The sequence below is a fragment of the Coptis chinensis genome, chromosome 9 (genome assembly GCF_015680905.1).
Source record: "Coptis chinensis isolate HL-2020 chromosome 9, ASM1568090v1, whole genome shotgun sequence".
Lineage (NCBI taxonomy): Eukaryota > Viridiplantae > Streptophyta > Magnoliopsida > Ranunculales > Ranunculaceae > Coptis > Coptis chinensis.
The window spans coordinates 55,868,267-55,940,355 of record NC_141464.1 but is presented as its reverse complement, the minus strand read 5'-3'; the positions used below and the strand labels follow the sequence as shown (position 1 = coordinate 55,940,355).

The 72,089-nt window shown below is 35.9% G+C and overlaps 4 protein-coding genes, 1 long non-coding RNA gene and 4 pseudogenes across 6 annotated transcripts; 5 read left to right on the top strand and 4 right to left on the bottom strand.

Moving 5' to 3' along the window:
• Positions 1–3,676: 3,676 nt before the first annotated feature.
• On the bottom strand, positions 3,677–5,689 carry LOC147476828 (uncharacterized). Its single transcript, XR_015209544.1, has 5 exons — positions 5,563–5,689; positions 4,632–5,157; positions 4,349–4,558; positions 4,009–4,246; positions 3,677–3,735 (listed from the first exon to the last, which is right to left on the bottom strand). It is a non-coding gene; the product is annotated as an uncharacterized LOC147476828 (long non-coding RNA).
• Positions 5,690–11,132: 5,443 nt separating this feature from the next.
• On the top strand, positions 11,133–11,765 carry LOC147476827 (dnaJ protein homolog ANJ1 pseudogene; annotated as a pseudogene).
• A 4,438-nt stretch (positions 11,766–16,203) lies between these two features.
• On the top strand, positions 16,204–16,609 carry LOC147476826 (F-box protein At5g39450 pseudogene; annotated as a pseudogene).
• A 4,483-nt stretch (positions 16,610–21,092) lies between these two features.
• LOC147476825 (protein FAR1-RELATED SEQUENCE 5-like) lies at positions 21,093–22,346 on the bottom strand. The gene has a single exon (XM_086585837.1). The coding sequence runs from the start codon at positions 22,344–22,346 to the stop codon at positions 21,093–21,095; it is 1,254 nt and encodes a 417-aa protein (XP_086441963.1).
• A 4,317-nt stretch (positions 22,347–26,663) lies between these two features.
• Positions 26,664–27,317, top strand: LOC147476824 (deoxyhypusine hydroxylase pseudogene; annotated as a pseudogene).
• A 6,116-nt stretch (positions 27,318–33,433) lies between these two features.
• On the bottom strand, positions 33,434–38,135 carry LOC147476823 (glutamate receptor 2.7-like; annotated as a pseudogene). The gene is made up of 5 exons (XR_015207916.1): positions 37,792–38,135; positions 36,180–37,464; positions 35,054–35,360; positions 34,461–34,858; positions 33,434–34,232 (listed from the first exon to the last, which is right to left on the bottom strand). The product of XR_015207916.1 is annotated as a glutamate receptor 2.7-like (transcript).
• Positions 38,136–50,319: 12,184 nt separating this feature from the next.
• Positions 50,320–53,200, bottom strand: LOC147476822 (uncharacterized). The gene has a single exon (XM_086582492.1). The coding sequence runs from the start codon at positions 53,032–53,034 to the stop codon at positions 50,548–50,550; it is 2,487 nt and encodes an 828-aa protein (XP_086438618.1). The 5' UTR covers positions 53,035–53,200; the 3' UTR covers positions 50,320–50,547.
• A 1,739-nt stretch (positions 53,201–54,939) lies between these two features.
• Positions 54,940–58,349, top strand: LOC147476821 (sodium/calcium exchanger NCL2-like). The gene is made up of 7 exons (XM_086584315.1): positions 54,940–55,416; positions 55,842–56,027; positions 56,287–56,468; positions 56,814–56,935; positions 57,014–57,281; positions 57,366–57,677; positions 57,801–58,349. The coding sequence occupies exons 1-7, from the start codon at positions 55,041–55,043 to the stop codon at positions 58,047–58,049; spliced, it is 1,695 nt and encodes a 564-aa protein (XP_086440441.1). The 5' UTR covers positions 54,940–55,040; the 3' UTR covers positions 58,050–58,349.
• A 998-nt stretch (positions 58,350–59,347) lies between these two features.
• LOC147476820 (sodium/calcium exchanger NCL1-like) lies at positions 59,348–64,537 on the top strand. Its single transcript, XM_086584216.1, has 7 exons — positions 59,348–60,281; positions 61,101–61,289; positions 61,898–62,079; positions 62,343–62,464; positions 62,561–62,822; positions 62,899–63,201; positions 64,048–64,537. Exons 1-7 carry the CDS (start codon positions 59,909–59,911, stop codon positions 64,294–64,296), a joined length of 1,680 nt encoding a protein of 559 aa, XP_086440342.1. The 5' UTR covers positions 59,348–59,908; the 3' UTR covers positions 64,297–64,537.
• The last annotated feature ends 7,552 nt before the right edge of the window (positions 64,538–72,089 follow it).

Below are 72,089 nucleotides of genomic sequence, written 5' to 3'. Positions count from 1 at the left end.
AACTATTCGGATTCGGATATAGCCATATCCAACCCGAACCCGACCCAATCCCTGCCCTACTCCCTAGTCTCTAGCATTTTTAGAACAATGATCCTCAATCGAACACTTTCTTAATATTATAGACGTACTTTTTCAAACATTTTATTCAAGCATACTCTTATACATGGTCATAAAATAAGGAAATTTGCCTCTTTTCTACCAACGTGCAAATAAATAAATAAAAAAAAAAAAAAAAAAAACAGTATCTTAACGCCCACAAATTCAATGAATTTCATATGCAATTCCATACAAAATTATTAGTCACCTGAATCATGGGTTCGCCACTGTGACTCATCATTTTATTCTAATTTATTATATTTGGAAAGGAAACAACTTAGAGCCACATTCAAGCACATATAATGAAAAGTCTCGATATTCCCCAATTCCTACTTCACCCATTGGAAAGATCTTTCTCTTTCTCTTACGGACGTTTTCACCCATTGGAAAGATCTTTTCCCTAATCCCCGAAACCGTTCAAGACACCAAAGAAAAACACTCAACCACCTAAAATACCAAGCACCAATCCCCAAAAAAGTATAGAATTGATAGGGAAAGAAGGTCAAAATCTGCTTAACATATCCTACTTCCATCATGTCCACGTAATCAGATATCCATGTTTCATTAACTGTTTGTTTGTACTGCTCAATCAAGACCTTGTATTCTACCTGATGAGATTCATATTGAATACACATTTCAAAGGTTATCTAAGATTCCAAAAAAAGAAAAAAGAAAAGAAAAAACAACACTTCTAAAAAGGACAAAAATATAAACAACCATCATGTCCATGAAGGAAAAGGGAAAGTGCTCACCTAATTACCTTTCCCTAGCTCTTTTCCCCACCATTAGAAGTTCAAATAATTTCACATATAAGTGACTCTTCACATGTGCTATTGTCAAACCAAGGTATGTATGATTTGAGACAATCACCCAAAAAAGCAAAATAATTCTTTGTAAGTGTCTTCATCTCTACATTATCTTTCCAAAGAGAATGCAAGTGTAGTTAAAAAGAAATTAAGCAATTCAAATCTTCACCAAACATCTAAACGGTACTCTAGCACTATAAGTTACAATAAGTATTATACATATACACTAAAAAAAAGTTGACGTTAATGGGATAGTCAAATTCATACCTAAAAAACAAAGCCTTAAACATCAAGCTCATAGATTGATGGGCAATGGGCCTCTTTAAATGATTTTCACTATGATCAGGATCTTTAATCGGCAATACGCCTCTTTACTAAGGTGATAGTTTATAATGTTGGATTCACAAGGCCTTTTGTACACCATTTCATATATACACTACAGCGGAAAATTGTTTCTATCAAGTAGACATAAAAAATATAGGGAAATGAAGACCAACTGAAGTTTTTCATTGTGTAATGTATTGTTTGTGCTTAACTGGTTTCATTATACAAATATTCAAACCCATTCGGCCATTCTATATATCACTATTCAAGTTGTCATATAGATCATAAAGACTAATTCATGATAAGAGCATTTTAGCTTTATCTTCTTCGTATATCTCTACTGGATATATTCTTAACGGCATAACAAATTCAGCCAACAACTCTATCAACCTGTTTACTTGTTAAGGAATGATGGAAGAAAAAAAAGTTCCAAGTTGTTTGACTTATAGGAAGCAAGCACAAAGAGAAGGTAAGAGTTGTTTGAACCACTCAGTTTGAACTCCAAGAGAATAGTTAGTGTAGACATGAACTTCTTTCTCATCAAAGAATGCAAGATCAAGTGTTGTAGCTCCAACCACTGCAAAATTTACTCCTTGTTTGAAATCTTGATTACTATGGTGGTATTAATGACATTCCCCATAGCTTATGCTGCATATATAAGAACTTTGACATCTAAGAAAACATTAGCAGAGCAAAAGTAGAAGCAACAGATGACCAAGAGCTTGATTGATTGGATAGATGAGGGAGGGAGGCAGAGAATGAAGTTGTTGAATTTTTGAAAAGATGAGTTTTTTGGGTTTCTCATGAAGGGTTTTATTTGTTTATCTATTTTTTCTTCTATTGGGTTTTCTATTTTTTGTTGATGGGCAAACAATTGAAAACATCGAAAGAGGGCATGGATTACCTTTTTATTGGAGAAATGTTGCAAAAAAGTTGGCTAATGGTGTATTGCTTACCTGAACACGCAAGTTAGCGCATAGGCCCACAACCATCTATTTACATAGAAACCTTTCACGCACATAAGCTACACCAATCTATTATAACAAAATCCAAAAAGAATTTTCATATTTGATTACACACACCAAAAAAGCCCAAACCTATTGCCTAACTCTTACTAATGAAATCCGCTTCCAGCTTTACTATGTAATACCCTTGATTCGTTTTCTAAATTAGTACCACACTACAGCCTACAATTATCTCTAGATGAGAGCATGAGCTTTCAAAAATGTGTCAGAGAATATATCAGACAACTTTTCCTAACAAAATGTAAAAAACATTGTTTAATCTAATTCTTAGTGTTTATTAGCATTATGTCATTCAAGGTTAGGCATGAGTTAATAAAAACAGTCCCATGTGACGCATCAGTTACACAACTCTTGGAATCAAATGTACAATCATGGAGACATTTTTAGGTTTGTCGGAATGCACTGTTTGCCATCTGATTTACAGCATAAATAAAAAAAGCCGTTCAAAAAGAGATTTTTTAGCTCAAAGTAATTGAAGTCAAAGCATACCTGAGATTTTCAAAAAATGACTCTAACAGCACATATACCAAAGTATACGGGAGAGACCTATATGCCTTAGGCATAGACTGTTTTTGATTTAGAATGAAATATATGGCCGAAGTAAGGGACATGCACCCTCAACACATGTATAAATGATGCCTAGTACTACACTTATGGTACAAAAACAGTAATTTATTCAAGCGCATATAAAGAATTCCAAATATATGACCATTCAAAAAAGAACAAAAAACCACTTATATGGTAAACTATTAAACACCAATCCTAACTATTGGCTTCAAGGTTCAGTAGAAAACGTCCGGACTATACGTTTCAAAGCTATAAACATAAAGAAAGTAGACACTTAGTTCAAAATTTCAAATAGCCTAAGACCCTTTATCAAACTCCTCTCTCAAGTATCTGAATTCAACTTTTGACCCTGCTCCTATGCACCTATAGAAATAGACTCCAATGCTATTAAAGCAAATGAAGCTAGCTATTCAACTATCAAATTAAACAAAACTATCAAAATTATCTACTCAATGGAAATTTAAAATTTCAGTCACATGAACATAGGTAAATGATAAATAACACAAAACTATTTGCAACCACTATGTCATGTAAGGTACGGATTTTGTTATACTAACACACTATTTGTTTAAATCAATGCTTGTTTTATGACCACAATCTTAATCACCTATTGCTTCGTACCAACTAAGCTTAACATCATTGTTTTATTACTGAGCCACATAGAGAAATGAAATGACCACACATTTTTTCAAAAAAATAAATAAATAATCAAAACGCACTTGTTATGGAATGAAATCTTCTTAGAAATATAAAGGCTTGAAAGTCTAAAATCAATGCAAGTAGAACAACAAAATTATTAGAAAGAAGTTACCGGGTTGGCGGATTTCGAAGAGTTCATAAAGCTAGAAATTGCATCTAAAACGAAAAGAGGGTTCAGAAATTTCTCTCATTGTCCATTAGAATATTTTCGCCAACTCCTAATTAATTTCACACACGAAAGCAAGAATTAGTTTCTAATTAATGACCTTGTAAGGAAGTAAGCAAACATTAGGCAAATGACACATTTACATGAAATAGAGCGAATAGCATAAGAAAATATTGGTAGAAATATTTGGAGGCAACAGATTTTAGAAATTGCAGTTGATCATTAAATCCGAAAAAAAATACTTTTGCCATACAAAAATTACTGATGAACTTTGTGAATAAAAAAACTTGTACAAAATGCAAATGGAAGCAGTAAAATAAATTACCTTTTCACTGTCTTCGATGATAGCATAAACTTGACCTTCAAATAATGACAAAGTTGTATTGTACAGTAACACTCTTCATTCTCATATATGTCACATCACATACCAACCTCTCTAGAACGCATACTTCTAACAAGAAAATCACAACAAATACTATACTTCCATTAGCTCCATTGCTCAGAAAAAATAAGAAGCCATCTCAATCAGTAAGTTTAGCGAAGATACCAATCTCAATGGACATCTGCAAAATGATAGAGAAAGTATACATTACAGGAATTATCATCTCACATGGCAAGCATATACAAAGCAAAAGAAAATGATAGTTCGATAGATCTGCCCCAACCTCCCAACCAAAAAAGATCCGCCTTTGAACAACAGGTGGAAGCCTTGAGAATCAATCTTTCATAAACATATGGTAGTGTCGGAACCGGAGAATCTGGCCGCTGCATCCATGCCAGATTTCGTTTCCTTGTTTTGTTCGAGCATCCTCCATTCACATATTTTCTCCATTAGTAATTATCAATACCATAAAGATTTAAGCAACCGTGTTATCCTGCATGTATTACCCAAGCTTGGATCCAACATCTCATGTTTAAATGTATCCCAGAGGTGTTGAGCTAGCTTACCACTAATTAAGTATCCACAATCAGATCAGATAATCAAGATTTACAGATTGTACCACTAAGCAGCTCATGCACAATATGCAGACAACCGATCATGCCACATGCACCACACCATAATAGTGTGTGTAAACTTGCACAGCATACAATGTTGGCACCCGAACAACAGTCCATAAGATAACACTATGAAAAATCAGCCAAGTCTTTGAACCACTTAAAAAATTATATTCACTTCCTTCATTAGTGGTACCTGAATTTGCTGCTTCAACAATTTTCTTCACTTTCGGTTGAACCTAAATTTGTCGCTTAACTTTCAAGTCCTGAAAATTAACATCAATAACCATCACTATCTCACCATAATCAACTAAACAAACAATAAGACTATGAGACACCTTTAGTAACAGATTCCCAATGTTCAGTGGAAGAACTGTCCAAGACACTGCCATCTCCCTCCCTTATCTGTGCTCTGGACCAGCAGTTCAAACCAATATCAAACCAGTGGAGTTAAAAAAGGGTTGGCATATTATTGAACCTGAAATGCAAGCAACAATCATAATTAATAGTAATAAATCCAAAACTTATATGCAAACACATCCAAATAATATATAAAGTTAATCAATCTCTTAGAGTACCAGCTATATAAAAGTCAATACACATCTATTAGTTCACCTTGAAGTTAGTGATATGAAGGTGTACTGTCGCACCTAGACATTTATTCCCTCACGCCAACCAGGTTGAATAAATCCTTGACTATCCTAATCTTTTTGGACTTCAATATATTGTGAAACCAACAAAAACAATTGAAAACATAAAATTGGCCATATGGAGTTATGATTTTCATGCATGTTAATGTACACAAATCTGCAGGTTAAACTCATAGAAACCTTACGCAAATATTAATGAAAGAGAAAAAGGCGAGTGCAAAATGAGGCATTACTTAAGCAGGACAACGGAATCGGAGTAGAAGAAAGTTGCGGAGTTGTTGAATGCCTAAGGTCTCCTATGAAACTTAACTCCAATTGAACTGTTCGCAATGGCTTTGAATATCAGTACTCGAGCAAGCTGTGCAACAGTAATCATATTAATAATAACAATAATTAATAATGAAGCGTACAATAAGTGAATAGAAGTAATTACCTCTTGCCATGAAGCTTTGTAAGTTGTTCTCCTTCGATGAGGAAAGAGATAAGAAGAAGAAGAATGAGATAGAAAACAAAAATCGTACCCGATGGTTGCTTTGAGAGCGTAACTTCATATTATAAACTTAGAAGTTAGATTTTGATTTATCCAATTGAGTGTGTTATGCCATTACCTGAAGCAGAAGCCATGAGGACAGACGTGGGCGAGAGATGATGGGTTCCTTTAGTGCGCATTGAAGAACTTTGTGGAGTCTATGCTCCTTCAATTCTTTAAATCTACTTTTAAATCTACTTGTAGCTTAATCACCTATGGATCATGGAAGGTCTTGTTTTTGGTCAAAGATGGCATCAAGATTTGGGTCTTTGCTGGTCATTGTGAGGATTATGGAAGGGTGAGAGTGAGATTCGGAAAATGGGCGTAGGCGAGGAGAGAAAAGGGGTTGTTGAATTAAGGAGTACAATTTTTGTCTCATGGTTGCCAATTTGGCTCGATGCAGTAGTGGGGCTATTGTGAACTCTTGCTTGGTAGGGAAGAAGATAAGAGACAATCGTAACTTCAGGAGAAAAATTAGGTTTTCGGTAGAATTTGTATAAGGTTTATTTAATTTGTTATTATTATTATTTTTAATTTGAGAAGTCCATAGAAAATTAAGAATAGATTGGGGAGATTTAAACAAATCTGGGGAGGTCTCACTAATTATTATTCCATCCAATTTTTTAGGAGTCAATCATATTGCTTGAGATGCAAAATAGAGCGATATGGTGAGGAAAGAGAATGTACGTGAGCTTATATATATATATATATATATATATATATATATATATATATGTGGTTGTATTAGGAAACTTTTTAAGATTAAGAGCTCTTATTGTATTATCTATATATATATAGATAATACAATAAGAGCTCTTAATCTTAAAAAGTTTCCTAATACAACCACAACTCTAATAAGTCAATCAACATCTCGTAAGGAAATTTTATACAACTCGAATTGCTAAATCAATTCTAAAAAATTATGCTAATAATTATTCGTCATTGAATTCCTCACAAAAATTTATGGACTGTGAATTTTAACTCTAATTGCTAAATCAATTCTAAAAAATTATGCTAATAATTTTCCGTCATTGAATTCCTCACAAAAATTTATGGGCTGTGAATTTCAGAAATGATTCCAGCCATATGGCCGAGTCTAAAACTTTGTCTATATACTAAAGTAGAGACCTCTAAAAAAGAGTTTTCTCTCTCCTAGGTGGCACTATAATATGAGAGATAACCTTTTATCTAAACCTATTATGCCACGTGGAACCTTCTGGAGAGTTTGAGTGTGAAATAACTTGCTTTTACCAAATCTTGCTAAAAAATAAAGGTAGGCCACGTAGAATCTTTTTGGAGTGTTTGAGTGCTAAAAAATAGGTGTAGGCCACGTAGAACCTCTTTGGACTAAACAATCTTCGCTTACTATTCATATATTTATGCATAATGCTAACATCACAGCTAGGTTGCTCCAAGTCTGGAGTAAGGCAGTAAGACAATGAACTAGTACTTTCAGAGAAGCTGACTCAACATACCATTCGTTTGCTAAACAACTTCTTCAGTTCGACTTTGGCCATGGCTGAAAACTCCACATCTTCGCCAGCCTTGAATTTCACAGCCACAAGGAAAAAAAGAGACTTCAGATAACAGAACCGTATTCACTTGGAGCTTTTTCTATCTCATTCTATAATTGATTATGTATATACAAACACCTCATTTTATTATATATTTTTGAGTATATACATATAATTTTGTTTTCTAAGTTAGCAATTTGAGTATATACTATAACAGGTAACTTTTAACTTTTTGACAAACCACAAGCACCAGTAATCTATCATAAATTGTGCAGTCCCAAGAGAACGATAACAATACTTGGTCTGTAGCACAGTAGCAGCATGTTAACATCATGTTACTATACGGAATTGATAAATTTACATGCTCTATTGGTGACTTTCTTTCTAGAATGATTAAAGCAAAGCACTGCTTCAAGCTAGATAATGAACAACCATATGTACAAAGTGGAGACTAAATGGCCAAGTTCAATGTTTCTGAGGTTCTCATCCTAATCTCAAGATAAGAGATAGAAATATGAGTGTAAGAGGCGTCGTATTCTTTCCCTTGACATTGGCTCTGAAAAGTTCCACACTTACAACTTTCCTCCTGCTCTTGAGCTTCCTGACTACTACATACTTACTGAGAAATTCTTAACTCAGTAGAACCTATGCATTTAAACTAACACACAGTTAAGCACCGTAGAAAACCAATCACCCTCACGAGTGGGAGTCACAATCAAGTGACCTTATGGCATTAACAATTGAGACGACTATTGATGGGGCTGAATATCTACTCCATTTTTTAATCAACACTCCTCTCTACAAACGATTTAAGCTCCTGAGTTATGTTAAATGTGCAATGACGTTAATACCATAGTGTTATTTACACTTTATTTCATTTTTGTCAAAGATTTTATGGTTTTGCCTTCTATACATTAAATCTTTTTCTAAGCATTTGAGCCCTTGATAACATCCTTCACAGGCAAGCCAATTATTCGATCTTGCATTTAAAAAATCTAGAACCTAATGATGACTTAAGGATGAAAATTTAAGGACAATGTTGAACGTATTCTTTCTTCCGAGAATACTAGAAATTGATCATACGCTCTTAAGTATAAATAAATTTGGAGACCAAACAAACAAAGAATTTAAGGCCTCATACAACGGTTTCAAAACAACGTCTTTAAAAATGATTTCTTAAACTAAAATCTTTAAAGTATGAGAATGTATCAGTTGTACCCAGTAGCTTGGATTGGACAAAGGAAGGTGTAGTAACCCCTGTCAAAACCCAAGGAAGTTGTGGTAAGGGACAATTTCTTTGGTAAGTTATTTGTTATTTTTTTACGTTTAGAATTCTCATGTGCCTATGCAATTATAACACATGCAACCTTTGTGTTTCAGCTATAATAATGTTTACATAAATCAATTTCAATTTCATTGCCTACGTTAATTTCTTTTCTTCTTGAATGTAGGAAGTTGTTGAGCATTCTCTGTCGTGCAGTGGCAGCAATTGAAGGGCTAACCCAAATCACAACATGTAATAAGTTAGTATCTCTATTTGAGCAAGAGCTTCTGGACTGTGACAACGAAGGTGAGAACTGGGTCTGCTTGGGTGGTTACATGGACGATGCTTTTAAGTTCATTCAGCACAATGGAGGTCTCGTATCTAATGTTGACTAAATGGTACATGTGAAGTCAATGAAACAACCATGTACGCTGCAAAGATTAATGGTTATGAAGATGTTCGTACCAACGAGAACTCATTATTATTAAAAGTCGTAGCCAACCAACCTATTTCCCTGTTGCCATTACTGTTGTTGGCTATGGAACAAGTGACGATGGTACTAACTACTACGTATTGACTGGTGAAGAATTCATGGGGTACTGATTGGGGTGACCAAGGATACATTAAGATGAAGAGGGACGTTGATGCCAAAGAAGGTTTGTGTGGTCTTGCTATGATGGCCTTATACCCTATCTGATTGAAAAAGTTGAAACCAAGATACACCTGATATAGCACCCTGAAGTGGTTGATATTGGGTACTTGGGATGGGATGGAATTGGCAATTACATCAATGTAAACGCATATATAGTAGGCAAGGCCAAACAACACAAAATGGCATAATCGATATGTTTTGAAAGTTGAGGAAGTTTGGCATATCAACACCATGATTACATAAAATTTTTACATTTTACATTTATTTATGCGACCTCACAGAGCTAATTGTGCATACTACGCAAAATCATGCACAAAGTTCTTCACATGGGAATTTTCGACTAACTGGAAGGACTTATGCCTGACAATTGTAATTGTTAACCACCAATCTACATTGAACCTAAAGTTTCATAATTTGATGTAAACAACAGTAGGGAATGTGAAGATTTGCACTTGAGAATAAAGATGAGGCCGACAAAACAAACCTCAACCGTGTCTGGAGCCCATATTTTGCACAACTCTGGGCTCTTGAGGAAGCGATAAAATCTTCCTAGCCACATTAGTGGACAATTCTCCCAACGTGAAATGGGATTCCGCTGAAAAAAAAAAGAATCAAATCTAAAGTAACAAATAAGATTAATCAATTAGATCTATCAATTGGAAGTTTTCTTTCATGTAGTTGCAAATGATTCATGGAGCCAATTTGATGACTGAGTTGTCGAAAGTGGTTTCCCAGAGGCGGTCATGTTTGACACCTTATCATAAAAGACACCTACTTTTATAACAAGCTGCACAATTTGATTTCATATAAAATCATCCTTTTGTGTGGTAGTCCATATGTTAGATTCATCAACAAGAAAGGCATGAGGAATATAAGACTTTCACCTGACATTTAGCCATGTTCTCATCCAACCTGGTCAAAGTGTGAAAGTTCTTTGCATGCATGTTTGGTGCATTTTTAAAGCAATTAGAGCACTACACTAGGGGAAAAAACAATTAATATGACTTGGCATCATACCCTTACTTCTATGCAAAGTCTTAATTAGTTGCAGGAAATCTTTTTACTTCGTATGGCATGTGTTGCCCACAACTATGACTTTAACATTACGTGATGCTACTGCATTTAGTGCATTTGAAGGCTTCATATAGAAAAAGCGGGCAGTGTTGCAGAACAAGCTATTGGTTCAATTAGAACTATTTTTTTTTTTTTTTCGTTTCTAAGGGTAATTTGGCTGCAAAATATGCAGATTTATTGGAAAAATTGGTGCTGTTAGAACTAAGCTTAGGTTCGCTGAGGGTATGGTGCTGGAATGGAGATAATCTACTTGGTCACATACTCAACATGGGCACTAGCATTTTCGTATATATGGATCTATCTTGGTTGCAAAGCAAGAGATCACAGGTGGTGAGAATATTATTCAAGTGGCGAACAAACCTTAGTTACCATTGAAAAGATGTGAAACAGTGATTTGATACATAATAAATTAGTTGTCACATGAGTTTTCAATACAAGGAGCGTGAAGCTGTGAGAAGCAATGAGAATTTTTCAATTTTGGCAACAAATCAACATTGAAGAAAGACAAATTGGAGTGATAGCAAGTTGCTTTTTGTTCTTGGGCAGGGAATGTTTTAGGGAAAATTACAAAATCGACACAAACTGGGAGTGACAAATTTCAAAATCGACAAAAGTGATGATTTTCTGACTATTATATCGTAATATAAAACATTGTAAACTCATGTATATATACGTAGAATAAGTGGTAGTCCAAAAAGAACATAAAAAAAAATCTCTACTCTTTATATGCCTTCGTTGTCACTGATTTTGCTTGAAAAGGTATTGCAAAGATGTTTTGAGGGAGAGTACCACCAAAGAGTGATAACACAAAGTATTATGAGACTTTGGGTGTTTCAAAGAATGTATTACAAGATGATTTGAAGAGAAAGCTGTTATTAAGAATCATTCTGATAAGGATGGAGATCCAGAGAAATTTAAGGAGTTAGCTACGTTTATGAAATTTTGAGTGATCCAGAGAAGCGTGAAATATATGACCAGTATGGTGAGGATGCAATCAATGGAGGATTTCCCCATGGAGTTGGAGGCCACGACCCATTCGACATATTCCAAAATTTCTTTGGTAGTGGCGATGGCAGAAGGGGAAGGAGGCAGAGGAGGGGAGAGGATGTAGTCCATCTCTTGAAGGTATCTCTTGAGGATCTTTGCAGTGGAACGTCCTCTTCTCCAAGTGCAAAACTAATAAGGGATCTAAATCTGGTGCTTCAATAGAGTATTCTGGCTGTCAAGGTTCTGGTACGAAGGTTTCAAGTAGGCAAATTCGCCGTGGTAGGATTCAGCAGATGCAGTATCCATGCAATAAGTGCAATGGAACTGGGGAGAACATCAAGGACAAAGACAGATGCAATAAGTGTGAAGGGTCAAAAGGTTACGCAGGAGAAAAAGGTTTCGGAAGTCCCGCTTAGATGGATACTTCAAAGTTTCTCATTTGTGAAATGTAGTAACTCCCTTGGATCTAACAGTCATTTAATGCAATGCACGTAATATGACAGCGTTGGGAATGGTTATGCATACTTCAACCCTTCTTCAATATATTCTTGGGTTCAAAATGCCATTAATTGCTTCGCTCACAAAGATCATCGGACTGTATCAACATTGACTATGAGCATTTTAATTTAAAACTAACCCAGACACCTTCGCAGAGTGCATAGGAAAACTTTTAACAACACTTAAAGGGAACAACATTTTAAAATGAGCATTTTAACTCATTTTCCTTGCTTCTATAACACCTTTTGACGATGACCAAATTCAAAATCATTATATGGCATTGTGGAGTAAGTATGGACATCTCATAAACTATGTCAACTTTCAATTCTACGCATATGATAAGGGTACAAGTAATAAGGCAGACCATCAACTGTTTTAGTAGGCAAAATATTTAAAAGATCTCGGGCGTATGCCCGGGTCTAAAATCTAGTTCTAACCAATAACAAGATTCGTCTTCAATAGGATTACCTCTGCAATAATCAGTCATAATCAGTGTCCATTTTTTAGCACCTTATGTAAGGGACATCCGATCGATCCGCGTGATGTGCACGCGACAACTCCCCTCGGTAACACGACCCCTAGACATACGAACACCCATCACACTCGCACACTTAACAACACTCACACACTCAACAACATTCGCATACTCAGCAGATCGGTGACTCATCACTCAACTTCATCTCATGACATCATCATCACCTGCTACTGTCATCATTACCAGCTTATCCTTAAGCCTCTTTCCCGTCGTAATACATGCACCATTACAGCCATACACCATCCATTATTACATCCTATGCCAACTCAGATAGACCTACAACTTTTATCCATGTGCCTCTCATAGGCACATGTCATCTATCTCGACTGCATATCTGTACTCATCAGTACACGCATCACACCTGATGCTTATTCTCAATGACTATAAAAGTCACCCTTCAGAGCTACATGTGGCTTGATTCTAGTCTCACTGACATAGTGCTGGATACGTAGGCATCTTCTTACATATGAAAAGCAACCATTAATACTACTCAAAAACGATCCCCTCTTGATTATCTACACCTAAGAGCTAAGAATTAACTCCTAATTCTTGATGTAAATTTAGACATTTACATTTGGCACCATCTGTGGAAATCATTTCACATTTAATCTCATCTGAACATCATCGTTCAAACATTTCCAGATTCAGGCGTTCATTTAAGAGCATCAACGAAGCAAGGACTAAGTTTTTTCTCCCTTTCTTTCTTTCTCCCTTTTTTTTTTCTTTTTTATAGACATTTATTTTCTCATGAACAATGACATGGCACTCCAGTATTTGCAATGTTTGGCTACTGAGGACTTGATTTTAATCTATACCTTAAGAAACTCAAATCGATAACTCACATGCCGAGCGTCCTTACAATGACCTCATCAACGCATACGTACATAACCCAAGTAGGTCCACGACCCGTCACTTGGTACTCCATTACATACTACATTTGATGACTGAGGTATAAATTATGGCCAAACCCTCACCAAGTAAAGCCATAGTGAATATAGGAATGTCATAGTCAATCAGGACAAAACATCTCTATTTTTTCATCTTCATTTTTACTCATATAATATGAAACCTTTACTAACTACCATAGACATTTTTATGGCATAGCCTCCTGATACATTATAGATTAGCACAGCAGCTTCGATCACTAAGGGTTTGATTTTAATCTATGTACTCAACTATTCACACACTCAAACCCAAGAAGGTCAATGACCCAACTCTTGGTGCCAAACACTTAACGCCTCCACAACGGCTTTAACAAGCACCACATTGCAAACAGTACTACATACTTGAGGGATAGATTAAAATCACACCCTCAAAGCGATCAAAGCATGATGCCTCACATTCTACGCTGAGGGTTAACAGATGCACCTACGGTCTATTGTGAGCAAGGGTTACACGCAGTTCACAAACCTCCCCCCCCCTGAGGCACTGCGTAAGCCCTCCCCCGTGCACATTAACTAAGGCCATTTGTCCGCACACAACATCTATGTGCTTCTAGTGCTAAGTCCTACAGCGACCTCTCAGCGACTCAATCGTTCCTCACCACACTGAGGGCTACTACCCCTTCTTTTACATTCGTTCAGTCGAACCAGCCGACCACGCGACAACAAGTACTCAACAAACAATAGACAAATTGGATGACTATATCATTCATATACAAGCAAAGATTATTTTCTCAAGCACATATAGAAGACACATAAATTCTTGTATTATTCATAACATCATACATTTTTAGATTGCATCTTTCAAACTATATCTCTTAGATTATATCTCTGAGCTTACATATCTCAGATTACAAGTCACTCCCTCACTTTCTACATACACTGAGGGCTCGTCTCGTCATGATCAAAAGTTGAAGATTCCGCTGGATTGTTGGCATCATCATCAGTACCATCGACGTATCGGCACCACCAAAGTCTCTCGCAACACTAGGCGATGAAAACACTTCAGAAAAATAGAAAGCCTAAGGCATACGACTGCCTCCTCTCTATTTCTCTTGACTCACATATGCCACGACCAGCACCCAGCGGCAATCGAGTGGTTCCGAATAAGCATAAGGCGAGCATCACCATCACCAAGGGATTGACACTGCTAAAGAAGACCACTCGATCCACCCCAAACCAACAACCCAAGGAAAGCAGGAACGACAACCCAACCGAGACATGCATCGCGAGCCCGCACACCATTACATTGTCCCCATCGAAGGAGCAAAAAATGCAAGAAGTACGGGGTTTCACCACTACCAAAAGATTCACCCGCCCCCGCACATGGTCAATCCCCTCATGCGGATCACCAATACTACAGGGTGAGCCAAACATCTAAGGCACTCGATCAAGGATGCTTTGCTTAAAGCATCCCTTCATCAACCAAGCAACCTGTCGAAATCTCTTCCTCGTGGACCCACGCACCCTCCAACACCACGCCCACCCACTCGACCTGGTGAAACAAAAACTTCACAATCATCCTTCTCCACCAGATTCGAGTGTCCTTGGGTGATGCAGCCGCACCATCCACTGGTGTGATGCATCATTTCTCAAAATCACCCATTCCTAACCACAACCCTTGTAGGGGTCGAGCGGAACATCACCTACCAACACCACAAGTTCACTATACATTAGCAACTCTCCCTCCACAACCACTACCTGCATCAAGCCAAACAATTGCCTCCACCACCAAACCACCATCTCCTGAAAACCTAAAAAACCCCCACCACCTAATACAAACTCCCACCGGCATAACTACAACGCCACTTCTTTTTCTTCCTCAGCACTCAACAATATTACAAATAAACTACTACAACAACTATCTCACCAACACCTCAACACTGGTCACACTACAAGTCCAAGAATTCCAAACATAAACCGGACAAAAGACAAAATAAAAGAACAAATGAAGAAAACATAGCAACAAATTTTGGCAAAATTTCTCCAAGTACGCAAATGACAATGACTTCAAATACCTCTTTATATAGGCAAGCTCGCTACCTCCCAATCCTCCGTTCTACATCAGCTTCAAGGGCCACAATTTTAACAAAATGTGTGCAGAATCTCAACCACATATGTCAAGTCCAATTTTCTTGATCATCATATCTTAACATGCCATCTATGGCCCTCCCCTATCCAAGGACAGCTCACCACCTCTCATGAGACACCACGCAAACCTGGCTTGATAAGTCAAGTCCAGCATAACTCCAGCATTTAACAACTACAAGTTTTGAAGTGACAGTTCCACTTCCCAAAACAGCAACTTCCAAGAAAGACCAAATACGCTTCACCCACAAATATGGTAAAGTGAGAAGGTTATCTTTTCTACTTACATTCTTTATGCTTACAAGCTAACATGATATGCTAATCACAAGAAGACAAAACAACAATCACATGTATACATTCAAAAGCAATAATCAATTCAAGTGCTCCCTACAACGAGCCCCACTGGACCTAGGGGTGCAGACGGATAGCCGTATATCCAAATCCGATTCATATTTGTATTTGAAAAATAGGATATTATCCAAAAATTTTGGATATCGGATTCGAATTTGGATAAATTTTCACATCCGAGCGGGGTTTAGGATATGGATCTGGATCTTTGGTACTATCCGTCGGATAATATCCGAATCCGATTTAATTAATATAAATATATTATTATATTATAACTATAAATGCAAATTTAGTTTAGGGCTTCTTTTATTCCTCAAATCTAATCTCAACGCTACCACCACTCCTCTTCTTCCTCAAGTTCTCAAATCTCAACACACCACCACCACTCATCTTCTTCTTATATTATAACTATAAATTAATATAAATGCCCTGTACAAGTTGCCTATGCCGCAACCCATAACTGGTCAAGAATATGTTGGCCTCTGGGGTGGCACTTTTGGCTGGCCTCTTGGAAAACCTTCAGATGATAAGCCTGGAAAGGCCCTTTTCTTTCTTTCACTCTCGTATGAAGAGTCCGAGGGGTAAAAGATTCTTATTGCCACTAAAATATTAGAAGGTACCCACTATGTTCTTCATCCCAATGGATCAGCAATGTTTCTGGTGAAGGTTGATGAGTTGTCTTCCAATCCGTTCCCATGGAATAGTGAGAGCTTCTCGTTCTGTTGAAGTGAAGCGTGCTAACAGTGGAGAGGGTATTGCAAATGGATATGGTTTAAGATATCCTAACTCCAAACATGGTTCCTTGTATGTGATCCAAGATGGACTCCTTGTTTGTTTGGAAGGAATCTAGGGTTGTGTTTCCTTTTCATGAATGATCAAGGCAGCCTAGTCAAGTTCTCAAAGATTATTCGGATTCGGATATTGGATTTTGTGATCGGATTTGGATTTATTCCCATCTATTTTATTTTGTGATTGGATTCGAATATTATCCAATATCCGATTCGGATTCGGATACGATTATCATACATCCGTCGGATTCAGATGTAAGTACAAACTTTCAGATTCAGATCCGGATACAGGCATATCCGCATCCGAACCTATCCGTCTGCACCCCTAACTAGACCTCACCCAGTGGAAAACGACTTGCTATTTCTACCATGGAACAAGAAACAAGTAAGACGAGCAACACAAGACATACTCTATTATATCAGGCTATTTAGAGCCACACCAACCTCACCAACCTCACCAACACTCGCCAAATAAATCATAAAATCAAAAAGGAACAAGCATCGCACCACCATCAACCACTACCTCCTCGCCAGCCGCATCAGCCACTTCAGCTGCTTGCACCTTAATCATAGTCGACACTTCAGCACTCGTCCCATCAATTGGAACATCTAAGTCTACTACAGTTTTCCCTTTCCACGTATCAGCGACTGCATCTGCAACTGCGATAGAGGACACCTCCGCCTCACCACCTCGATCGTCCTCATCATCATCATCACTCGCATCATCATCACTTTGGAAAATAGCCGCACTCTCCACACCAGGTGTCGGCACTAATTTCCCTTCCGCTAGATAGCTAGCCAGATGATTCCACTTGGAGGTGCGCCTCTCCTCCAGTTTCTGGTACTTGCGCTTGTCCCCCCTCGCGAACCCCAGCTCCCTTTTCAAACACTCCAACTCTAACGTTTGCTCCTCGAACATCTTCTTTAGCTCTCCATGAAGCATCTTCTCAGTCCCATGCTGAAACTTCACTTCCTCCAACTCTTTCAACGCATGCATCTTCGCTGCTTCAGCCGCATGTAAATCCCCACAGACAGTGTAATTCACAGCTTCTACCTCTTCGAGACGCGCCCTTAAGTCAGCAATCTCAGTTAATTTTGACTACATCTCCATATCAAATGAAGCCGAAATTTGATAATGATTTAGAAATTTGAAATTTGAAACCAAGAGAATGATTAAACAACCATGCATACCTAATTTAGAGAAGAGAATGATGGTATTCTTATCCGAGATTTGAAAGAGAGAGAAAGTGGCATACAAATTACGAAGAGGGAGAAGATAACAATTAGTTTCCTAGCAATAAATTAAAGTCATTAATTTGTATTAGTCGGTATTAATGGGAAGTGTAGCTCACGAACAATTGAAAATGGTGCCAGGGATGACCCGGAACGTTTGCCACGGACCAAAGTTGTAGAATCATTAGCCACAGTGGCTCTCTATTGGTATAGTAATAGTTGTCGTAGCATGGTGTGACACTATTTTGCACCCTTTGTCCACGGCCACAACGCGTGGGTGTTCCCACGGTTTGGACCATTGGATCAGATCTTGACACTATATGTTTTCTCCCACGGCTATACTTCGGTGGCATAGATCCAAAATTTTGGGCGCATACGAAAATTTCCTTTCCACAAAAATAGATACTCAGAAAAAGTTAGAAACTAATCTCATTGGCCTCTAGCTTCCACCACCTCTCTCACCATCTCTCTCATCGAAAATCAAAGGTAATGCTTAAAAGTTTTATTTTTTAAGTGTTTATTTTATTAAAGGTTTTTTATTTTATTTTTTTGGATGGAAATTGAGTAAAGGGTGTTCCTTTTTTGTTGTTACAGATTCTTGGCAACTCAATGGACATCCGACTATCCACAAAAACAAGCTCTTGGTCTTCATTGCCTTCAACTTCATCTCCAAATTATCGGTAATCAAAACTCCTATTTTCCATCTCAACTCATATAGGATTTTCTATTTGGAATTAAGTGCAATAGGTTGCATGTGTTGTTTGACGTTGTACCAACAAACTGATTGAAGTTGTAGTTTGATATTTGACATGCGTTAGATTAAAGTTAGTATTTTTTTTATTTTTAAGTTGGGCTTTTGTTTTTTCACTGTTAGTTAATAGGGTTTCGTTTATGTGATTGATTTATATGTGGATGTTGTTGTTGTTCTCACTGATTTAGTTCGGTTTAAGATTTGATTTGAGTGCTTGTTTTGTTTGCTTATTTTAACTTGTATGATTGATAGTTTGCTAATAATTGAAGATGGTACTCTTAGTTTTTGATGAAAATAAGGTTGAACGAAATTCGTTAAGTTTTGATCATGTTACTGCTTTTCATGGATATTTTTTCACAGAACAATTCTTTTTCGAATTGCATATACTAATAATATATAACTAGTAAATTATTGATTCTTTGTTGGTTCCAAACATATAGATAAAAACATATTTAATTGTTATGCATTTTCTACAACTCAAGAAGGTGATGCTGCGATGTTTATAGGGTTCTCTTGTAGCGTATTACTTACTACATACGGAGGTGAGCTGTCAAAACTATTAAATGTATTTTGTTATTGGTTGTATGTGTGAATAAAACAACTATGTAAATTTGGTTTATTTAATTTCAATATAACTTAAAGAACTGCATATCTTCTGTTTCCACCATGGCGCTATTAATTTGGCAAAGTTTAGAATTTTGGTAGAGTTGATTATTATTATTATTAGTATTAGTATTTTTATTATTAGAATATTACTAATACTATTGCTACTACTAATTACTAAGTACTTTTATTATTGTTATTATTACTATTGTTGTTGTTGTTGTTGTTATAAGATTTTCTTTGAATGGCCTGAATAAATCTTCAAGGAAAATTTGAGTAGTTAAGAGTCTTCAGTTTTTCTTTGCAGTTATTGGGGGAGTTTTTTATTAGTCTCTCCTATTTGACTTGGAGCAAGGTACGTACTTTGGTTTTAAAAATTGGATCCACCTCATACTTCGGCTCCTGATTTGCACCTCGACTGTTGTCCTTGTACTCAGTTGCTATCATGCCTCCAGACAGACTACCAAAAGTTCCATTTGATCCTTGGTGTAACAAAGGTCATGGAAGTCATATATTCTTTCATTTGCATGCGTGGCGAAGCCAAAGGCAAACAATCCCAGAAACGAGAGATGTAAATTTTCTCAATCGGAATACTAATACTTAAGTTGTTGTTAGCCTGTTTTCTTTTAGTGGTTTTGTGTATTATCATAGAATGAAATTTAAAGATTTGTAAGGATCACTTATGTAAAACTTGAATGTTGCTATCATAAACATGTTTTTGTCCAATAGTTACCATTTGTGTTATGCAGTTGTTCGACAGCAAACTGTAAATTCAACCTGTAAATGAGTTCTAAGGGTGTTTTTTTTTTGTTTTCCAAATAAGTAGCTTGTTTGCTTCCATTGAAATTAGTCCTGCACAAGTAAAAGGGCCAAATATGTCTCATAAGTTGAGAAGGTTTATTATATGCGTGCTTGAGAAGGGAGGTAATAAAAAGGGTGTAACTTGCTATAGAGTTGTATACTAGTAAGCAATAAAAAAATCAACCTATATATAATTTTTGTTGTAATCTAAAGTAAGCACCCAAGTAAGCAATACAAAAAATAAGAATACGTACTGAACACATTGAACTAGTTCGAGTGATTACTAGACAATACCTCTTCAAAATAGCAAATTAATAAATTCATCAACAGACATAAAATAGACAAATGGAACTTAGAACAGGATAGTCAATATAAAATTATTACAATTCCCTTCAAAAATACACCCAAAAAAACATGACAGCAAACACCCAATGACACACTCAACAAGCATGTCATTCCACACTCTTGTTTTTTAACTTTTCCAGACAATTTTGGAGTCATGATTAGCAATCTTATTACAAGTTTTACATATTCTTCCTGGATTCTCTAAAGCTACCTCCCTGGTCCTTTCATTCTCTCCGTTTTCTTCTTCCTCCCCTTCATTTGAGAAATGTTGGGATTCAAAATCAAAAGTTGAAAAGAAAATTTAAGGGTTAAGATCAAATAGCATTTTTATAACTACAAAGATTAAAAAAAAAAAAACTAACTAAATAAATTACCTATGAGGTATCAACTATAGACTCTTCAATTGGAGGTGCTTTATTTGTCATTATATCCCTTTTGCTAATGGTTTCCTTGAGCTCCAAAACTCCAATAGACATTTCACTCATCTTTTGAATAAAATATGCATATGTCTCAACACTAGTCGATGCATCATAAGCCAATTGAGTAGCAATCTTGATACAGTGGGCAACTCTTAAAGGCTCATGGTATTCATGACCGGCCACTAGCTATAGTCCACCATCAAACACCGCTCTATATGTGTTTGCATTTTGCGTCCACCATTTCAAAATAAAATGATCTGGAATCTCTTCGATGTCATAACGCTGAAAAAGCTTCAAAATATGAGCACAAAGTAATCCTTCAAACTGAAAATTCTTACATTCACACTCACCCTCCAAGGTTCCTATATTAAAAGTCACTTTCCAAATTGAAGTTTACTTTATGTCTCTTGTCTTCACCGTATAAATTTCTATTCCATGTATGTCTATCTCTTCTCCAACAATTTTGTACTTAATCTTAGCCTTTTCTAAATGTTTCTTGAATTTATTAAAATCACTAATGGTATAAACTTTAGCTGCATACTTGAGGAGAAAAACACCCTTAGCCACAGTGCGAGAAGTATGTTCGGTGTGGTAATCAGATTCCCTTTCACTCCTAGCTATCGATTCCAAAGACCTCTCGTTACCATGGACAAACTGCATAAGTGTAGTCATCGAACTAGCGAATTGGTCATAATGAGAATTCATTAATTCACTTCGCCCAGTCGTATGCATACCAGCAAAAAAAGTGTCATTATGATAAACCGGAACCCAAGACGTATAGTTTTTATATATTTCTATCAACCAAGTATTTTCAGTCAAGTCATACTTCAATAGTAGTGCAGACCACCTTCTTTCAAAATCAACAATCCTATATGACTTCCAAATAATATATGTAAGCTCCAAACACAATGTATCGAGCTTATGGTAGACAAAGGACAATTTCTCATTACATTTTTGCATAATGTGCCAAAGACGAAACTGATGTTGAGTAGTAGGGAAAACTCTTTTAACTGCTGCAGTCATCGCTAAATCTTGGTCACTAAGCATTGAAGTTGGTGGACGACCACCCATAGCTACAAGCCATGTCTGAAACAACCACACAAATGTCTCTTCTGTCTCATCAAGTAACAGGGCACAACCAAACTGAATAGACTGCATGTGGTGGTTGACTCCAGTAAAAGGGGCAAAAGGCATAATGTAAACATTAGTTCTATATGTTATATCAAAAGATACGACATCCCCAAAGTACTCATATTGGACACGAGACCTTCCATCAACCCAAAAGAAATTTACTACAACACCTTTTGTATCTAATTGAACAACATAATAGAACTGGGGATTTTCAACACTCTTTTGCCTAGTAGTAGCATCATTGTCTTTAGGCTTCTTTCTCGTCAAACCATAATGATGGTTCCAACAATGCTTTCTCCGAAACCCAATCTCATCCCCATGAAAAACGTCTGCCACTTTCCCTACAGGTATACCAATGTCATGAAAAACCTCTATCAAACTCTTCGCAACTTCAGGCATATTTTTGTTGTCTTTCATATACTGCCTCTTTGATAGAGTGACGAAACCATGGCTATGGTCTTTTGCAGCCAAACTCACATCATATATATCTTCAAGTTTTCTTTTTGTAACTCGCATCCTAGCTTGCCAACCACACCTAATAGTCGAAGTACTTTCGAAGCTACACCTTTAATTTCTTCTTTCTTGTTTTGGACCCCCTCGCGTGAGCAAACCAATAGATAGCTAGAAGGCAATTCCACACCCGTTTGTTTTTTGTCCATAGTCCGAACACGAATCTCAAATCCCTCCTATTTACCAAACTCTCTGTAGTAAATTTTTGCTTCATCAATATTATTGAATTTCATACCCAAGTATGGAGCAACTAATTTCTCAACGTCATTACTTTGGGAATCAGTACAACCACCCAACAAAAGCTCCAACATTTTCTTCCATTTCTAGGGAAAAAAAAGGGGAAAAATATCAAATGTCGCAAAATTGATATCAATAACTACCATATTAAATTGACAATTTTAACATCTATTCTGGTTAGCAAAAGACAATTATGGTAGAAAATTCTCTTGAGAGCTCGCTTGGCTATAGAGAAATTCTTCGATAACAAACAACTAAGGTTTCTAATTCAAAAAGAAAGCACTCAAGTTCAGAAAGACATTATCAAACGCAAAGAACATTAACTTGAGCCCATTTTATTAACTTACCTTAGTTTACAGAGATAAGTGATAATCAAGGACTTGTTAGGCAGGCTAATTAAAAAAAATAGTATGGTGATTTTTTGTGAAGAAGAAAGAGAATGAGCTCCAATTGAAGAGTCGGGTGTTGTTTTTGTAAAGAAGAAACCGGCGTGGGTTTCTCTTGAGAGTGAGTGAGGAAGAAGAAAAGTCTCGGGGTTTTGTTTTTTTTTTTATGAATAGAAAATAAAAATGACCATTATACCCACCGTTCTATTCTTTAGTAGTTTGGGTGCGTGATCTAGCCATTGGATTAGATGGGATCAAACAGATGTAACGGGCTGGAAAGATAAGCTGTCATTTTAACCTGTCAAGGTAGCCAACCCCTATATATATACACTAGTAAACTAGCACGTGGCATTCGCCACGTGTGCGATCAGATTTTCTTTATTTCTTTTCTTTTTTTTCGGGCAGCAAAATACAATTTTTGGTTAGCTTTTTGGTCCGGGCAGCACAAAAGTATAAAACCCGGGTAGTGGCAATTTTGCAAATATTTGCAAAACTGAGAACAGGTCAATTGTTTTGGGCAGTGTCAAAACATTGTAATTTTTTGCAAAACGGATGGCAATGTGCTAAAATTGAGGAGACATGTCTGAAATTGACTGGTCAACTGCCCATTTTACCCTTCACTCAAACACGTTATTACGAACCTAACCTCTAACACACGACCGTAATTATCAAAACTTTATAGGGGCAGTATCGGGAAAAGATACTATTCACCGAACCATTATATATATATATATATATATATATATATATATATATATATATATATATATATATATATAAGTGTATGGTTAGTGTTATCTATATGATTTTAGAATGCTTTTATGTTTTCCATTGAATAGGATAAGATTTCTCAACGTTCCCCTTCGAACTCTAACACGACCTCCAACTCTGACTTTGAAGCATACGACAATGATGTTGTGACATAGGTATGAATTTATACTTTGCCCTTTTTTTTTATTTTTTTTAATCTTTTTGTTCCTCGAAGTAAAATCGTTGACGTTATAAAAACTTAATTAGGTTTCTCCAAGTACACAGGTTGTTGGTAAAGACTCAAGAGGGGTTCTAGTGTCTCTAAGTCTTCATTTAAGCATTCGGCTCCATATAGGAAAAGATATTAGAAACAGATTAAGGTCATTGAGGAGTTAAAAGATCAGTTTGAAAAGAAAATTGATGAGCTGAAGGACTCATTTGACAAAAAAGTAAATCAGATTAATGAAACGGTGCAGAATCTTGTCCGCCAGATGCCACAATTAACCCACATGTAATTTCCCTGTTGGACCCTCTTCTTCTGGATCACAAGATATATTCTCTCGGGTACGAATATGTATGGCTTTATTTTATTCTCATAGTAATAGTAAAATTTAATGGTTTGTGTATTTGAACTTTTAACTAATGTTATTTTATTTTATTTTTTATCTATTTTTTAAGGGACCCGATTACGTGAATGCTGAAGTCAATTACATGAATGTTGAAGTCAATGTGAGAGCCTTTTGGCCCTTGAGAAAGGTTGCATCTGGGTGGGTGAAACAAGTTGATCCAACAATTAAGATTGGGGATAGAACTTTAGGGGATGGAAAATTCTTGGTTTATATTAAGGCGATTACTGAAGGTTCTTGCAAATTGCCTGAGCCCTATAATCACTTTCGTACCCTTCCCCCCTCATTGTTAAAGGTCATTTCTCCTCTTTTAGTAGACACATAGTGTCATTTTTATCTTGGACTTGGAAGTATTTTATTTTGTATTAGTCAAGTCTGGATTTTAGACGTGTTACTTTGGTTTCTTTATACGTTGTTTTGTTATGGATACTTCCGATGTGTTATTTTAATTTGTTTTATGGATATTTTGGTTGTGTTATATGTTGGATGGGCTTGTTTTATAGATATTTTGGTTTTATTATATGGTTGATTTGAATTTACACAAAAGTCTTTAAGTGTATTCTTTCAACTCAAGGGCATAAGTGGAAAAAAAAATTGAAATGACAAAGTAGTCTATTTTAAAGGCATTGCATAATTTGTTTTAATATTATATCAAGGGTATTTAGTGGTAGAAAAAAAAACTGGTCTAATTTAAGAGGCCAGGGTAATTATGGTGTAATTTAGTAATAGAGATAGTCCTACAAATTTTGTAGGTGAGCCCTAGCAAACTTGCAAGATTGAAGGGATTACGACGGTGGTAGCTGATTATTTTGTAATTTTATTTTTAGTTTCTTTTGTATGTTCTGCACATTAATTTTTTCTTTTCTCTGATTTATTTTTCCCTTTGTAAAATTAATTTTGGGAGGCACAAGATAATGGGTTGTAGGGTTTGTTTTGCTTGATGTCTCATTGGTGCAATATGTTAGGCTTCCTCTTTTTCCTTTTGGTGTTTTTGCTTTGTCCCTTTTTTATTTTACTTTTAGTTCTTTCATCCTTTGTCTTGAAATTAAGAAATGGTGAACTTTTAGTTGGAGATTGTTCAAGAATCAATATAATGTTGTGACCAAGACGTAATTAAATGGTAGTCATACTATACTAGCATCATAACTTAAAATGGTAACTGTACAATGGTGTGATTGGTGTCGCATTGCAACCCTACACAACTCAAGGTTGCCCTAATCACCAAGTTTTAATTTGCTGCTCTATTGCTTTTACTATCAAAGACTATTAATACTGAGTAGTGGAAAATGCTCCCAGTGACCCACGTCAGTCCCCCTTTTTTCTCTGAAACTGACACATCAGATTTTACAATAATTCGGCATAAAAAAAGGAATTCTACGCCCTTTTTTGCGGATTTCAATTGTTCGTAACCCAAAATAGATAAAGACCTCTCTTTCCATACTCTTTTTTCAATTCTACAAAACACTTCCCTGCAACAAAAAAAAAATCATCTCTTCAAACCCTCTCTCTTATTCTTCTCTTCATCCAAAATTAAAGTAAGAATAATAGAGTGATGTCAAAATTAAACTACGAAGTGTTGGGAAATAATTAGAAATTTAGAGGCAATGAATGACACTGATAATTTCAATCCTCGCAGGTTTGATCGCAAAGAAGTTAAAATGGCCGCCTTTCAAAGAAAAAGAAATTGGATCATTTTCTTTGACAATCCATTTTAGTTCTTCTCAGAGAGTAGAATGGAACATCACTCTACTTCAAGAGTTTTGGCTTCTACTGGCGTGGGTTTTGCTTTTTCTAATACAAAGCACCACACCGATATTCAAGTCACTGATATTAATGGCTTGGCAAAGGTCGAATTTTGTAGTATCAATCTTCCAGTTTCCGGTGAGTGTGCTGAAAGGATCTGCTTCCGTCAATCAATTGGTTCCATGTATTTTCAGTTAGTTTAATTCTCTCTGACAACAATGCTTGAAAAATTCGTATTACCTGATAGACAAAAAGTTTTGAAATGATTTACCGCTTCTAAAACCGAAAGCAATATGCTTTGTGCTTTGTTTTTGTGGATCGCCCGTAACATCCATGTTTCTCCAAAATAAATTATAAGACAAATGCAAGTATCTACAAAGACACACCTTATTATTTCTCCTTTTCATTTTATGGGTTTGACCTTCGTGATTGCAGAGCAACAAGAATCCTCCGCTAGCAACCGGATGGGACTGTTGTCAAAATGTCACTTCGAGCTATAGGTAATATCTCTAAGATTAGCTTTGTGGTTTGATGAGATGATCTCGAATCGAGGTTTAACCGATACTTTTATGTTCTTTGGAATGCGAGTGGAATGTTGTTTAAGTGAAGCTCTTGGGGCAATTGGTTTGGAAGGTAATATTCCCCTTCTAGAAAAGACATTGGTGTCGGATCCCCTTTCGGGAGGTGAGAGAAACATGTGAGTTGGCTCTTGAAAGAATATAGCAAACAAGAAGAATATTTGTCAAAATGAGGATTCAACAAAAGAGGTTGCATCACCGTTTCTTTTCTGTTGATCCACCCGACCGCTGCTTCTTTGTTGTTTACGTAGATCAACTAAGGGAAGTTCTTACGGATGAAGAGAGAGACATGTATCAGCGATATGCGGCTCTCTTTGCTCTTCAAAATCGTTGTGAAGATGTAGCTCTCGGTGCCATAGTTGATTCGTTAGGTGCTAGAAGTGCTCTTCGCAACATGAGGTAGCATATGTCTTAGGCCGACTTCAAAATAAAGCCGCCACGCCCTTTCTAGAGTACTTAAGAATGTTAGTGAGCATCCGATGGTTAGACATGAAGCGGCTGAAGCACTTGGATCAATTGCAAATAGCCAAAGTGTCGAGCTTCTTGAGGAGTTTGCAAAGGATCTTTGAACCCATTGTCTCCCAAAGCGTGAAGTTGCTCTCAAAGATGTTGGAGTTTGAAAGATCTGGAAAGTCCTTTGAGTATCTCTTCATGTAGACACCTCAGGTGCAATATAATAGCACGCTCTATCGGACTTGATGCCTTGCCTTTTTTTTATCAGTCATGCCCATTACAAATGCAATTGGCTATCAAGCAATTTACATATTCTTTGGTGTGGTGCTTGGTTTTAGTATCCGGTCTTACGGATGTATGCTACTCGCATTGAACCAACGATAATGAAAAAAAAAAAAAAAATATATATATATATATATATATATATATATATATATATATATATATATCTTGATTTGTTATCCAGCTCTAGTCTCTAGAGATTTTAAATTTGTATAGATATTTATTTTTATTTTTATTTTATTTTTCTAATTGCTGTTGTTGAAGCAGTTCAAAAACAGATGGTCCACATGGTTATAAAGGATCAAATGCTATGAATATGGTTCATAAGTTCAACAAGGAATGTGTTAACTTTCAGTATAGATTTCAGAATGGTTCATGTACCAACAAGGAAAGTTCACCAGCTCGACTCAGGAAAATACTTAGTATTAGTTATTAGGAACATCAAAAAGTTGGTCTCCCCTTATTCTTTGATAACAAACTGTTGGTTATCTTCTATGTCACTTATTTTCTTTTTCCCTAAGAATTCATTTTTTTTTTTGGGGGATAAAGCCCTATGAATTCATCATCACTTTCGTGACAAAAGCAAAATGCTCTATTTGGTTGACTAGATGAAACTGGGACAAATCTGCAGGCTTCCATATCTAAGGATGCTAGATTGTCTTAAAAATGCTTTTAGCAATCTTGTGGAGTCGGAGCAATTAGCTTCATTACAAAACTAAACAAGACAAAAGTAAAGATTTGTCATTTTTTGGCACACTGCTGATTAAATTAGAGTTACAACGCACAAGAACTATTTTTATCTACATATATCTACCCCTACCAACCTACCTATTGCTGCGCTTATGATGTGATGTACTTAATGAAAAAGTATGACAACAAATTCAAAGAAAGTTAAGCGAATAATATAAGGAGGCCCCTTAATCCTAATGAAAGGTAGATTAGTGGGGGCATGAGTCAAACTCAATGCGCTTTGCTGCTTGCATTTCATTTTGCCTAGCTATTATTGCGGGTTCCATTTTGAGTGCACACACTTGAACACAGTTGGAATGATGTTGGTTAGCTAAGCTTGATAGTAAGTCTATGTTTCTAGGGATGCAAACACAATACTAGATTATTAAAAAAAAAAAAAATGGCGTGCACAATCTCTTAGTTTGGGGGTCGGTGAAACATCGATAAGTCAGTTAAAACTGAAATAAACTTGAGAAGTTGGTAACTTGGTTTCAAAAAGAAAGGGTGGTAATTCAACTTTATGAGACAATAATTAATTATTTATATACAAGTGTACAATGATGCAGAGCTTCTTCTATATTGAGAATTAGTTAGGCAATCAAACATCAAAAAAAAAATTTTTTTGATTGGCAAACCTGTTTTAAATGTGATCAGTAACTCTTTGATGCTGGCGGGGTTCGACCCCCAGACCTCTGGTATCATCACCCAAAGGTTTTACCAACTTTGCTACTCGGCACCTGCAAACATCAAAATTAGCTAGATAGAAAAGTTGAAACTTGGCTTTGAAGTAAATCTAAGAGTGTTGGTAGTTAACAGTTAAAAGACTTCTAAATGTGGGAGAGTGGGAGACCTCAGGATATATAAAGTTCGGCAAGGCCGCTTCCATAACTGGGTTCAAAACTCCTCAACTATCGTTTAAGAATTTGGATGATTCAAGTTATTTCATAGACTTAGAAGGCATAATATAAGTATCAGTGGCTCGAGAATTCCTATTCGGAAGGGACTTTTAGTCCGAAGGTGTTTATAATGAAACGGGGAGGGTTTTCATTGATTCAGTGCAGAATTTACTCATCTTAACAGACCGGCTTAAATATATTGATCGATGAGATGGTCAAAAAGTAGATTATGTCGAGTAGATCATCCACATAAATCTTTCCAACTATGCTATAGGATTCGCTTATTTGCCCTCTCAATCGATAACGTTTCATTTCAAAGATGCGAGATATGGCATTACCCATATGGAATACATGGATACAAACCGATCCTAATATCATGCTGCATGGCTATGCTTCCAACAAATGATAGGTCTGTACTAGGAAGCTTTCAACAACAAAACTATAATGTTGGCTATGATTGGGAAAACAATGTAATTTCTTTTCAGCTAAACTATTGCGAAGATGACTTGGATTGATTATTGTCATTGCAATTGTGCCGCTCTGCCTCCAACAGATAATAAGTCCATAATATTTGGACAGTATCAACAACAAAATTATAATGTTAGCTATGGTTAGGAAAGCAGTGCAATTTCCTTAGGTCATCAAGTTTACATTATTTTTTAATCCTTTTTTGTCAATGTTCATTATTTTGAATCAAATTGATTATTTGGTATATTGGTCGATCGATCAACATAGACATTACTCAGAAAAAAGGTAGTTTTGGCCCCTCAACTTGACACAGATTATTCATCTAGACCCCAAAGTTCGTTTTAGGCAATCACAAGCACCTCTGATTAGGACACTAAAATTCGGCACCTGAAACTATGAGGTAAATATGAACTACGACTGTGCATGTATGTTGAGTAAAATATTTTAACTCCTCCGAAAGGTTTTTTTGTTTTTTGTTTGGAGCTGAAAGAGTAATATTCATACTACCCTACCCTAAGTGAATGGAGTCGAAGAGTGCAAGATGAATGGGAATCGAACTACTTGATGAATGGAGTCTCCTGTGCAACGTGCAAGGAAATTTTGCACGATATAGGTTTTCCCATAGATTTCTTGACCATAGCACCCTGAGCTTTTGGTTGCTTTCCTTATGGTAAATTGTACATTAGTAGAGACCTATTTGATAAACTCGAAGGTGAGTTACTCGAATACTATGGTCTGAAGGAGCAGAAATCAAACATTGTGGAATTACAAAGGCAACTCAAGATCAAGACAGTTGAGATCAACATGCTGAATATCAGTATTAATTCATTGCAAGCAAAGAGGAAGAAGCTTCAAGAAGAGATCGCAGAGGGAGCAGCAGCAAGAAAGGAGCTTGAGATGGCAAGGAACAGGATAAAGGAGCTGCAGAGATACCAAGATTCTACTTTTAGTGTGGTGCTGCATATATGTGGCAGGTTTTGGGAGCAACAGGCATGGCCATCAACTCAGAAATGGAATTGGGGTAACTCAAAGATGATGTGCATCACCTGGGATTCATATGGTGGAGCCTATGGGATTTAATGAATCGTCACTTCTTCTGCCGCCACAATTTAAACCGAAAGTTATCAAAGGTAATAAAATGCTTTAATTTAGAATCTCTACATGTTGATATTTGTGTTTTCCTTTCTCTTAGGTATTTTTTCAAAATGTTTTATTGTAAAATTGGTCATTGTGTGAGATTTTTTTATGAGAATGATATAAGTATTATATATTTCTTTTTGCGGTATATGTAGAACTATTTGTAATGTGAGAACCATATTACATGCCATCTGTGTTACAATTGCTTATTTCTTCAAACTGGTCGAGAAATTGTTTTAAATGTCAAACCATTTAGGCAAGATCAATCAAGTATCCCCTAGATAGCAATTCATTCTCCAAACACAAGAAATATCTCATTCCAATAGAAAACAAGGGGTGGTTAACCCATTTGTTTAATTCAATTCACTAGCTTCCTTTATATCTTGGTTTCTATGAGTTTCTTGAAAAGAGACGATGCTCTGTAATTGCATTATTTTCTTTTTGCTATTACATCTTCTACTTTAACTTATTTGATATATCTTTTTCCCATGGTTTGTTGAGAAGAGATGGTTGCATCTTACACTTTTCATCCATGTACTATAAAAAAAATCATGATATTCTTTTGTCTCTTAATTTGGATGTTGAGCTAGTTAACTCATAAATCTATGTTGGAGGAAACTTAGATTGTTAATTGAAGGGGTGTTCAATAAATTTACATGGAGTAGTAGAGGGGTGTGAAGTGGCTGAAGGGCCAAAAATACACCGTGTATTATTTTTTGTTTACCTGGCCCCTACATGAGTTGGATGGAAAGGATCAACCAATTCATATATGCTTTTCGTGAAGGGGTGAATTTTCCAGTGAGATGTTAGTTTTCTTAACATATTCATATATGTTTTTGGTTACAATGATGATATGTATTTTTTTTTTCCCTCACATAATATCAGCGGGCTATGTATCTTATCATTTTAAGTAATCTTTTTAGATCTAAAATGTGGAGATTTAGTTGAAATTATATTGTGCTTAATAGTAGAGAACTATATACCTGTTTGGTTGAGGACTTGATCGAGGGTTTAAATTTAAATTGATTGAAATCTGATATAAATGGTTGGAGAGTTTAAATTTATCTTCAAAATTGCAGATTTCTTGGTTATTTAGAAAGGTCGGTACATATGCCAATAAGGGATTTCAATGCTACTTGGCCAATGTTCAATATAAACTAAAGGATAGTGAAAAAACTATTCGAGAAGGATTTGTAAAAATTGGCGGAATTGGTAAGCCAAATATGTTCCTTCCAATTCTTAAAAAAGTATGACTTGAAGAGAAATGTCATAAATTACCAAATACATGTGGTCAAGACGATGGGATTTGGTCTCTAGGGGCCAAAATGCTAAGATGTCTCTACCTAGAACCAGATCAATTTGTTGATTGGTAATAATAGATAAGTAACAATCAACAAAAGGGTCTTAAGGAATCTATATTGATAACTAAGACATCCCAGCTAGGCTCATACCTCTTAGCTCACTATGTGTCATGTTCCTTAGCAAGGCAGTAAGGTAAACAATAAAGTCCCAATTATGATTGTTTCAACATATTAGATCTCCACTTAAAGACACTGCCTTGGGATTTCAATCCTCGAAACAGAGCACTTGCAGAAGCCCAATCAAGGAGAAATGTCTTGACATCTTGGCTGCTATTTCTGAGTATGCACTGTTTCTTTGAACTTTCTTTTCTTTCAGAGTTTATTTTATATTTTTTGCCTTTTGTCTCATGATAAATGTGTAAGTGGACCTTCATATATTGGGCAGAGACAACGAAAGAGTTCATTGCAAAGTTGGATCTTAAAACTAGCCAGAAAGTTCTTGGTGGTGGTTACGGCATTGGTGGAGGAGACTTTTACATGCCTGACAACTTTGGTGTTATGGTTTCTTTCAATCTTGAACGTGCCATTGGATGCAAATGCTTTGTTGAATTAATGTTACTAAATGTATGCAAATACTTCGTTGAAGTTGATGTTACTGACTGTATGAAATAGACATACCCACATACAAATGTGTTAATATTTGTACCAAAGTTTTTTTCATAATATTTTATAGAAGCAGCCCATACAAAGTACTTTATACTTTATATGTTCTGTTTACTTTCTTCTTGGAGGAGGTTACTTACAAGAATGTTCATATAGAAGTAAACAAAGCAGCAAATCATCTAGGAAGGTTGGGTGTTCACAACGATGATGGATTCGTAGTATATGGCCCATATCTTGGTTGTAGTTTACTGCCTACAGAGTAAACTGATGTAAGACTGTAATTAAGATGAAGAATATATGACATTTCACAGAGTATCATTTATGGGTCAGCCCAAAGTTACAATAAGTTGCATTCGGTTGCGTTAGATTGTAATCAAGTTCGCATTGATTTCATCACTCTTGGCTAATCTATATTCCAAATCGTTGCACATGTAAATTTGATTACAAATTAAATTAACATCAATCAACTTCATAGTTGGTCATAAAGAAAGTGATTGCCTATGGTTGTTGATGTGTTATTTGATTTTAAAACTTTGAAAGAGTTGTACTGGAAAGTGATGACATGCTCTTGCTCCCGCAATCCAAGACAACATGCATCCCTATTCTTAGTTAAACCCTGAATATATGCCAACGATGTACCATTAATATAGGTTTATTTACTCATGCATGTAATCCATTATTCTCTTTGTTGGTGTTTTTTTGCATGCCAAGTGAGGACGAGATATTTTATTCTTTAAACGGAATTTTTTCATCTATACAAGTATTGTGTGTATATAGTATTTTGATTGCAATCTCTTAAAAAAAATAGAAAAACATAAACCCTTCAAACAAAATATGTAGTGAATTATTAGCTATCAATATACATATATTATTTATTTAAGTTGATTTTAAGCTTTTGAGTCATTAGCTATCTATGTAGCAAGTCCGGCCATAGGCCGGGCCAAATGGCTAGTTCTAAAGAATGTTCGAATGCAAATTTAAAAAAAAAAAAAAGAGCAAATGATCGAAAATTAAGTACTATTCGGAATACGTTGCCGTTCAGGATCTTCATAGTTAAAACCATGGACCCGCCTACGCTTACCAGGAAATGAGTTAAGTATTCTGAGCACTCTTGTTTGAGCCTTAGATTCCCCTGTATATGTCTCTGGCATTTCAATTTCTGTCACAGGAGTCGCTTGGGGATGTCCTGGAGTATTGTATGCACTTATAAGCTCTCCATTATTTGAAGAGATCAATACTACAACATCATCCCTTGCTTCATCCGAATTTAGATCTTTATTCGACATATGAAGTTGTTGGCTATTACTGAAGTAGGTTCGAAGTGCCTTGATCCTACTCCAAAAACTTGCATCAGTACCTGATGTTGTTCCTATTGGACGAACAGAATGGCGTCCAAATTTTCTGAATAGATGAAGAATGTAGAGTACAAGCATAATTGTGGAAGTAAGTGCTGTGAGCAGAAAGAGACCCCAGAAATTACTGACGCTTAAGCTTTGATTATCAGTGTCCTTATTGGAATCAGCACACTCATTGTTTGAGGACTTGAACCACTTTCGATCCAGTTCGTTTAGTTTCCCTTCTTCCGATAATTTTAAGAATGCATTGGAAAAGTCTCTAGCAATGGGAGAGCCTTTAGGGAAAATCTGAAACATATTCAAACTCAATTTAGACTAAAAAGATGGAGAAACTTGGTGAAACATATAGATGTGTGCGTGTTCCATTATCACTTTCTTGTTTGTGCAAAATTTTACATTAGCCACTTAAATTTTGAGACTCTAGTTTAGGTAGAGGTTTAGTCTAGGTCTAGCTGAGCCCAATGTATATATAAACTTGACTGTTAAGAGGTTATATAGACTATACAGTATACTTACAAAGCTCAAGCCTCCAAATCTGTGTGTGTTTTCTGTGACTTGGTAATCCTTGCAGTTTCTTTTAATGAAGACTCGTGAATAAGGAAGCTCTAGGAAGGCAGCTTTTATTGTTCCATTTCTGAATGCTTCTGGATAATCATATTCACTTTTCACATTTATGATGTTGCTTCCATCAAATTTAAGAACATCTTGCATATATTTCAACACGAATGAATCACCATCACAACCAACAGGTGAGTTACTCCTCTGTAATGTTGCAATGTCGGTTACCGTTGGCTGAAGACGTTGTACTGTGAGCATGGATGTGAGACTGGCTGTATAGCTAGACGTCAACACAAAGACGACGAAGAGCCAGACCACCATCACAACTCTAGTGAAGTTGCTACGTAAAGCCTCTCCTGCAAAATGGATCAATTAATAAACCATACAAAATATAATTCAAAAATAGAAAGCCCAAATCAAGGCCCAAACATAACCCAGAATCACAGATGCAAGTACAAACGAATCTACAATTGAACTCCTTGGTCAGGCCCATCAACATTGCCAATTAGATTATGTTTCTAGTTGTGTTCAGACTTCAGAGGAGAACTTACTGTGTGCAAAGAATATAGTGGAGAATGTGAACCACATTGCAGTGCTAAGTTGATTCATCCATGGACCTCTAAATTCTGGATTGGATCTGTGTTCCAAAAACCAAACAACAAACATTGTGTACATCAACGCAATGCTGACTGCAAGCCACATTGCAGCGCTGAATGGCTTTACAAACAACCATGCCTTTTCTTCGGATTTCACAGGGACCACCATCGTTAACCCTGATTCTGCGTAAGGTTGAGTGAATTCCACGTAATTGGTTCGATTTGCTAAGATCGTAATATCGCCTACCGCAGCATCAAATTTCTTGCAATAAACAGATTGGGACCACGGTCAGAAGTTGACAAGTACTTCATCACATATCAGATAGCATGCAGGAGAACTAAAATGCAAGATAGACAAAAACAATTACAATTACAATTGAGACAAATTTCAAGAGTCTTGGTGATGTGAAAGGCTTTCATTTTTTCAGAAAAATGAGAGCTTTTAGTTTTTGTACTAATGTGTACTAATGTTAAACATGCAAACTGAAACATTTTAGGAGTATATGTCAAAAAAAATGTCATTGTTCCCAGGAAATTTGTTTTTTACAAAAATAGTATACGATAATATGAATTTGAGTCAATGTTATATTTTTTTACTAAAATTCACGGAGTCAGATATATATAATATATATAAAAATAAAAAAAATAAAAAAAATAAACTGTGTCAGTGGCTCAGCATAACCTCATTTCAAAAGCATATATCGAAGCTGAGACAACTGACCGGTACGACTAATCAAGATAAAGTTAAAATTTTCTTGTCATTGCATGCTTGAGCTGCAAGCTTGCAAAGAGCCAAAGACACACTACAATCAACATTTAGACCAGAGAAAAATCAACACTGAGGATTGAACAAAACACTTTGATTTTTCATTAAGTAACATAATATAACGTTAATCAACTTATTGGTATAACTAATGATTAAAAATCTACTACAAACATTAAGAAATTGTTTTAGGTTCCAATATCAGTGGAATCCGCTTTTAAACTATTTTTGCTTTCCCAATTAATCCCAAATTTGTTATGCTATGTTCTGTTATAAAAATGTTGGCTGTTATTGAATAATAACAAAGTTAGTGATTACCCCAAGGTAGACCTGATCCACCAGATCATTATACAAGCCAGGAGCGGTGTTCACGGACTTAAAATGTATGGTAGAGTGTAGTTGAGACGTTGTAGAGCATTCTTGAACACATCAATACAGAAACCTGTGGGATCTTCTCCTTCCTTCACTTTCACAAACTTCTCAAATGAAGTCCTACCAGGTATACCGATAACCATTCGATTTGCAGCATTTGGCATCACCCATCCAAGTGGGACTCTTCGTAGCCCCCCTGGCCAATGAACTAGATCATCCAATAAACTCTTCGTGCTTTTCTCTTGACTCATTTTGCCATCAATAACCTCATCTGTGAATCCATACTCCGGGGACCAAAATTTTAGCCGATTGTAACTCTTTCCAACCACATTAACAACCTCATAAGTCGTGAAGCAAGATAATTCTCTGTTTTGAAATTGAATTTGTCCACTTAAACCAGTGAAGTTGCTAGATAGGATGTTGTCCAGTAAGGCAGCACTAGTACTAATATCTGTTGATTTTTCCATGGCTAATCCTATTGTGGAAATGGTATCGTAAGCACGGAGAGCGTATATTCCAGGTTCAGATTTATCTTCCTGAGGGTCAGTTGATCTGAAAAGATTTCGGAATTGAATGGAGAAGTCTTTGAATGATGGGCTTGTTTCAGAGAAAGGGGTCCTAATTCCTATAATGCCTTGCATGGAGGACATAACTGATGAGTTAACTATGTCGAATTGGTTTGTAACCGAGTCTGCTGTAATCCAGACTGAATCTCTTCCCATGAAACCGATTTGCTTCGCTTCTGTTATTATACGTGTGGCTAGCTCTAGCGATGACCGAACAATGATGAAGACCCTTGATTGCTTGTACTTGTTAATTTTCTCAAGTTCTTCACGAATGAAAGAGTTTGGATCGGAGAGTGAAGAAAAAGGTGGGAAAGCAGACCAGTGCTCAACCTCTGAGCCCACAGCTTGCAATGCATCTGAAAGAAGTGTGAGGATCCCCGAATCAGTAGTACTATAGCTATCGGCTTCATAAATTACGATAACTCTACGCCAATCGTAAGAGCCCACAATGGATGCAATGCATTGCACTTGTAGAGAATCATTATTGACCATCCTCACCAAGAAAGGCCATCTCACCGAAGTTAGTGGAAGGGTGATTGAAGGTGCAGCGAAAGAAAGGATGGGGACGCGTATTCGCTTTGAGACTTCAGCAACTAATGCTGCCTCCTGCCATGTTTCCATGCCGATAATTGCTTGAACTTGCTTCTGTTTTATAAGGTTTTCAGCTGCAACACAAAACTGCCATATTAGATATTTTGTAGATCTCTTTCCAATTTGAGGGTAAGAAAATTAAACAATCAAAACATTAGCGTTTTAAGCTCCTTTCAGGCTTTCATACATAAGGCATCCCTGGATTATTGGTGGTCGATGACGAATTTCAAAGATGCCCAAGCGGACATGTACTCGAAAAAGATTGAGGAGCAGTAAAACAACCCTGAACAAACAGAGTGTTCCTAGCTCATTTCTCTCAAAAAGAGCATAAATGTTTAATATCTTGTTTCAAACTTGAAAACTCAAATGCAGATTCAATTTGATTGATAGAAATTTGTTACCTGCCGTGGATGCTTGGAGAGGATTTCCACCCGAATCGCTTACATGGAGGACTAACGTCTTCTTGTTGCCAGATGCTTTATTGAAGTTCTGGATGGCTATTTCCATGGATATATTCTCTTCTTTTCCAATACGAGAATTGACGTCGATGATGGCCCCAATGTGTGTGATATCATTTTCTGCTGATATAACTGTGACTCCATGGAATACAAAAATGAATAAACTGAACAAAAAGAATAGGTAATAGTATGGAGTAGTAGCTGGAGAATGCATTGGGACAGAGGTCATAGAATCACATGAGAGAAGTTTGTTTACCAAATTTTTTGTAGCACCATAATGACCATATACAGGATTTCTTATGCAGACAAAGTCTACGCTTTTAGTAAGATTAGTTTGGTCACTTGGAGACAAAAGTCTTCTATAGACTTTTACACACGACCTGTTAATCCATGGATTGATGATACACCATAAGATGTCGTTTATTGTGTTGAAGTCAAGATTACACACCTCAAAATAGCAAACTCGTCTTATTCTAACCTATAACAAGATTCGTCTTCAATAGGATTACCTCCGCAATAATCAGTCATAATCAGTGTCCATTTTTCTGTTTTGACACGGTTTGACTGGTTATATGATTAGAACTTAGAACTACTAGAACCATCCTTGAAACGTTGACAGGCAATCTAATATACTAATGAATTTTAGATGTTGACTCATAATATAAACTTCAGATTTTCACAACCAGTAGCAATTTCCCGTATTATAAATGGAACTCAAGTTTAGAATTTATTGTGGATACACAATATTTGTTAGTGGTGATGTTAGGAGAGTTTAAACATGATTGTAATAGGAAAACCATTAAGAAGAAGAATGGAGAAGAGTGGAGGCTAGAATAATTGGGTTAGAGAGTTGTTAATAATCTACCCATAATTTCATCTATTTATACTTGACTTACTTGGATGTCAAACTATTCAAAACAGAAACTCCTAAATACGTATCCACACTTATAGAAACGTGGGATACTTTACATACTTCAACACTCCCCCTCAAGCTGTAATTACACAAACTATGCAAATTACAGATTGGATTGCAAAAATAAACGATAAGAATACATTGTTCCCCTTTTCACATAGAACTATCTTTAGTTGAAGAACTTGGACAACTGTTGAGACGTTCTAGAAAGTGAAACTGTTGGTGTAGGCAATGGCCTAACCTAAATACTGAAGGTGTACCACAGTCACAAACTGAAACCATAACACCGGTTTAGTGGCGCGCTGCTTGGCTACTAATCACTCCATTCGCTGTTATGGCTGTCATAATATAAATTGAAAATAATAACACTAATTTTATGTGCGCTTCTCGGCTGCGCATGCTACTATCAATATCACTGTTGAAGTCAACAAAATACTATTATGGGTACTCCTGAATATTGAATACTGATGAGTGCATATCAATATGTCTCCATATTCTCCTGAAACATACTATCAATATTCTAGCCTCACTTCAAAAGTAAGGCTAGAATTCATCCGGAAGCATTTTGCGAACAAGGTTCATGATAGCCCTATATGTAATGCTGCTGGGAATGTGGTGGAGAAGGCCTCAAGTTTCCAGGATGTTCAACGGACTGTTAGAGCTTTTATCTGTTTTTTCTTTAGATGTGCGTTTTTCTCGACAAGTCCGGGATTTGGAGTGCCTATATGTTATCACGAGGTCGTTGTTGAAATTGATTGAGATAGAAGAGTATGCATGGGGTGCGACAATTTTGGCGTTTTTATATAGAGGTCTCGAGGCTGCCACATGCGAAGGTGAAAGGGTTACGGGCTATATGACTCTTCTACGGGTAAAACTTGAGTATTTTAGAGTTTATTTTTTTAATGTTAATTTTATTACTCTATCAATATGTTAACTATTTGTGTATATCTAGGCATGGATCTATGAGTATTTTCGGTATTCATGATGGTCCCAAACTTCAACTATATATCTCGTCACCGGCCGGCGTGCTCATAGACACATCCGATCGTTCCACACTATTACAATACAACGTATGCATTGCGGTTTTATCGGCGATAATTGATGATTTGAATGAGTTCAATGTAAGTATTAAATTCAATGACAATTTGGTATTTAAGTTTGTTTTATTTTTTTTTAGTAATTGATCATTGGAGTTGTTAATGACACATTTGATTTTGTTTCAGGTTGTTTGGCATCCCAACAAAAATATCAGAGATACAAACCCGATCGATGACATTGCATTTTTTGAGGGATTGCTATGTTTTTCAACATTGTCGAGCTTTCTGGTTATCCAAGGGTGGTCGCGTCGGTTGGGTCATGTGCGGCTTGTACCTAAAGATCCTCCAATACCAAATTGGAGAACAAGAAAATGGCGGGGGCGGGTATGAGGTGATTTGGACCAATATTGGGCCACTTTTCTGGGAGTCGTGGCAGAATCACGTGATCCAACCCTGCAACCGAGGACCTATTTCGTCTTATCCATGGGAGTGTCATCAAAACTACATGACTTGGTATACGATGAATTCTCATATAGTTTTGGTGAATCCTGAGCTTCTTCCTATTCATCCCTCCCTGGAAACACTACCTAACTGTTCACTGATTGTAAGTATTGTGATTTTTAATTGAGTTTCTCTAACTGTGATTTTTTGCATTCGATTGGTAACTTATTTTGATTTTCCTTTTTTAAATTTAAGCGGCGTCATCGATGAAACCGATCGTTTGCTAGAGAGAGGTCCGCAATTGGTGGGAATGATATGCCGAGGAAGCAAGGTCCTCCTTGAGCAGTACAACTTGACCAGTGCAAGTACATTGGTGGGCTTATAGTTGATTTGTTTGGTTTAGGGTTTGTAACTTTGTAATTTGTTTGATGGATGGATTATTTGAAACTTTGTTAACTTTGTTTTCAGTTTTAGTTTGATGGATGTAATTTGTTTTCAGTTTAGGGTTTGTAATTTTGTTAACTTCGAATGAATGGATGGATATGATGTTTGAATGAATGTTGGATATTTGAATGGATGAATGATGTTTAATGTTTGAATGGAATTTGATGAATATGAATAGATGAATTTGATGAATGAGTATTTGATATTTGATGAATGAGTGTTTGATATTTGATGTTTGAATGGAAAAGTGGAATTTGATGAATATGAAAGTGTTGTAAAAACAAAACGAATTTTGAAATTTTTTTTTTCCAAACGGCCCAGCCGCATCGTTTGGCATAAAAGCCAAACGACCTCAGCAAATCGTTTTCCCTTTATACCAAACGACTTCGGCAGATCGTTCTCTTTTAATCCCAAACGACCCATTAACATCGTTTGGCCTTTATACCAAACGACATGGCCACATCGTTTTGGTCTAAAGGCCAAACGACCTCTCCGGATCGTTTGGCCTTTAGACCAAACGACATGGTCACATCGTTTGGTATAAAATACAAACGACTTGTTCATGTCGTTTGTCTTTAATCCCAAACGATGTGGATGGGTCGTTTGGGATTAAAGTCAAACGACTTGACCGTGTAGTTTCGGTCATTATTGACAACATACGAACATTATTTCAAATCACTCGATTGCCGTTCGAATCAACTAGTTGATCACTCGATTGTCATCCGAATCAACTTAGTCAATCATTCGATTTCCAAATCACTCGATTGCTATCCGAATCAACTTAGCCGATCGCTCTATTTCCAAATCACTCGATTGTCGTCCGAATCAACTTAGTCGATCACTCGATTTCCAAATCAAATCAAATAAAAGCCCTAACATTATTTCCAAATAACATAAAAATCAAATCAAATTACACTTGTTCCAAATTACATCAAAATATCAAATTATATTAATATATCACTTAGTCGATCGCTCGATTTCCAAATCACTCGATTGTCGTCCGAATCAACTTAGTCGATTACTCGATTTCCAAATCAAATCAAATAAAAGCCCTAACATTGATAACATAAAAATCAAATCAAATTACACTTGTTCCAAATTACATCAAAATACAAATTATATCAAAATATCATATCGACAACATACAAACAACTTAGTCGATAACATGTACTGTTGGGTCTTCAACGAGCTCCTTTTCCCATATTAAATTGGGAATGTTCAATGCCATAAATTGCAATTGCCTTGCTGTCAAGGCCAAATTCCAACTTTCAGCAATATCATATCGAGCTCTAAGCCATTGGCGCATTACTGGAGGAACCGAACAATCTTCAACAAGTTCAACATTGACAAAATGATTTCCACCAACATGTGCGCTACCCAACACTTGGGTCACTCTCTTAGGATTTGCTTGGGTTCTCAGCGGCATGAGAAGGAAGCAAGCGGCGAGCTCCTAAATGCATAAGGACAACATTAAATCTTAAAGCAAATAAGTATCCAAAGAAAAGGCATGCTCATCCACTTATTTAAGGGTCGCGTAACCTTCTTCATGTAGGATTTCCTTCATCGAATAAAAACCTCACTTTGATTGTACAAAGTACAATAAAGGGGAGGTTGTCGATAAACTCGCGTACAACTCCCTTCTCATCTGTGGCCATTCTTCTTGACTTCTTCCTAATGCAATCAATGAAAGCTCTATAACCGCAGTTGCCATCGCCAACGGGGGTCATGGACTCTAACAATGTATTTATGCATTTCTTCAGGAATATCCAACCCGTAATCCTTAGGACCCCTCGTATTTCCAAAGTCTAAGCCATCTCTCACATTTCGTGGTGTGACTATTTTTGGAGAAGGCTTATTTCTTGGTGTGGTTGTTTTTGGTGTTTTGGGAGAAGGTTTATTTCTTGGTGTGGTTGTTTTTGGTGTTTTCGGAGAAGGCTTATTTGTTGGTGTGGTGTGGATGTTTTGGGTTGGTAGTTTTGGAGAAGACTTCTTTCTTGGTGTGCTGTGGGTGTTTTGGGTGGGCATAGTGTTTGGTTGTGACGAGACCCACTCTTCATGGTCACGTTGAGAATGTTCAAAATGAGATGGATCTCGCTTTGAAGAGTTATCATCTCCAGTTGGAAGCTTTCTGCTGCAGCTACCTTTCGGCCGACCTTTGGTTTTTGCTTCCTCAAGAGGCGGTACTAGCCATGTACTTTCTGGTACGGCAATCTCCATAAGCTTCCTAATCATAACCCTCTGCTCTTCTTCAGAAATCATTGCAAACCTATTCATGAACAAGTCCATCGAAGGTGCAACATCGGGACCAACACCCACTGACACATTGGGAGAAGCAGACAATGTTTTCCAAAAGGGGTCGATAGCAGTCAAAGGGATGGACCGCTCTTGCTCTTCAAGCTCAATTAATTCATGAGCACATGGTAGTCCATGGCTCGTGCACAAATAACACCAACACCTTATCTCTCCATCTTTAACACGCTTTACGCGGCTATCTATTTCTTCAAATAACAAGTCCAAACACTTGCGTGAGACAAAGCCTCTGAGTTCACGAAACAAAGGAATCCGGTGGTGGTCTTTGAAGTTACAATCATACTTCTCTCGAAGGTAGCTCTAATCTCGGACATCCGGATCTCTAGAATCGGGTGGATTAAGCTAAACATACTCAAAAAAAAATCATGGCGTTTGCATTTCCTAGTACCGCTTCACGAGCATGAGACCGCTTCAACTCTATTGGTCGTTGTACTCCCAAAGTGAATGTGTTGGTCGGTCCAACAACATACTGAATCGATCCCCTGCGGAGGAAACCAAGTCTCGCCAAATAACAAACAAAATTGGAGTACTTAACCCTCGTAATATTTTTCCAAAGCATCCCATCTGTTTGGAAAATAACCTCTGTCTTCGATTTGACTACTGGTGTTCCACAAGAACTGGGCCTTCTCTACAAGTTCTCGTAGTTGGAAAAATATCGTAACATTTTGAAAGGGCCTTAATAACGATATGCCATCTACATAGATGCTTGTGTGTGTTAGGAAAACTCGTCAATCGGCACTCATCGGGGCTAAGTCCTGTCGGACCACGATCACCGGATGGGCTTATGTCACCAAGCAAGCTACTAAAATGATGCAGGGCCCACTCATAGTCGATTTGTTGTTTGGTGAAGCAAAGACGACACGGTGAAAGATTTCCACGTTGAAGTCACCCCAACAAACTGTACGAAAGGCCACCGATAGCTGTTAGTTTTGTAGGTAGCGTCTAACATGAAAACTGTTGGAAAAGTCCGAGCCAACTTAACACCTTCTGGATGGGCCCATAACAATCCCGTTATCTCCTCGGTATTCTCATCCTGTCTCAACTCCTCAAAATAATGCTCTTTTAATTTGCTAACAACTCACGCAATCTCTGCAATTGTGTGAGACCGTTCATATCCAATTTCCTCACCTTCTGCCTTGCAGTGTAGACTTGGGATATACTAGAGATGTTATCATGATACCTATTCTTGATGAAATCAAATATTTGTTTAGGTTTTATTCCACACTTACTCATCTCTGACAAATACTCAAACTCTGGAACGGTTAGTCGAGTAACAAATGCATGTCCTTCAAGGGTCTTCGCCAATGGATGGTTGTGAACACCATTAAGAACGACAATTTTCTAACTATCGACAGTGCCGCGTTGGAAAACACCTTTTAACTTAAATGGACATCCCGATTTCTTGGTTCCCGACCTTCTCTTATTAGCCCTCTCTTCGCCTTCCTTCTTGTGTGACCGATACACACCCGAAGCACTTCGCAAGCCAAATTCAATCTTTGCTTTCGGTTTCCTTTGGCACACTCCGACTTTTCAATGACCACAACAACATTAACTTGTCTTCCTCTAGCGGTTGCCCAACTGATTGCCTCGCTACGTGTATGAAAGACTTAAACACATAAAAAACAACAACTATTATTAATACACTAATAAAGTTATATTTAGAAAATTTTTTAAAAAAAAATGAAATCAATGCCTACTCAATCATACCTCTTCCGTAGTAAAAATTTCTGTTGTATCACTTAAAATCAATTGGCAATCCACATCATTCGAGTTTGCAGAGGATCGGTTCCCGGATAGCGGCAAAGAATTCTACATATAGAAGAATAAAACAAGAGTCTCAAACAATTTGCATTTAGTTTCAAAGTCAAAAAAAAAAAAAAAAAAAAAAAAAAAAAAAAAAAAAACTTTTAATTAAATTTAGTCCAAACGACCCAGCCATGTAGTTTCATAGAGGGTCCAAACGACCCAGCCATGTAGTTCTATAGTGTCCCCAAGCGACACGGAGAAGTCGTTCTATAGTTTTACCAAAGCGACCCGGCTATGTAGTCTATAGTGTAATCAAAGCGACACGGACATGTGGATTCGTAGTGTTCTCAAACTACACCGCCATGTCGTTCTGTAGTGTTCTCAAACTACACGACCATGTCGTTTGATAGTATTCCCAAACGACCCAGCCATGTCGTTTGGGCTCGGGTTTTGCATCCATTCATTCATTCATTCAATCAATCAAGTGTTTTGTATTCATTTTAATCAAGTGTTACCTCATTATTTAGGTTTGCACTTTGTCGTCGACGATTTCTCGGCATTTCATTTGCTCGACTTGTCGCATCTTCAAATTCTTCACCTTGACCTTCAACATTTTGTTCCACTTCTTCACTTTCAACATATCTTCTATTTTCTCATTTTCTAATTTGTTGTTCTTCTTTAATTTGTTGTTGTACCTCAAACATTACCTCAAATACTTCTTCTTCATCTTCATGTTCCATTTAGAGAAACTTGAGTATGTAGAGAAACTTGAGTATTCTATGTAAACCCTAAACTCTAAACTGAGTGAATGAGTATTCTATATATATTTGAAATTTTGATATATTTCGAATAATTGAGTGAAATATATTTGTAAACCCCCCAAACTAGTTTATTATTTACAATTAAATAAAAAAAATGGAAAATAACAAGTTTAGATATAAAACAAATTATTATTTTAGATTTGGATAATTGAGTGAAATATGTTTGAAATTAAATTTTTTTTTATGTCGGTACGAAATTTGTAAACCCTAAACCCTAAACCCTAAACCCAAACCCCAAACCCCCAAACTAGTTTATGATTCAAAATTTGAAAAAGAAAATAAAAAATAATAAGTTTATAAATAAAACAAATTATTATTTTGAATAATTAAGTAAAATATGTTAGTACGAAATTTGTAAACAACTCTAAACCCTAAACCCTAAACCCTAAATCCCAACCTAGTTTATGATTCACAATTTTAAAAATAAAATTAAAAATAACAAGTTTAGATATAAAACAAATTATTATTTCAAATGATTAAGTGAAATATGTTGGTACGAAATTTCTAAACCCTGAACTCTGAACTCCAAACCCCAAACTAGTTTATGATTCACAATTGAAAAAATAATAATAATAACAAGTTTAGATATAAAACAAATTATTATTTTAGATTTTAGCATGTTTGATTACATGTAGCATGTTTGATTACATTTTTTAACTTGGTTATAAAGATACTATGTCACGAAATTTCTAAACCCTGAACTCTGAACTCCAAACTCCAAACTAGTTTATGATTCACAATTGAAAAAATAATAATAATAATAAGTTTAGATATGAAACAAATTATTATTTTAGATTTTAGCATGTTTGATTACATGTAGCATGTTTGATTACATGTTTTAACTTGGTTATAAAGATACTATGTCATAACAGATAAAGAGTGCATGTAGTTTTATTGATGTAATTGTGTTGTTTCTAACCCAATTTTTTAAATCGGATTTCAATTTTTCTAATTCAATTGAAATCGTTTGAGTGCGTTTGGAATCGTTTGAGTGCATGTCCACGTCATTTGAGTGTACACTCTCAAACACGTGACCAAGTCGTTTGAGTGTATACTCAAACTACATGGACAAGTCGTTTGAGTGTTGAGAGCACTAACACTCAAACTACGCGGCCATGTCGTTTGAGTGTGTACTCAAACTACATGACCACGTCGTTTGAGTGTACACTCAAACTACATGGACAAGTCGTTTGAGTGTTACTCACACTAACACTCAAACTACCTGGCCATATCGTTTGAGTGTATACTCAAACTACGCGGCCATGTAGTTTGAGTGTACACTCAAACGATATTGCCGCGTAATTTGAGTGTTAGTGTGAGTAACACTCAAACGACTTGTCTATATCGTTTGAGTGTATACTCAAACGACTTGGCAATGTAGTTTGAGTGTAACTCAAACTCAAACGACATGGTCATGTCGACCATGTCGTTTGAGTTTACACTCAAACGACTTGGCCAAGTCGTTTGAGTGTACACACAAACGATGTGATCACGTAGTTTGAGTGTGCACTCAAACGACATGACCATGTCGTTTGTGTGTATACTCAAACGACTTGGCCAAGTCGTTTGAGTGTATAGTCAAACGACATGACCATGTCATTTGAATGTAAACAGAAACGACCCGGAGGGTTCGTTTTGGCGATACCGGTTGAATTGGTTGCTGGGCTTGGGCTTTGATGGCAAACTTGTAAAATGGAAAATTTGTAAAATTTCTTTTTTTTTAGGGGTTGCCCAATCCAATTTGATGAGTGACCGATGGAATCACCTAAACTAATGATCCACCAAACTAATGATCCACCAAGTTGGATCCCATTATATGTTTTTCGCTATTTCAGTGGTGCAGTTAATAATGAACTACTGATCCACCAAGTTGCATCCCATTAAACGTTTTTCGCACCTTCACTGTTCACACTATATCACTAGTATCATGAACGTACGTTAGAATAACACCGTATTAGCAGGTTACATAATGAAACAAAGCACATAACCTCTCTAATGGCTGCCGCTCTCGATCTCTCTCAATAGTGAGAGTAGAGAAACCCTCTCCTGCGGGGAAAAGCAGTATCTCTCCTTATCAAATCTCCTTCTCTTCTCACCTTCCCTGGTAGCTTCTCTCTTTTCCCACCCCAGCTGCAATGAAGAAGAAAAAGAAAAAAAAAATCACTCCTTTAAGTGTTCTTGCAACACATAGGATGATCGACATCACAGGTCATGCACTTCATTGGATCTGGCTATGGGGGTTTTGGTTTTCTCCTTTGGAGAAGTCTTCTTTCCCAATTTTGCAGATTGTTTCTTCTTTGAAGACCTTAAATAAGTTAGATCTAGGTTTCTGGTTATATTTTTCAGGTGTTTATTGCTTCAAGCTGGTTCCTTTGGATCTAGTAGCTCAATATCAGTGGCAAAGCCATGGGTTCAACCCTCTCTGTCTGTTTCTCTGGTTTGGCTCTATATCTTACTTGGCTGAGGACAAGGCTCTCTCCCATTATCTATTCCTTCTCTGGATTGCTGGTTTGGGTAGTAATTTGGTCAGGCCACCGCCCCTTTGTAGGGCTCTTGGTGGGGCATTCTTTTATGGGATTGCTAATCTGCCGCTTGTGTCGTGGAGTGTAATACTGCGCGATTTGAAGGCTCTTGAGTCTTTGCTTTGGGAGATCCAACATGGTTTTTGGTTGAGTACGGTTGTAGCTGATTTGGAGAAAGTGGTGGTGGGGTTTCCAATGTGGGTTTGCTGCCGGTGTTGGCGTTCGGTTCAGTGGAGTTCGGTTCAAGATTTTATGGATGTTCAAGACTTGTTGTGGTTCTCTTGTATTGTTTTCATCTATTTTTTCTTGTGTTGTTGTATGTAATCCATCTTTTGATTAATATAATCAGTTTGTTCATCGGAAAAAAAAAAAAAAAAAAAAAAAAAAAGGACCCAGTTGATGATGATTTACACTTTTTTTAGTTCCATATTTATCTATATATTTCAACTACTATAGATCATAGTACAAAATATCCCGATATATCGTGATATTTGGGATATCTATTCAGATTTCAGAAAAATATATATATATAAATATTACGATATGTTAAGAGATATATACGACTACAAATATCGGTGATATTTTGACGATATTTGCAATATTTGTGATAATTGGGGATATTTTACGATATTTGGAGATATTTAACGATATTTTGTTTATATAACAATTTTATTTAATATTTACCATTATATTTTAAATAAATATAAATAATGTATCATGATATATCAAGAAATATCCACAATATCTACGATATTTATCGATATTTTAGATATATCCACGATATTTGCATGTGAAACAATGTCAAATATCCCCAAAGAGAGGGATATATCCACAATACATATCCAGAAATTGAGTATCGATAAATACACATATCCTAATATTTTGTACTATGCTATAGATTATATTGAAGAGAGTTAGAGTTACATTAAAAAATATTTTTTTTACTGTTGCGGGACTGTAGATAAGAGTCGCAATTTTTATAATAGTTAGATATTAGAGCTCAGTCAAGTTAACTTGGCTAGGCGAGTTAAGTTATCTTGCCCCCAAAAGAAAAACCAATGCATGGCGAACTCAGGGTAGCAATTGCCACCTCGGAAGTGACCTACTTAAACAACAGATGAGGTCACAAAAAAAACTTATTTTGTAAACCAATTTCATTTCCTTCCAATCAAGCTCCAAAGAAAATGCTTTCCTCTGCAGAACTTTCATACTAAGTGAGACATCAAGGACTTGTGATCTAAATGCTGTCCAATTCATCAATGGGTTTAACCAATGTTGTAGCGTTACTGTTAAATACATTTCTTATGACACTTGCGAGTTCCGACTAGCTTTACTCGGGTTATATGGGTTCTATAAACACTTCAAGACATCAACCTACAGTACTCAAATCGTTTAGGCTCAAACAAAGTTGGCAATAAATAAACATGACTGTAAATGAAAAACGGTCCAAGAGCTGTAAATTTAGTTGATTTTCAAAAGTTACCAAAATTTAGTTAATGCTTACCTTGGTTCCTCCATCTGTTTTACAAAAACAAATACTATCAGGATGACCACGTTATGCTAGAGATGAGAGAAAAGAATAGGTGTGTGGGAGACAAAACACAAATAATTGTGTTGTTCAAAAATAAGAGCAGGAACCGAAATCCAACTGAAATTAAGAAATCAGTTGGGTAGGAGAAGACAATACATTGTTGAGAAAACAAAATTTGTTAATGCAAAAGCACTTCCAACGATTCTGTAGTAAAAAGTGAAAAACGAAAAGTACAATAAAAATACAAAGTACTTTTAACAAGAGCACATTTTTGGGCTTACTCTCCCGAGGACTTTAACCAAGTGTGTTCGCGAAAATCAATCATATCCTTAGAGCATTTGCAAAAGGGCCACCTTTTTTATCTTTGGGTGATAAACTTCGGTGATAGTTTTTTTTCCACCGAGTTTAAAAAAAGAAAAAAAGATTTTTCGTTTTTTTGATTTTTTTTAAAAAAGATAGACAATATATGGCAATGCAAATGATTATTCTGTGAAAACAAACCTGCATTATGGCCATTTTTATTTTTTTAAAAAAAGAATAAAAGTGAAAAAGATAGACAATATATGGCAATGCAAATGATTATTCTGTGAAAACAAATATGGCAAACGAGAATAAGAGCAACTACATGAATTAAACTATTTGACATAAACCAAATGGATCGGAACCAAAGAACACAAGAAGCCACAGGAAACAACTTCATAGATGATTAAAGGCACAAAGAACAACTTCATAGATGAAGAGATAATCACATATGACAGGATCAATGTCATTACAAAGTTACAAACATTGGAACAGAATGTAAAAATACACATAATTCGAGAGAGAACCTACAATTACTTAAATATAACAACTACCACAACAGTTCTTGCTAGAGGGAACCATGTCAAAAAAGAAAAAGAAAAAAGATAGTGTGTACCTGTCCAAAACCCATTGATTACGTTTCTTCAATCTTACCCTTGGCAGATATTTCTTTGAGGTGTTTGACATTTTCCTCAAACTCTATTAGTTTTTTATCTAGACAATTGACATGTTCTACAAAGGAGTCAAACTGCTCCTGACAATTAAATTCAAACTGTTTAATCCCAAACTTCTCAAGCCAATCAGATTCCATAGGTTTAATCATTTGGTCAGACAAGCAGCGCTGCATCTTCTCCTGTTCTTCCTGTTCAAACCTCTGTCGTTCAAATTCCCTCGTACTTAGAACAATGCCACCAGATCCACTAACATCCATGTAGAGTGGTTCTTCAGGCTCTGGGTTACGCTCTCTATACTCAGCAAATACTCGTCGAGTTTCCTTCAGAGCTCTCCTATAGCCTTCAAGTAGACTGCTCATCATAACAAGTTCATGTTCAAGTTTATCATTGTCCGATTCTCTTGTTTGCAACTCATACCTGGTCTTCTGCAGATTATAACTCAAATCCTCATTTTGCTGCTGCAACTCAGAGAGTACAATTCCCTCATTCATTCCAGCATTCAGGCATGCTTGTTCTTTCTCCTGATAACAGGCTTGAGCTTTGCCTACCAATGTGCTTATTTGTTGCATGTAGAGATAAAAGTCTTGCACAGGTACATCCGTCCTCATCCTCTTTTGGTGATCATTAAGAGAATGGCCTGCAACATTGTCATGGCTAAGTTCTCTCTTGTAAGCATTATCAAACAAAGACGTGCCACCAGGATCCATATGAGTGTCGATCCTTGAGGGAAAGAAACCAGATGAGTGATCAGGAAGGTGGAAGGACGGGCTGTAAGTGATGTTCGTAGTACCAATTGCCTGAAGAAGGTCAGTGGAAGAAAAATCCCCAATCGCAGTGCCCTTTGACTGAGGATCAAAATCTTGTCCCTCTTCTTCCTCTTTCATCACGTCTTGACTCTCAAGCTTCTGAACTTCATTCAGATTACAACGCCGCAAGCAATGATCAGTCATGTGGCCCTTCTCATTCAAAAACCATGGTGCCGGACTTCCAGGTTCTTGTTTGCATTCTTGATAGTCCATAGAATCCTCTTCTCGGTATTGTTGCTCATCCACATTCATATTCTGACCCAGAGACAACTCAATCTGTTGCTTTTCTAACTCTTGATGCTGACAATCCTCTGCACTCCCCATCTTCAAATCAACAGCATCGTCTTCCTCAACCACAGGAACCTGCAGCCTAGGTGGTTCTTTAAAGAGTTCTTCCCGCTGTGACTTCATCAAGCATTGGATATGTGAAGCATAATAACATTCCCCACCTTCTTGTGCCTGAAGCTCCTTATCTACCATATACCATATCAATCCAGCCCAATCAACCTTCTGCAGCTGCCCATTTCTAATAAGTTCAGTGAAACTTTTAATCTCTTTCGGGACAATCCATGGTTCATCATGTAGAAGGATCCAATTCGACAAAAGTTCTTCAATAAAAAATCTAGATTCTTCAGATACCCTTTCGGGTTCAAAATCAGAAGTCTCCAACGAAATACTCTTTTCCTTCTTCCCCGGAAGTTTCAATGCTCGACCAAGGTCAGCCCGACTAAGCTTAATCCTAAAATCATTCACAGTACTAAAATGCGAACTACGATTATAATTCGCAATAAGCAATTCCAGTAAATCCGACCGAATTTCCTTATCAAACTCCATATTCACAAAATCCCATAAACCTAATCGTTTCAAAATCTCCTCATGCTTCCAAAACTCTAGTTTTTTCTCAGGAACAAAAGGTATAGGCTTAAAATTCTGTTTCACAATACTCAATCTTTTCTCAAAAGCCGCCCGTTGTTTACAATTCATAGCTCTCTTCCTTTTCGTGTTTTTTCGTGTAGTAACATTTGGAGCTATTATAGGTACATTATTATTATTATCCAACATAAGACCAAACACAACATTATTATGTTCTTCCACATTTGTAACAGACAAAGGAGAGTAAAAATTTATACCTTCTTCTTCTCCTTGTTCTTCTTGTTCCATCTCTTTCTCTTCTTCCCCTTCCGTCTCTTCTACCACAAATTCCCCACCAAAGTTTCCATCTTTCTCATCATTTTCTACATTCTGTACATTCTCAACCTCTTGGGCCATCTCATTTTCAATAAAAACCTCTTCTTGATTCTTTTCATCTTCAATTGAAATAGGCATTTCAGCCTTGTCCTCATTCTCTTCAATTGAAATAGGTGTTGGGCTTGGGCTTTTAACCCTTCTCTCATATTGTAACAAAACATCAGCTTTAGGTTGGTTTGTTATAGGGTTTTGAAAGATATCAATATTGGGGACATTATTTTGTTCAATTGATATGGGGTTTTGAGTGGGGACTTGGTTTGGGTCAGTAATTGAAATCGAATTAGGGTTTCGGAATGGTTCAGAATTGGGCATGCTGTTATTAGGGTTTGGTGATTGGGAGAGACGAGTGCGAGGGGTTGGGGGTTTTCTAGAAGATTTCTTCTTCTTTGGCATTTTTTTTTTTTGATAAGAGAAAGAGAAAGGGAAGGGAGAAAAAATGGGGGCAGGCAGGACAGTGAAGCGTGCTTTTGGCTGGACCGTCTTGTTTTGCTTCTTTCCTAATAAACTGGGATTAAGTACTCTTTAAGTATGTACTTTGTTATTGGCAATGTATGATTAGTTATTAATCGGTACCGAATAGGTCATACTCGAACAAAAAACATACAAAATAAGAAAACTCAGCGCTCAACTCGTGGTATCTAAAATCTTGTTCAATATTGTAAACTTTGACAACAAGCGCACGTAACAATTTAAATTTGAAACAAAAAACATTAAAAAAATCACCCACCACAAGAAATTGCCGTGAAAATTAAGGTAATGCCCACAACAAGGAGTTGCCGGGAGATAGCAAATTCACGAAAGGTTGTTGTCATGAGTCCTTTTTTGTTTTAAATTATTTTTGATAGCCACCATAAAAAAAAATCAGTTGTCGTGAGATGACTGTGTTCACCAAAATAAAGTATTTGCTTGTGTTAATTATCAAAATTCTTTTTCATTAATTTAATCACAAAATTTTCTTATATCTAGCATATGAAAAAATTTGCCACGAGATAGCAAAACGATACTTTGATTGCACATTTTTTTTCATGATTTTGGTGCTGTTCTTGGAGTGTATAAAGAAATTCTAAAGAATAAAATGAGATATCCGTATGTCGTGTGTTTAAAATTTGAAAAAAAAAATAAATAAATAAAATTCTCAATGACAACTCCCGGGATATGAGATCTCACGGCAACCCGATGCCATGTATTGTATAATCTCACAGTAACACAATGTCATAAAACTATTGGGTATGTAGGTGTAAAAAGACATATAAAGAATAATCATTATTGTTCTACCCTTTTAGCAAAAGAGATCCAAACTGCCAATCCCATAAATAAATAAAGTGGGTGGTCAATACGGGGCTCATTTTGATAACCCAGATGAGAAAAATAATGCCGAAATATACGGGAACGAGTCCATGACACCATGACAGCTTGATTGGGATTTGGGACACAAGCAGTCTCGTATCCGTTAACATAATTTCATATCCATGGATGCACGTTTCATGCTCGTCATACTCAGATTATTAAAAGTGAATGTCAAACGCCCAATGAGTTAAATACCAATTCGAATCAGTTAACATCTGGTGCGATAATTTGGGTGGTATCATAGTTAACACTTATTGAAAGAGAACATTATTGATCTTCTTGCTGCAAAAATTCTTGCTGCAAAAATGGGGAGAATGAAAGGGCTATTATGACTGGCAACATTTTGCATGAAAGACGCATGGATGCCTGAAAAAGAGCAGATTTTCAGATTACAACTTCTACTAGTCTACAAGTATTACTGAAAGCTTTGTAAACTTCTATCATTTACTCGAATTTATTTAGTACCACGCTTAGAAAAAATCCTCGTGTCGCGATCATTTGGATTGTTTCTTGATTTATTTTTCCACCGCATGTTATAGATTTCATATAATGCACGTGTCGAAAATATAAACGCGTTATCAAGGTGAAAATAGTAGATATTATGGAAAGCCATCTTCATGCCCAGCTGTGACAAGGTCTTAAGAATTGTATCCATGTCATTTTGTCTGTTATTAAAATACGAAACTTCCAAGTAGAATATACGTGTATTTGATATGTACAAGCCCAGGCCAATTTTGTACACTGCACGTTACAATATTAAAATGAACTCTTATACAAGTCAACTATCCATGATTTTGCCATTTGTGATTCTAAAAGCTCAATTTTGTTTTGTTGTAATTGGCCTGCTAACTAGTATTACAATACTCTAGATCAAATGTTACTTCTGCTGTTGGAACTCTTCGAAGTTGAACATTCTCTTTTTTCCCATAGCAACCCAAATTGAACTTTTCTTTATTTCATCAAGTGTTTCCTCTTAGGTACTGTCATCATTATAAATAATCCTCACAACTATAAACCTGCACATACATTGTCTTATTTCTGACTTTTGAGATATGGAGAAACTCTCATTTTTCATTTTGGTTCTCTTCTTAGTACTGGACATAGGGTCTAGTCGTTTTATCAATACAAACTCTACTTCTGAATTGGTTTCTGATGGCCTCAGCACTCATGTTGATCAAACCCCTTACCTCTCACTCAACCCCATAACTACACCTGTGACTTGTGAACCTTATTATGGATTCTTGCCTTGTGCACCAAATCTTTGGGGAGAGCTATTCCTCATTGTTGTATATGAGTTCCTGCTATACCTTGGCGACACATATATTACAAGTGGCAGCGAACTTCTTTTCAGGATTCTTGGACCAGGTATTTTTGGAGCAAGTGCTTTCCATATCCTTGGCGCACTTCCTGGGGCCACCATAGTTCTTGGTAAGATTTCATTCCGATACAACTTTTTTTCTTTGATATTTTTCGATGAATTGGTGTTTGAACACAATTGTTATATCTCTATAGTTACTATCTTCAACTCATTGTCCGTGCATCCAGCTCTTTGCATTGATAAAGTTGGTCCTATGGGTAACTTAAAGTTTCTTAACTGTGCAAACGTGTATTTTATCCTTCCTTCTTCAGTTTATTCTGAAATTTTTTTTTTTTTTTTTTCATAACTTTATATATATGGTCTGCAAAAATCATTTAGGTTCGAATCTACTCACAGTGTTGACATATTTGACCGAACCAAATTGTTGCTTCGGAAGGTGGCCTAGGCTACTCTAGTTTGATCAGGATCAGGGATCAGTGTCCATTTCCAGAATAAATTAATCAATAACTGACTTAGTTACTTCTTTGTGTCTCAGCATCTGGAATTTCAGGAAGTACAGAAACGGCTCAAGCTCTGGTAGTGAGTGGAGTGGCTGCACTTGCTGGATCAACTGTGCTGCTGCTAACATTACTTTGGGGAACATGTGTTGTTGTTGGCAAGGTTGATATCTCAAAGGAGCTCAGTTCATTGGACAAAGCTGCAAAACCATTAGACTTTATTGGTTCGTACATTTGTCTCCTTTCCTGAATATATTCAAAAACGTTAAAAACTTGTCTTATTATAGTTCAAAGATTAGTTGATACTATACTTGAGATATTATCAATTATTTTTCAGTAGCACTCTTTGGAAATAATGTTCAGCAGCATCAAGAGAAATGTACATAATGATCCTAGCAATATGCGATTAATTTGATTAGGATTTGTTCTGTGTCTCACATATTAAGTTAAAGTTGGTAATGTTGAAATTCCTTAACTTTTCAGGCTCTGGCGTTACTACTGATCCTGAAACTCGTTATACCGCAAGGATCATGCTTTTGTCAACCATCCCATTTATAATTGCCGAGTTACCACACGTCCTGGGTTCATCTTCTGGTCACTCTGTAGCAACTTTAATTGCTCTCGTAGTTTCCTTGTCATTCCTATGTATATACTGCGTCTATCAGGTATTCATTTTTATTCATGGGCACCAAACAGTTCTAAGTTTTCCTGATTCCTGTCATAAAGAGTACAAACTACGTACATACTATAGCGTAAAGTGGTTAGCTGGACCGCTCCTTTATTTATTTAATACCACTGAAATAGAAAATATCTAAGCATATATTGGGAGCATTCCGATGGTAAAGTCTGATTAGTTCGCATTCTAAATTGTTTCACTAATGTTTTTCGCACTTTGATCCACTTATAGAACATCAATCAAACAGGAAATTGTAATTTAGCGTTATTCTCGTGTACCATATGACCATATGATACTAACAATTGGTAACAAGAATTTCTTAATATTGGTGCAGGTCTTTCAACCATGGATTCAGAACAGAAGACTTGAATATATGATGCATAAGTTTGTTGACAACAATTTCTTAAAGAAATTCCTTACTGTTGATGGAGAACCTAATCTAGCAATTATAAGAGAGTCAGTTTCTTGGCTTGGTTACATATTATGAACTTGTATAGTCTGCTGTCCCTAACAAGTCTTCCCTACATCTTGCAGTATGTTTAAAAAGTTCGACCAGAATAACGATAAGTATGTGACAGCTGCTGAACTGAAAGGTTTGATGCTAGGGATCCAATTTCAGGAAGAAGGAGTGAATACGGAAAACTTTGCAGAGATGGTGTTCAATAAAATTAATTTTTCTGGCGATGGTCATGTTGATGAGGAGGAGTTTGTTAGAGGTATCTCAAAATGGCTCTCTGACAGTAGGAAATCAAGTAGTAAGAAAATTCGTCGCCAGTGGCACCTTCAGAATGACTCTTCTGAGGTAAATTACGTCATAGTATACATGTTATGTAGAAGTCTTTCAATTTTGTATGTGGTGATGACACTTTCATCATTACATATGCAGGAAGCAGGGGAAGAACAACCCTTGTTGATGAACCAAGAGACTGAAAAAACTGACAGTGTAAAAGCGGTCGATAATTTATTTTGGTCATGCATTGAAGCTGCATCACTATTGTTGATAGGGATTTGTATTCTAGCTCTACTTTCAAGACCTCTAATAGTAGCAGTTGTTGGCTTCTCAAGCGCTGCGAATGTTCCTTCTATCTTCATCTCTTTTACCTTGGTGCCGCTAGCTGTTAACTACAGAACTGCACGTACAGCCATTACATTAATCCAGGAGCGGATAAAACAATCTGCTTCTTTAACACTTTCTGAGGTATGTTCCTCAAATCAAACAATTCACTATTGCAGAAAATAAAGTGACTTTATTTAAGATAAAATGAATATAAGATATGTTTGTTCTTTAATTTCTTGATATATTTATTAATTGTTTCTGCAGATTTACACAGCAGTTTTTATGAACCACATTATCGGCGTATCCATATTCTTAGGAATCATTTATGCCCGAGGTTTGACATGGAATTTCTCAGCTGAAGTGATCGTTGTTCTTATTGTTTGCATTGTCATGGGTCTATTTACGAGCTTCTGCAATACCTTTCCACTTTGGTCTTGTTTTATTGCTTATCTGTTATACCCGTTTTCTCTGATGCTGGTCTATGTCCTTACCTATATGTATGGATGGGCTTGAGACGTGAAATTGTAATTTGAGCGAAGTTAGTCGACAGAGAATGAAGAATGAGAAAAGGTGAGGGAGCAACAATCCTGTTAAGTGTTGTATAATGATCAAAATATCTCGAGATGTCTTGTTCTCTTGTTGCTTCATGCCTGGTCTGTTTGTTACTTAACCCCCAGGCCAACTGGCCAAGTTGTGTATAATGTCGCACTGCATTCTTTTGATGTATATTTATTTTGTACACGTATTTATTTCTGTAGTTGTATTGGACAGACAAATTTATGACCGCTCCTGTTAATGAATACTAATTAGTAATTTGCTTTGTAGTGTGAAATGGTATATTACATATTGTTTCATAAGGATTGTAGGAACAGCTTGGATATGTAGGAAAAACCGGATCCCTTTTCGAAGAATCAATCTTGCAGTAAGATTATTTATACAGATGTGAAGATCTGTGTTGGTAAGCCTCCTCGCCAGTCAAGGACTTGAGGAGTGGTTCCACCACCAAAATCCTAACATAGAAGATCGAAGCACACTAAGCCTTGCTACCTTCAATATATTTGCATATCTTTTTGTGAATTCTGCTGGCTGAACTGACATTTCATGCAATTCGTAGAGTCATCTTTGAGTTAAAATTTGTCCAGGAAAGTTTCCAACTTTGCAAATCGAACAAGCACAGCATAGTCTTTTCTTGAAAAAAGACCGTATTTTATATTTGCATTTGGTCTCTGACAAGAGAAACGTAACAAACATAACACGTACAACCATAAAGACCGCGGTTTAGAATACTAATTTTTCTATATTTTCCAATGAAGTGCAGAAGTGGGCTATAAATCCTATAATCACACTGGTTAAGAAGGAACTACTACGTACTAAAATTAATGAATAAACAGAGTCAAATGCAAGTATAAACATGCATCTATAGATTATTTGTTTGGTACATGTGAATAACTTTGTTTGTCTGATTTGTAATTATTAATGTTATAGTAAGTCTCTCTTCTCTTAGTTGGCGAAACACGCTGGATATAAACACAAGTGGGACCGTACTTCTCTATTTCACCTCGAATGATTTGAAGGTGAAACCTTTTCTAATCAAACTCTGATATCATGAAAATCAATCAGAGTATGATATTTCCCTTCAATATATCTGCTACAGGGCAAATATACTGATAAGAGGTATATTACAGCTGAGATGTTGTTGCATAAATCTTGAGATATAGTTACAACTAAAACTGGATCTATTGACAGCTGTGATGACCTGGTCATGGTGAACAGGTCACTTAATGGTAGGAATTCTATCAGATTATACTGCCATTCAACCAAAATCAATGACCAGAACTTAAGGCACAGAGCCACATTTCAGCAAAAAAGAAAGAATACAGAAAAAATGGAGTAGTACTACAAAAATTTATGAAGCAGAAAGTGTTAAACATCCATAAGTTTGTTTGGTACGTATGAACACAAGGCAAGCCCCACCATACTTGAGGTCTTGATATTCTACTAATTTTGAAGTTTCACCTATTATAGTCAAGAATCTTCAACCAACGAGAAATTACCTGGGAATTTCAGCAATTCAAAGCGACTTGGTAATTTAAAATAGAGGGAGCGTACAATGGCACATTCTATAACCACTAATAGTTATACCTTTGTTCTTATGTAGCAACCAGCCTCCTCATTACGTACAAGATATATCTTATTGGCATTACATTAATGTGAATTGAATCTTGAGAAATGCTATATTTTATAATTCTTTGACGTCGAACTTTCTTAAACTTCTAAATTCCTAGTATTTAATGATCATGTTCTTCTTTATAAGTTCCACTGTCCTATAGAACTGCAGTGTCCAAAAATCTATCTCCTGTGCGGCTCAGAAGATGGAGAAATTCATTTCGTTCATTATGGTTCTTTTCCTAGTAATAGGCATGGGATCCAGTGATCTTGTCCAAAAAAAAATTTCTTCTGAATTGGTCTCTGATGGGCTTAATCATGTTAACCATTCTCCTAACAGCTTACTCAATCCCACAACTTCTTATGTGACTTGTGAACCATTATATGGAGTCTTGCCTTGTGCGAAGAATCTTTGGGGACAGCTTCTTCTTGTTCTTCTGTATAACTACCTACTATACCTTGGGAACAATTATGTTGCAGTTGGAAGTGAAATAATTCTCAGCCAACTCGGACCAGGTATCGTTGGAGCCAGTGCATTCCGTATCCTTGGCGCACTTCCAGGCGCCACCCTAGCCTTTGGTGAGTTCAATTTCAACTTTTAATTTCCGATCTTAGTAGTCCTATTAACCATATATTCCGTAAATATTAAGAAAAACTGATATTTGTACTTAAGATCCTCAACACATTATACATAGTGTTCAGATGAACTGTCCGGAATACTTTTTATTTTTTCAATTGTTTCAGTATGAAATTTGTATTTATTCTTGGAACTCCACCAACAGGTAGTATCCCCTTGGTAACACTAGTATATTTAGTTTGTCTAGAGGTTATTTCCAAGGAAATTGTGTTAATCATGTTGCACGCCCTGGGGTGCCAAACCTAGTTGGATGTTCATGATATATAAATCTTCTGATACTGTACTGGATTTGTTGCACTGATCACGACATATAGCCTTAATTATTATCCTTTTTCTATCTGGACATGGCCAATTTAGAGTGTAATTATCTATATTTGTCTGTAACAACACTCAATTTTAAGGATAAATGGTCCAAGATAGTGACCTTTTTAAGAAGGCAGTAGTATGTGTTACAGAACCTCAGCAGTAACGCCAGATTATCAAAAAGCAAAAAAAAAAATCATCTTAAAAGACAAGGTACCTCTATATAATAAAGGTCGGGCAGTTTGATGCTAATTTATGAAGAATAATATTTAGTTGGATGTTATGGCGACTTCTGTGTTCTTTTACATGATAGCTCACTTCAGTCACAGACTATGGTTTTAATTAGCTCCCAAGGTCACGAATTTAGCCCAAGGCTTATCGTTTCCTTAGCACTCAGCGTAATTTCCCATGTATGAATTGATTATTAATGACTGATTATGCTCTGTGTTGTTTTGTAGCATCTGGAGTTTTTGGAAGTAAAGAAACAGCTCAAGCTCAGGTGGTGAGTGGAGTACGCATATTTGTTGGATCAACTGTTCTGCTTTTATCATTACTATGGGGAATATGTATTGTTGCTGGAAGAGTGGATCTTTCAGTAACTCTGAAGTTATTCGATACCAAAGCTGAAAAATCGATGAAGTTTCTTGGTTTGTTTACTTCTTTTGCTCCCTAAATCTATTCAAGATTAGTATGATTAGTATCATCTTCTTTACGAGTGAATTTTTCAGTGAAGTTGTCCGCATTATTAATTATCCTATGATCAGTCTCCAACTATTTCATAAATAGTGAGGGCTTTGCACAATGCTTCACAGTTCACATTTACTGACAATCACTGCAATAGTGAGAATGGCCAACGACTCACTCTGCATTTCTTGAAAAGTTCATGGTGCCTTAGCAATTTAGCATTAGATCATAAACTACCTTAACTACCCAAGGATAAAGGTTAGTGTTTCCTGTTTCTTTTATTTTCTCAAAACGTGACAACCAAAATGATTCTCCCTCTTATTGGTTTAGTTTAAAAGCATGCTGTCAGTAAGGGTTGGATATGTGTAACAATGTGTTTCCAAGGGGTTCTCTGTCTTTGCTGAAGATCATTTTCAAGACATAAATATTGGTGGTTTCAGTAAAATTTACTTCATCAAATGTATGCTATATAATTTTCGATGAAAGTTGGACTTGTAGAGAAAGACTAATATACATTACTAGTATAGATACTCTAAATATAATTTATTAAATTTCTCGTTTTCATTTCCAGGTTCTGGGCTTACTACTGACCTCGAGACTCGTTACGTCGCAAGGATCATGACGATGTCCACAATTCCGTTTATAATTGTGCAGTTATCTCATGTCTTTGGTACATCTTCTGGGGGACGGGTAGCGCAGCTAATTGCTCTAATCGTTTCCTTAACGTTCCTGTGTTTGTTCATCTTCTATCAGGTATTCCATTTCTTTGTGCGAGTTAAACATATCTAAGTATTTCCTGATTCATGTCAGATCAGGTTAGCTGCTTATTCTATCTATCAGCGGCAGAATGCTATCTGGTTTTCTACTTGCCATTGCCGATGTTGCTGCTAAGACAGTCAGAGTTTTACTTCACTTCTACGTGCAAAACACTAAAAACAGAACTTGAGTTGTATTTTAGCATTGTCTTCATAGTTTATCATGATAGTGATTAACAGTGTTCCGGAATACTGGTGTAGGTCTTCGAACCTGATATTCAGAACAGAGGTCTGGAATATGTGATGCACAAATTTGTTCAGAACAAATTACTTCAGAAACTAGTTAGCAATGATGGAGAACCAGATGTACCGAGTATAAAAAAGTATGTTTCTTGTCTAGCTTTGTGATTGACAGAAGTCGTGAAGTTCTAGATGTTGTATTGTTACCTGACCTGATCAATCTCCCTTACATAATATAGGCTATTTCAAACAATGGACCAGAACGGCGATGCGAATATAACATCTGATGAACTTAAAAGACTGATACTTGGGATTCAGTTTGTATTTGTAATGGAGGAAGATTTTGTGGAACTGGTACTGAATGAAATTGATGCTTCTGGTGACGGTCAGATTCATGAGAAGGAGTTTGTTGAAGGAATCTCAAAATGGCTTATTGATAGTAAGAAATCGAAGGATACGAAAATTAAACAACGACAGAAGCTTTGTTATGATTCTTCTAAGGTAAAGTATCATTGTCTACATCTCGTATAGAAGTTCTTCACATTTCTGTGTGACAATTTCAGTATTACATCTGTAGGAAACAGGAACTGGCCAGAATCTGTTGAGCAACCAAGAGAATCAAAATGCACATTTTGTCAAGAATATTTTTTGGAAGTACCTTAAAGCTGCATCCCTGTTGTTGTTAGGTACTTCCATTATAGCTGTATTTTCAACACCTCTAATAAAATCTGTTGTTGGCTTCTCGAGTGCTGCAAACATTCCTTCCATGTTCATCTCCTATACTATGGTGCCAATAGCTGTCAACTACAGAAGGGCGATTTCAGCCATTACATCCATACGGCAGAAAAAACAAAAATCTGCTTCTTTAACACTTTCAGAGGTATATATGTTCCTCAATACCAAACTTTTTTCTAGATTACAGAAGTTATTTTCGCTGATTCAGTACTTAGTTTGATGTGCTAATTCTTTTGAAAATTCGCTAATATTTGAACTTTAAAGTTACAGTTTTCTAGTTTAAACCCCCTAAGACCACGGCAAATCCAAGTTGACTGTGTTTTTCCTTGTGAAAAGAAGAAGGGCACTGAGGTCTTTTTATGGGGAAAAATACAGTCAACTTGGGTTGACTTGGATCTGCCGTGGTCTTGGGGGTAAGCCTATAGATGAAACTTTGGGGGCGAGGGGGATAAAACTAAAATTAGTCTAATTTCTAACATATATATATACAGGTTTTTTTCTTATATTCTCACTTCATTCATACCAAGGCCCAAAATATCGCTGATATATCTCGGTAAATTGGTACACCGATATCGATATTTCTAATATACATCCACCGAATATTGAACCCTTTTTTTCGATATATATTGGAAGTTCCGATATAAAACTTTATATCACCGATATAATTGATATATCCGATATTTATGATATATATCGATTGACTTTTTGACTATTTTTTAATATAAATCCGATATTTCCAATATATTTTCTATATTTCCGATATATCCGATATTTCCTATATTTTAAATAGTTTGGATTGGTCACCAAAAAAATCCAATATATCCGATATATATTGGTTTTTGGATACACCGATATATTTATCGATATCGATATTTTGGGCCTTGATTCATACTATCTGAAATGTTCTTTTGGTAAACTAATGGAAACTTTGGTACTGATTATCATTAACCTAGGGAATTTAAATTACTTTTTCTTTCTGTTATTTTTGCAGATTTACGCTGCGGTTTTTATGAACAACATTATTGGCATGTCCGTGTTCTTAGGAATCGTTTACGCACGAGGCTTAGATTGGGACTTCTCAGCTGAGGTGCTTGTTGTGCTTATTATTTGCCTCGGGATGGGTCTATTTACAAGCTTCTGCAAAACTTTTCCCCTTTGGACGTGTTTTGTTGCGTGTCTACTATACTTTTTTTCGCTGATGCTGCTTTATGTTCTTACCTATATTTATCATTGGGCTTAAAGCTTGAAAGCCTAGTCTCACAATCTCATGTCACATTTTAGAGTTTATTTCTAAGATTGTATAGTATCGGCAGAGTAGTTTTTTGTATGAATATTAGATAGTGATTGGCTATCCATATCGGGTTTTAAGAATTACAGGTTGTATATGAGAAAGAGTTTGGGATCGCGGACAAGCTTCACTATAAAAAAGTTTGAACAGCTTGGCTATGAATTATACATTTGAAGTGAGTTTTGATGTAGTAGTTATCGTATTTTAACTTTTTGACCTTTTTTTTGGTAACCAAACTAATATTATTAATCACACCAAACGGTATTTACAAACACCACTAGTGTCCATACTAAATATATATATTACATAGAAATTAAAGATGGAGTAAAAGAAGAAATGGGTAGTCTTCATTATGAAATTTTTTACCCCCAAAAGCATCCAGTGGGGAGGGGGCAAACCCTACCAGTTTATTAATCATAAAAAAAAACGGACGTAGCAAACCTTACCCCATTACAAATAACAACGCCTTTATAAACGCTATAAAATGAAAAACAAACATTATACACAATCAACTCATACTCTCAGTTTACCGATACCTTCGAGCATATAACACCCTCTAACATCTCTGGGTAGACGATAAGGATTAGAAAAAATATCGTGACAATCCGAACTTGTAGCAAGCTTAGCTAAAGCATCTACAACACAATTACCCTCTCTGAACACATGAATAAATGAAGCATTTAAATAGTCTGTCATTTGAAGAACCTGTAACTATAGTCTTCATTGTGAAGTTGATGAGAAGATAACCAGTCTGTTTGTTGAGCCTGTGTCGATACCATTCTTGCAAGACAATCTGCCCCAGGGTTGTACTCACGATAACAATGCTGGATCATAGTTTGTAGAATCTCACTTATCAAATTCCATATATCTTCCACAATTTCTTTAATCTCCCATGGAACTTGGCTACTTGGATGATTAAGAAGATAAAATAGGGAACTGGAGTCTGTTTCAACCACTATTGGAGCAATTCTAAGTTGTGAAGCTAAGTCTTGAGGGCTATCCAAATAGCAATAGTTTCAGCCATCAAAGATGTCTAGCCATTCTTGAAGGGGTGGAGTTTGATGTGCAAATTTTTTTTTGGAGAAGACTATGAATAGAGTCGGACTCTATTGGCACAATTCATGAATTTGGATGCTCACAACTTCCATGGTGGATGCAACAAAGATGGGAGAGATGTAAGGAAGGTCTTGATTATTGCAGCTTAACTCCAACTTAGAGGGAAGCCAACTTTGCAGCAAATCAAGTGGCCAAATATGCAGTGGAATTACAGAATACTGAACAAGTACTAAACCCCCATGGATCACCAAATGGGATGTCCCTCACCAACCATACTTTAGATTTGAATAACTTCATGTAACACTGCACGCTATTTTTACCAGGCTATAAGTCCGCCTTGTACTTTGTACACTTTCGTTTTACTCTTAATACAATATATTTGCTTACTTAGAAGAAGAAGAAGAAGAAGAAGAAGAAAAGTACAAACCCTGCACAAATGAAAGAACCATCATCCTTCAGGAATAAACAACCAGTTTCACTGGGACCACCCATCTGTATTTATATTTGTCCATCCGTGCTTTGGAAAACTCCAAAATATTAGAAGAAGAGTTCTTGAGTGAACTTGATTCATTGAAGATATAGTCCAATTGAGAACATTCGATACAAGTGCATTAATAGAACGGAGAGTACGACTTTTATCAGGTTGACGACTATCAAATAACCAACTTTCATTTCGACAATTCCATATAAACCATAAAGAGGCTCCAAACCGGATGATATAATAATTTGTTTGGTGTCTACTTAAAACTACAAGAGACTACATGACATTAAACACTGAGAGAAAGACTGGGCTTGAATATTTACCAAGGCATGTAGATGTTGTTGAAGCCAAGTAGCACGTGCAAAAGGGCATTCAAAGAAGATATGGTACTGAAAATCAACACTAGTGTTGCACAACGAACATGAGCTACCCACTACAAATCCCTTGGATGCAAGTAACTCGGAGTAGGAACAAGTCCTTGAAAACACTGTCATAGACATAATCTAATTTTGAAGGGAACTTTTATTGTCCAAATCATCTTCGTCAACGGAAATTCATTTATGTCACCATTCTTGAGCTGCCAAAGTAGATCATATGCATGAGCTAAAACTATGTTGCATTAGTTACAGAAGCGCCCAATTGTTACCTTGGTATAAAATCCAAAGCACGTATATGGTAGCTAAGAATGATCTTCAGTAGGAGAAATCCAAATTGAAGGCAAATGTGGTATCTGTTCCAGACATGATTGATATAAATTAGCTGGAAGACAATTGAATCATAAAGAGGATAGTGCCAAATTATTTAAGTTACTTCGACAACCTAAAATACACAAATGCAAAAGCAATAATTAACCCTTTACTCTAAGATCTACATCAAGTCTCCCTTGGTGAAGGGAGCTATGGCCTATTTCACCAAGAATCATATGCAGTGTACATAACTAAATCGTTCAGACTTCAGAGATACAACTAAGAGTTCTAATTTTTCCTTTACCAATTTTTTTTTGATGTGTTGGATATTTAGATTTCATCACAGTTTTTTGGCTTTTCAAATTGTTGGAATTTCAAAAAAATATAAAAACCACAAAATATTGTCCAATAGATATAGTCATACCCTGTGCCCCTGCACCATTAAGTCCTTAAGTTCATAGCAATTCATCTTGGCAGTTACCCGCAATGAAATGTAGGTAGTGTTAATGTATCATACTACATTCATACCATCCAATAAACAAGGAGTTCAGCGTGTTACGTGTATTTTCTCTCAAATTGTGTCAAACTGTCAGATACTCAGATTGTCATTTTTTTGACATTTTCATTTTTGAGTCTCCAAAATATATACGGATAATCTCTACTCAGAAAGAGGATAAAGGGTGTGTGACCCCCCCACCACCGCCCGCCCCCCCTCCCCAATGGCAATAAGAGACCTCGCGAGCAGCAAGTTGATATTATGAAACAATTAATCCTAAATCTCTATTATTGATAAAAATTGAATTAAAAGAAAAATACCTCCAAAGCCGAAATTGGAGATTGACAATAAAGAAAAGTTTTCCAAAACTGAATCCAAAAAGTAAGTCTTCACTCTTAAGCCTTCTCACAACCATAGTTCACGATTATGAAATTGTTGAAATTTTGACAAATTGAAAAACCGAAATTACGAGCGGAATTCCGGGTGATGTATTGGAATTTACAAGGTCCTCATCTTCACCGGAAAATTATATATTGCCGGAATTAAACTGTTTTTTATTCATCTTTTATGTTCATTTAAATATGAAAATGACATGAGCAATTAATTATAAACAAATAAATATTCAATGGAATTCTAATTAAATTTCAAATCAATTTAACCAACAAATAAAAATACAAATTACCAAGTAATCAAGTCAATTCTTTTTTCATATGACATCTTAGGTCCATTTTTTTCCCCAAGTGACTTCCAAACTTTTTGAAAATTAGTAGTCACTTTTTGAAAATTAGTTTACAACATTTGAAGACTCAAAATAACTATTACTATAAAGTTAATAAAATGCTCAATTTTTTTTTTGACATAGTCTCTCCTGTAAATTTCATATTACACTTCATAAACATGACATAAATTCATACACGTCATAAACTAACAAACATACATACATACTTACCCACAAAAACTTCAGACATAGTCTACCCTGTAAATTTCACATTACACGTTATAAGCTTGTCATAAATTCATACAAAATACTAAGTACTAAGTACTAAATTATATACTATATTAACAAACATACATAACCAAACAAACGTAGCCTAAAATACAAACCAATCATAAACATATTGGTTAGAATTAAGAACAAGCACCAACAATTACAAAATAATAAAGTAGTCTAAGATATGAAAATTTATTACAACCCAAATGTCTTCAAAAGTTCAAGTCCAAGTCCAAATGTCTCCCAACATATTAGAAACATAATTCCAAAGTCTAAGGGGTTGTTTGTTTTTTAGTTTTTTAGCATTCAGATGCGTTGAAACATAAGTTTTCAGCGTTCAGTGACGATGAGAGTTGTTGTTTTTCCAAGAGTCTTCATGGGATGTAACACCTCTATTTTTATTAATGTCCAAAATTAATTATTTTGCAAAATTTTAATATATTATTGACTATGTCTTAAGTTGACTATTAAATTTAAGTGAATATGTATGTTTGACTTTTGAAAAAAAAAAAAAAAAATAGTTTGTTTAGTTTGAAAATGGTTTAATAGAAAAGTTTTTAAGTTTTAAAATAATATGTAGAGATTTTATTAATAAGGAAATATGGAGAGAAAAATTTTCAGTAATTTATGGGAGAAAATATAAAAAGACTTTGATGAGAAAGAAAAATGTCTATAATTTGTGGAGAGAGAAAAGTTTTTATTTGAAAAGAATGTGTAGAGAATTTGTAAATATGGAAATGTCTTGAGTTTGTTTTAGATTTAAAAGAAAGAAGAAGAAAACAAAAGAGGGAAATAAAAACAAAAGAATAAGAGAAAAGAAGAAGAAGAAGAAGAAGAAGAAAGAATTAATAAATAAAGTATTTCTATTGCTTGGTGATATGGATTTTATATGGCGTTGATTATTTTCTATGATTGTTCTCTCGATGACAACAACAAAAGGGTGAGTAGATATATTTTTCTCAAAATATATATAAATCGTTTTTTTTTTTTGTGAATTTTATCTTGTTTGCTTCATAAATGCTTCATTATCATTTTATAAAAGTTCCATATTTAATTATGAACGTTTGCTATTTGTTTTGAAATTTTAATTGTCGTTTGGAACGATGATATGTTTGCAGAATTCTGCACAAATACTGATTTGTGACTTGAATTCGACTAATTAGATGATGTAACTAGTTTTTTTGACAGAACTAAACAATTTTAGTTCTTTGAGTCATCTTTCATTTCCAATTGGCCTTGACTGATTCCAGTTTATATTCTATTTTATGTGAATTTTACAAGAAAGTGCGTCAAAAATTTAATAGCAGAATTTAAGTTGTTGGGTCTGTTCCATCACATAGTTTAGGGTACATACTAAACGAATTAGTGTTTAGAAATTTTTGTATTAAAATGGATTTTCTGTCTAATTTTTAGAATGGTATAATTGATTCAAAACTTTGATTATATGAATTCTCTAGAATTTTTAGAATGGACAAAGGTCAAACTGTTCTAACTAATTTCTCATGCATAGAACAATATACGTAACTTATTAGTGTAGGTTTTAGTTGTACAAGAAAAAAAATGTAATAATCATGCAATTTGTATCGTATTAATATTTCAAATAAATGTGTATTGATTGGAGGAGTAATTATTTTATTTGTCTAAAGAGTTATATTACATGTATTGGAATAAGAGTTGCATGCATAATTGTTTGATGAATATTGTATGTATAGAGCGGATATTGATACTAGAATAAATTAAAGATTTTTGGATGATGACATTATATGTATTAAATGTCGGTTTCGTATGAGTATAATTATTTATAGATTTTATTAGCATGTGATTTACGTAACAAATTGGAAATGTTGTAATTGGGAAATTTATTTATTGTTAAAACGTGTTTGATGGCTAAATGGGGTTCGGATGGATTAATTAGAAATCTTTGTAATATAAATCAAAGTGTACGTGTGATTTCAGTGTAACATGACATCCCCGAAATGCTATAAAAATATTATGCATGGCAGTATATTTAGAGCAATGATGACATAATATTGTATGTTATAATTGTTGTTCTGTTAAATGATATGATATGTTATGTTATGATATCTATTAAATAAGACATTTTTTAGAAATAAATGTAAACGCCCCATTATTATATTTGTGAGATGCTAGATGAAGTATTATAGTCTTTGTGGAATGATTATGAGATATAATGGTAAGATATTTGAATAAATTACGTAACGAAAATCCTAGAATCTAGCTACCACAACTCATGTGATTAGCCCTTGTGTAGGGTGTATAAGATGCTGATTGACCCATGTGTAGGGCAATTGTAGCTGAATAGTGGCTTGATTATCTCGTTTTCTTAAAATTTAGAACGAGACGCGCGATATTTTATGCCGAATAGTGGCAGTACTCACCTAATGGCATTCGTGTAAGCGTTACCTGGTATGCGATATCTCGCTTAGGGTAATTATGCACGAAGTGGTTCATTACGTGATGGGAGACATGTAGATATACATGTTCGGCGTTGGGGAGCGATTGTAGTAGCCAGGGAAACTAGGTAAAACATAGAGACGATGTGATTCTAGAGACACTTGAAGAAACTCTAAACAATAATTGTGATGATATATCAAAGTGTACGTTAAATCTATAATAAATGATTGATTGTGGTTGTAAAATTGGTCATTGAGATTGTTCTTGTTGGTTAAATGAGATGATTGGAATTATGTATATGATATATTTGTTTTATTGTAATTTATGTTGTATTCACAATGGTTTTGTAGAAGGCTGGGTTGAATTGATTATTTATGTAGGTGTGACCCACTCTGTGATCAGGCATACACCAGTGTAGGTATAGAGTAAGTTTTAGTTTTGGTTATTTTATTATTAGATGTAGTTGATCTAGTACGGTTGGAAGCTAAGGCGCCTCAGTAGAGGAACTACCTACCTTAATTATTGTACTTAAGAATGATGTATTATTCGTTGGATGTTAAGGCGCCTCGGTGGAGGAATTAACTGCCTTATTGATTGTGTATATATATATATATATATATATATATATATATATTATATATATATTTTAAGTATGATTTGTATTTTAGGACTACTCATATCAGCATTATTTATAATGCTGACCCGATTTGCATATTTGCTTATCGGGTATGTTAATAAAATGAACATAGTCCATAAGTCTTGACAGGATTAGTGTTGAAGAAGGTTGATTGCTGCTTGTGGTTTGCGTTAGCGTCTCATTACAGAATATGTTTTGTTTTCCCTTGAGGTGCAATAGATTTTTAGTTGAGACAATGTTTTTTTGTATTTTTAGTTGTAATTATAATTAAAGAGTTGTTGAATGGAAATTTGTAACTTAATCATATTTGTGAATTTTTGTAATGAAGAGGACTTTTGTTTATTTAATTTTTTTTTATTGGTTTCAAATTATTGGAATAATTAAACAGATTATGGGTTTTTGGAATTTGAGAGTGCATCACACCTCGAAAATCAAAGAGTCGAGAACAAATATTGTTTTTTTTATTTTGTTGAAATTCGGGGTGTGACACTTCAGCGTTCCGTGGAAAAACTTGTCTTTAGCATTCTGCGACAAAATGCCTCCTGAATGCTGAATTTGTTTCTTGGTCGAAACGTATGACCAACATGCCCTTCATCTGTCTAGGAGATAGAGGAGTTCTCTAATATCCAGAAAAAGAGAAATCGAGAAAGAGTTGTTGTCGTCGAAACCGATGAAAAAAAACATAAAAACAAAATTGATCGGCTTACCAAGGTTGAAGACGATGGAACTAATAATGGGTTTGATCCAGTGGTACTGATGCTTACACAAAACTTCAATGGGTTGGGTAACTTTTATTACAGCCAAGGCCCATTTGTTTCGCAAGACAACAAGACCCTATTAAATAAGTAATGGGCTTTTTCTACCGAAAAATAAATATAAATTGGTTGTAAAATAAATAAAAATTGGTTGTTCAAAATAAAAAATTTCGTTGTACTTCATATTAACTTGTATATAAATGTAAACATTTATTTATTTAATTTTTA

Coding starts and splice junctions, on each gene's coding strand:
- LOC147476825 (XM_086585837.1), bottom strand. CDS start 22,346: ATGCGAGTTACAAAAAGAAAACTTGAAGATATATATGATGTGAGTTTG.
- LOC147476822 (XM_086582492.1), bottom strand. CDS start 53,034: ATGCCAAAGAAGAAGAAATCTTCTAGAAAACCCCCAACCCCTCGCACT.
- LOC147476821 (XM_086584315.1), top strand. CDS start 55,041: ATGGAGAAACTCTCATTTTTCATTTTGGTTCTCTTCTTAGTACTGGAC. Junction 56,936..57,013: donor AATCTAGCAATTATAAGAGA/GTCAGTTTCTTG, acceptor TACATCTTGCAG/TATGTTTAAAAAGTTCGACC. Junction 57,678..57,800: donor CTTCTTTAACACTTTCTGAG/GTATGTTCCTCA, acceptor TTGTTTCTGCAG/ATTTACACAGCAGTTTTTAT.
- LOC147476820 (XM_086584216.1), top strand. CDS start 59,909: ATGGAGAAATTCATTTCGTTCATTATGGTTCTTTTCCTAGTAATAGGC. Junction 62,823..62,898: donor TTTGTTATGATTCTTCTAAG/GTAAAGTATCAT, acceptor TTACATCTGTAG/GAAACAGGAACTGGCCAGAA. Junction 63,202..64,047: donor CTTCTTTAACACTTTCAGAG/GTATATATGTTC, acceptor TTATTTTTGCAG/ATTTACGCTGCGGTTTTTAT.